The sequence below is a fragment of the Protomyctophum parallelum genome (genome assembly GCF_964188405.1).
Source record: "Protomyctophum parallelum genome assembly, chromosome: 7".
Lineage (NCBI taxonomy): Eukaryota > Metazoa > Chordata > Actinopteri > Myctophiformes > Myctophidae > Protomyctophum > Protomyctophum parallelum.
Window position 1 is genome coordinate 52,592,085 of NC_139705.1, and position 72,089 is coordinate 52,664,173.

General features: G+C 44.4%; 1 protein-coding gene across 1 annotated transcript; it reads left to right on the top strand.

Annotated features, from left to right (window-relative positions):
• Nucleotides 1-24,537: 24,537 nt before the first annotated feature.
• Nucleotides 24,538-27,913, top strand: LOC310862164 (E3 ubiquitin/ISG15 ligase TRIM25-like; the record flags this gene model as incomplete). The annotated part of the gene is made up of 2 exons (XM_083769898.1): nucleotides 24,538-24,787; nucleotides 26,373-27,913. 2 exons carry the CDS (start codon nucleotides 24,538-24,540, stop codon nucleotides 27,911-27,913), a joined length of 1,791 nt encoding a protein of 596 aa, XP_083626024.1.
• Between the last annotated feature and the right edge of the window lie 44,176 nt (nucleotides 27,914-72,089).

The following is a 72,089-nucleotide window of genomic DNA, read 5'->3' on the forward strand; positions in this document are numbered from 1 at the left end:
TGTGTGCACTGAATCTATAATATATGACCACCTTGTCCATGATATTCAATGTTTTTGGAAAGGTTTCTGTACTCTGCCGGTTTGTTGTGAATGAATAACAGACTTAATTGATATTCATATAGTCTATATAGTCATATCTAATATAGTCAGTCTAATTATAGTATGCAAATACAGCACACTGATTGCGAAGCCCACCGAAATCCTTTGTTATGCTGGGTTTTCATACAACAATCTGACCTTCAGAGGGGTGGCCTTTAGATTTGAAATAACCTTGTCTCTCTGAAGATTTACACAAACACAGATAAGTACATTGTGGCAATTATTATTTCCTGGGTTGATATGAACAAACAAACACAACCAAGTTCAATTTAAATTTAAATGTAATCCATTCTGGGCGGGAACCTCTTTTGGTGCTAAAGCTTTATGTTATGACCTACAAGCTCACAGCGCGCCACCGAGTGGCGCGCTGTGAGCTTGTAGGTCTGCTATTTTTGAAAAATCGAAGAATGACTGACATAGAAACATAGCTTTTTTTTAAGCAACTTGGACACTCAGGCATGAGGGTGTGTAGAGCCCAGGATCACATTAGATGATTGACACAGGGGTGAAAAATGGGTTACAAAATCGTGGGATAAAATATATATATAATATAAAAAAAGAAACATAGCTTTTTCTGAAAACTGTCAGGATGTAGAAGACATTTTTTTAATCTGATCTCAGGTCAGAATGGGTTAAAGATGATCGCAGCGCTGACAACCTACAATACCCAGGAGACTTACTATAACGATGGGAACTACAATACCCAGGAGACTTACTATAAGGATGGGAACTACAATACCCAGGAGACTTACTATAAGGATGGGAACTACAATACCCAGGAGACTTACTCTAAGGATGGGAACCACACAGAGAGTAGACGTACTCTCCCATGAAGCCTGTTGCAGGTCATCTCTCTCTCTAAACAAGAAGCTCTGATGACCTTTACATGCTCAGGCTGTGTGGCTGCTTCCAATGCACAACATGCAGCTGTGACGGTTAATTCCCTATAATATTGTGTGAGGTTGTCTGGTTAGGTGTATAATATGTGACTCTGTCTGGTTAGGTGTATCATATGTTACTCTGTCTGGTTAGGTGTATAATATGTTACTCTGTCTGGTTAGGTGTATAATATGTTACTCTGTCTGGTTAGGTGTATAATATGTTACTCTGTCTGGTTAGGTGTATAATATGTTACTCTGTCTGGTTAGGTGTATCATATGTTACTCTGTCTGGTTAGGTGTATCATATGTTACTCTGTCTGGTTAGGTGTATAATATGTTACTCTGTCTGGTTAGGTGTATAATATGTGACTCTGTCTGGTTAGGTGTATAATATGTTACTCTGTCTGGTTAGGTGTATAATATGTTACTCTGTCTGGTTAGGTGTATAATATGTTACTCTGTCTGGTTAGGTGTATAATATGTTACTCTGTCTGGTTAGGTGTATAATATGTCTTGCTCTGTCTGGTTAGGTGTATAATATGTTACTCTGTCTGGTTAGGTGTATAATATGTTACTCTGTCTGGTTAGGTGTATAATATGTGACTCTGTCTGGTTAGGTGTATAATATGTTACTCTGTCTGGTTAGGTGTATAATATGTTACTCTGTCTGGTTAGGTGTATAATATGTTACTCTGTCTGGTTAGGTGTATAATATGTTACTCTGTCTGGTTAGGTGTATAATATGTTACTCTGTCTGGTTAGGTGTATAATATGTTACTCTGTCTGGTTAGGTGTGACTCTGTCTGGTTAGGTGTATAATATGTTACTCTGTCTGGTTAGGTGTATAATATGTGACTCTGTCTGGTTAGGTGTGACTCTGTCTGGTTAGGTGTATAATATGTTACTCTGTCTGGTTAGGTGTATAATATGTTACTCTGTCTGGTTAGGTGTATAATATGTTACTCTGTCTGGTTAGGTGTATAATATGTTACTCTGTCTGGTTAGGTGTATAATATGTTACTCTGTCTGGTTAGGTGTATAATATGTTACTCTGTCTGGTTAGGTGTATAATATGTTACTCTGTCTGGTTAGGTGTATAATATGTTACTCTTTCTGGTTAGGTGTATAATATGTGACTCTGTCTGGTTAGGTGTGACTCTGTCTGGTTAGGTGTATAATATGTTACTCTGTCTGGTTAGGTGTATAATATGTGACTCTGTCTGGTTAGGTGTATAATATGTTACTCTGTCTGGTTAGGTGTATAATATGTTACTCTGTCTGGTTAGGTGTATAATATGTTACTCTGTCTGGTTAGGTGTATAATATGTTACTCTGTCTGGTTAGGTGTATAATATGTGACTCTGTCTGGTTAGGTGTATAATATGTTACTCTGTCTGGTTAGGTGTATAATATGTTACTCTGTCTGGTTAGGTGTATAATATGTTACTCTGTCTGGTTAGGTGTATAATATGTTACTCTGTCTGGTTAGGTGTATAATATGTTACTCTGTCTGGTTAGGTGTATAATATGTTACTCTGTCTGGTTAGGTGTATAATATGTTACTCTGTCTGGTTAGGTGTATAATATGTTACTCTGTCTGGTTAGGTGTATAATATGTTACTCTGTCTGGTTAGGTGTATAATATGTTACTCTGTCTGGTTAGGTGTATAATATGTGACTCTGTCTGGTTAGGTGTATAATATGTTACTCTGTCTGGTTAGGTGTATAATATGTTACTCTGTCTGGTTAGGTGTATAATATGTTACTCTGTCTGGTTAGGTGTATAATATGTTACTCTGTCTGGTTAGGTGTATAATATGTTACTCTGTCTGGTTAGGTGTATAATATGTTACTCTGTCTGGTTAGGTGTATAATATGTTACTCTGTCTGGTTAGGTGTATAATATGTTACTCTGTCTGGTTAGGTGTATAATATGTTACTCTGTCTGGTTAGGTGTATAATATGTTACTCTGTCTGGTTAGGTGTATAATATGTCTTTCTCTCTACTTGCTACTCCTAATCATTTGTATGTTCTCTGTCCTATAGAGCAGTCCCTCCCCCTTTCAGAACAACGAGTGGCCCAGGAAATGAATCGCAATGCATTTTTTTTTTTTTTTAAGATATTTTTTTGCGGCTTACGCCTTTATTGATTTTTTAAGGGATAGAAAGTAGGCTGACAGGAAACGGGAGAGAGATGGGGGGATGACATGCGGTAAAGGCCGTGTCGGGTCCGGTAGTCGAACCCGCGGCACACCGCGACTGGATCACCAGTCCGGTGCCCAGACCGTTACGCTACGGCCTGGGCCTCGCAATGCATTTTGACCATAAGCTTTTCTTAAATTATTTATTTAAAGACCTCATAAGCGTCGTACGAAGCCAACTCTTGTCGTGACAAATCATGACAACACACACAATATTTTGGACCAAACAAAGAATTAGAAAGAAGAAAAACAACAAAAAAAGTGCTGTTTCTTTCTACTTTCTAATTCTTTGTTTGGTCCAAAATATTGTGTGTGTTGTCATGATTTGTCAGTTGGCTTCGTACGACGCTTAAAAGGTCTTTAAATGAATAATTTAAGAAAAGCCTATGGTCAAAATGCATTGGGATTCATTTCCTGGGCCACTCGTTGTTCTGAAAGGGGGAGGGACTGCGACGCTCTATATGATTGGGGAGCAGAGCTACTCATGATGATCAGCCTGAGTGGCTCACACCTGGGCCCGGGCGTCGACGCCCTATAAATGCCTGCTTCCCCAGTCCTTCCTGCCCCAGTTCTGTTCAGTTCAGTTCTGTTCTGTTCTGTTCTGTTCTGTTCTGTTCTGTTCTGTCCTGTCCTGTCCTGTCCTGTCCTGTCCTGTCCTGTCCTGTCCTGTCCTGTCCTGTCCTTCCTTCCCCAGTCCTGTTCTTTTCATTTGCCTCCTGCACCTTTTCCACCATGCACTCTTTTCAACATTTCTGTTAATACATACACACACACACGCACGCACGCACACACACACACACGCACGCACGCACGCACGCACGCACGCACGCACGCACGCACGCACGCACGCACGCACGCACGCACGCACGCACACACACACACACACACACACACACACACACACACACACACACACACACACACACACACACACACACACACACACACACACACACACACACGCACTACACCACTGACTACTGATCTCCACACTTCATCTGTTCAATCATGATTTATTTTCTTACTTACTTATTACTTATTTTTGGTTAATCAATAAATTCTATTTCTTTGTTAAACTGCGTCTCCCATGTTTTCTGTTGTGTATCTTGGCACCCCCTATAGGCCAGGTATACATAACAAAATAAAATAATCTGCAGCCAACTCAGTCTGATCGCCATGCAGACTGTCCTTGGTAAAAAAGAATAGGTGTGTGTGTGTGTGTGTGTGTGTGTGTGTGTGTGTGTGTGTGTGTGTGTGTGTGTGTGTGTGTGTGTGTGACCATGTATCCTATAATGGATTGCCCAGAAAATAACAGAATTGCCACCAATCGAACTGCGAAGTGCCAAAAAGTAAATTGAATTGTGATGAAATGGGGTCTCCTAACAACAGAAAGGTATAATCTCTCTCCAGGTCATTGGGTTTTATGTTTTCAACAACGCCGTGCCAAGAGGCCAGATCTACACATCGCCTGTGTTGGATCTCCTTAAGACATTTAGGCCTGACGTCCAAATTAAAAAACATGTCTTCTAAATCCTGACAGTTTTCTGAAAAAACCCTCATGTTTCTGTATCAGTGGTGCTCAATATTTATAATAATAAAACCTCATGTTTCTGTATCAGTGGTGCTCAATATTTCATGTCAAGGACCGCAAAAGTGTTATGTAATATATATGCCCCCCATCTGAAAATATGTTGTTCCAGGGATCCCCCCCCCCCCCCCCAGAAGCAAAGATTTGAGTTAAAAACGTTCGCTCTGAATATATATTCAAAGATTTGCGCCACATTTTCACGATTTTTCAAAAATAGCAGACCTACAAGCTCATAGCGCGCCACTCGGTGGCGCGCTATGAGCTTGTAGGTCTGCTATTTTTCAATAGCTAAAGTATAACATAATGCTTTAAAACAACAAAAGGGGTTCCAGCCCAGAATGGGCTAATATAAGCTTATTTCCCATTAAGATCAATATATGCTCATAACTTATGCAACATGCATTTGTGTTTCAATGAAAAGGTGAGAGCAGGAACTCTGCTATAAACACCAGACATTTTAAATCACCAACATGCATATTTAATGTGATCAATGAAAAGGTGAGAGCAGGAACTCTGCTATAAACACCAGACATTTTAAATCACCAACATGCATATTTAATGTGATCAATGAAAAGGTGAGAGCAGGAACTCTGCTATAAACACCAGACATTTTAAATCACCAACATGCATATTTAATGTGATCAATGAAAAGGTGAGAGCAGGAACTCTGCTATATAAACACCAGACATTTTAAATCACCAACATGCATATTTAATGTGATCAATGAAAAGGTGAGAGCAGGAACTCTGCTATAAACACCAGACATTTTAAATCACCAACATGCATATTTAATGTGATCAATGAAAAGGTGAGAGCAGGAACTCTGCTATAAACACCAGACATTTTAAATCACCAACATGCATATTTAATGTGATCAATGAAAAGGTGAGAGCAGGAACTCTGCTATAAACACCAGACATTTTAAATCACCAACATGCATATTTAATGTGATCAATGAAAAGGTGAGAGCAGGAACTCTGCTATAAACACCAGACATTTTAAATCACCAACATGCATATTTAATGTGATCAATGAAAAGGTGAGAGCAGGAACTCTGCTATAAACACCAGACATTTTAAATCACCAACATGCATATTTAATGTGATCAATGAAAAGGTGAGAGCAGGAACTCTGCTATAAACACCAGACATTTTAGATCACCAACATGCATATTTAATGTGATCAATGAAAAGGTGAGAGCAGGAACTCTGCTATAAACACCAGACATTTTAGATCACCAACATGCATATTTAATGTGTTTCAATGAAAAGGTGAGAGCAGGAACTCTGCTATAAACACCAGACATTTTAAATCACCAACATGCATATTTAATGTGATCAATGAAAAGGTGAGAGCAGGAACTCTGCTATAAACACCGGACATTTTAAATCACCAACATGCATATTTAATGTGATCAATGAAAAGGTGAGAGCAGGAACTCTGCTATAAACACCAGACATTTTAAATCACCAACATGCATATTTAATGTGATCAATGAAAAGGTGAGAGCAGGAACTCTGCTATAAACACCAGACATTTTAAATCACCAACATGCATATTTAATGTGATCAATGAAAAGGTGAGAGCAGGAACTCTGCTATAAACACCAGACATTTTAAATCACCAACATGCATATTTAATGTGATCAATGAAAAGGTGAGAGCAGGAACTCTGCTATAAACACCAGACATTTTAAATCACCAACATGCATATTTAATGTGATCAATGAAAAGGTGAGAGCAGGAACTCTGCTATAAACACCAGACATTTTAAATCACCAACATGCATATTTAATGTGATCAATGAAAAGGTGAGAGCAGGAACTCTGCTATAAACACCAGACATTTTAAATCACCAACATGCATATTTAATGTGATCAATGAAAAGGTGAGAGCAGGAACTCTGCTATAAACACCAGACATTTTAGATCACCAACATGCATATTTAATGTGATCAATGAAAAGGTGAGAGCAGGAACTCTGCTATAAACACCAGACATTTTAGATCACCAACATGCATATTTAATGTGTTTCAATGAAAAGGTGAGAGCAGGAACTCTGCTATAAACACCAGACATTTTAAATCACCAACATGCATATTTAATGTGATCAATGAAAAGGTGAGAGCAGGAACTCTGCTATAAACACCAGACATTTTAAATCACCAACATGCATATTTAATGTGATCAATGAAAAGGTGAGAGCAGGAACTCTGCTATAAACACCAGACATTTTAAATCACCAACATGCATATTTAATGTGATCAATGAAAAGGTGAGAGCAGGAACTCTGCTATAAACACCAGACATTTTAAATCACCAACATGCATATTTAATGTGATCAATGAAAAGGTGAGAGCAGGAACTCTGCTATAAACACCAGACATTTTAAATCACCAACATGCATATTTAATGTGATCAATGAAAAGGTGAGAGCAGGAACTCTGCTATAAACACCAGACATTTTAAATCACCAACATGCATATTTAATGTGATCAATGAAAAGGTGAGAGCAGGAACTCTGCTATAAACACCGGACATTCTAAATCACCAACATGCATATTTAATGTGATCAATGAAAAGGTGAGAGCAGGAACTCTGCTATAAACACCAGACATTTTAAATCACCAACATGCATATTTAATGTGATCAATGAAAAGGTGAGAGCAGGAACTCTGCTATAAACACCAGACATTTTAAATCACCAACATGCATATTTAATGTGATCAATGAAAAGGTGAGAGCAGGAACTCTGCTATAAACACCAGACATTTTAAATCACCAACATGCATATTTAATGTGATCGGACAAAGACGGCAATTATATTGTCTTTCTTTCTTCTTTTCCTGTCCTCCGACATCCTTCAGAGGGGGTCAGGATGGGGTCAGGATGGGGTCGCATGTAAATCTGACGGAGCGTTAGTTAGCGCCTGCTCAAGGTTCAAGGTTCAAGGTTCTTTAATATTTGTCTCCCGAGGAAGAAATTTGTCTTACGGCCAAGCTACACCAGGCAATTTTGCGCTTGTGCGTATGCGTTTACTGCGCGCGTACAGTGCGTTTGGATAGGACCAATATATTACGTGCGTATAATGCCCCCATGCGCGCGTATCTATATATCCTCCCGGAAGGTCCCGCACAAACCTGCCGCGCGTCTGACAGATGGATGTAGCCACGGGGCATTTGGCTTAGGCACGCACGGTCCACACGTTTAGAGTACACGGGCGAGAAAAGCCTGGTGTAGCACGCACACACACACGCACACACACACGCACACACACACTCACACACACACACACCCTTGGCCGTAGCGGCCAAGCTACCTTCCGGGAGGATATATAGATACGCGCGCATGGGGGCATTAATATACGCACGAAAATAAATTAGAACCGATCCGATTTTTAGAGCACGCGTAGGATGGCCCGCGGTATCCGTGTGTCTGTCTGGTGTAGCTGGTATCATTGACATATATTGGTCCTATCCAAACGCACTGTGAACGCGCACAGTAAACACGCGCAGTAAACGCATACGCACACATGCAAAATTGCCTGGTGTAGCTTGGCCGTTAGACAAAGGGCCCGCATGCAAGCGTAGCCCTTATGTCGGTGTCGCCGCAGTGCATGCAGCGCCAGAATACATCTCTCTAGCATCAAAGAAAAAGAAAAAGAAAACATAGAGCAAAACGTCCACTCAAAATGTCTATTTTCCTTGTTTGGCCTTTATTTAACCTTTATTTAACCTTTATTTAACCTAGCTATACAGGATCTCTGTGGTAAGGTTGTGGAGGTGGAAGGCACGAGTTGAAGCAGAAAGCATTCATCGTATCAGTCCTTTTGTGTTTTTGTCATAGCTTGCAATATCCATCAACCCCCTCTCGGTTTCAGAGTCCTCGGTTTCAGAGTCCTCGGTTTCAGTGTCCTCGGTTTCAGAGTCCTCGGTTTCAGAGTCAGTGACACCTCTTGTGTCCCAGGTTGGCTTGGTGTGGAATGTGCTAATTTGTCCCCTATATTCAAAGTCTGATTTCCATTGATTGTTGGCTGTGTTTAGCATGTATATGGCTGTGGAGTTTTGGTACAAAATCAAAACAACTTGTCAAATATTTTGGCATGTTTAAACCTCCAGGAAAATCCGTGTTGAGGTTATTGATCCATTGTTTTTCATTAAAACGTCTTTGTCCTACTGTCCAGTTGGGATTGTGTTGAAGTCCAGATACTTTTAGAGCTTCAATGCCGTGAGCCATGTAATGTTGAACAATCCTTTTAGTTGTCTTTTTTTGCATTGTTAATATTGTATCTGTGTTGTCTCAGCCTTTCAGCTATTGTTTTACCTGTTTCTCCGACATATATTGTAAGCCACATTTTTACATGTGATTAAATAAACACAGTTGCTGGTGCTGGCTGTTATCTGTTGTTTAATCTCCAACATGCATTTTGTAGTTCTATTTTTAACTATTTGTTTGGGTTTGAAGTATTCTGGTATCTGGCGTGCTGAATACTGTTAGCTTGCTGTGTACCAGATAGTCTTTAAGATTTTTGTTTTTTCTGTAGGCCGAGTTTCGCGATTATTTTTGTTTTGGCAGAAGGAGAAGGAAAAACAATAACAATAAAGGACCAAGTCCTTTCAGGACTGCTTGGTCCTTTAAATAAAAAAAGATCATTGAAATAAATATACAATAAAGAGAGTTCAACCGTGTTCAGTTTGACAGTGACACAGGTTTGTGTTTCCACCGCATTGTGTTGGACGGAACAATTGTCATTGTTTGATGCCTGTCGGCAGAGAAGGAGTCTGCTGAGGTTTGAATCTCAGTAAGTGATGCTGAGAGGTGGCTCACCATCAGGTGGGATGAGATGTTGATCCATCATTTCTTGATCTTTCTGCTGTTCCTTCGTCTGGAATGTGGTCTCGGTTGTTGTTGTTGTTGTTGTCTGTTGTCGTTGGTTGCCATGGCTGCCAGTTCCCACCTGATGTTGTGTGGGAGTTCTGATTGGTCCAGAGCATACTGAATAACTTCTAGCTTACATAACGTCTTAAGACAAGGACTCAAGTCTAAGATGAACAGCTCATCAAAGATAGTGTCATCTCCTTTCTTTCCTCCAAAGAGGATGATACGATCTCCCACAATGCAACAGCACATACCATACAATGGACATGGTCCTTTCCCCTTGGGCTCAACCTTCTTCCAGGAGAAGGTCTCTGGACTGAATTTCCACACATCATTGAAGTTCTGTTTACTGATCTGGTTATCCTTGCAGCGACCAAATATGTACAGCTCTCCATTGTAGATAAATGCTGAATGACAACAACGTTCTCCTGGTAGAAGCTGTGCAGAAGGTGTGTTCAGCCAGTGGTTGGTCTCTGTGTCAAACACTCTGATGGTGTTGTAGTGCAGACCCAACCTCCACTCCAAGCCCCCGAATACAAACATCTTGGTACCAATGATGGTAGCAGAGTGATATGCTGAAACAGGAGGTGGAGTTCCTCTGGTGTTAATTACAGTCCAGACCATTGTGCTGGTGTCCAACTTGTACATGTCATTAGTCAATCTAGTCAGCTTGGTGTATCCTCCATGGATAAACATGACCTTCTCCAACACACAGGCTGAGTGGAAGCACCTCTCCTCTGGAACAGTCCCAGAAACCCTGGGTAGGAACCATCTGTGGGCGTCAACATCAAATCCATAAAGAACATTGTAGAACTCCTCACTCCATAGCCCTCCCCAGATGTAGACTGTATCTTCCACCAACACAGCTGAGTGGCCGTAGCACCTGGATGGAACCTCAAGGTGACCGTCTCCTCTTCCAGGTTCCACTGGAGGTAACTTCTTCCAGCATAAAGACACTGTGTTGAAGACATGGACGTCCATCTGTTCCATGATGTTGAAGGTCCCTCCATCACAGCCTCCAAAGGAATACAGTTTGTTCCTCACTGCTACAGCAGCATGATAGACTCGCTTTGGTCCTCCTGCTTTAGAAACGGTCCAAGACAACATCGCCCTGTCTGTCTGTCTGTCTGTCTGTCTGTCTGTCTGTATGTCTCGCTTTCTTCTCTCTCCCGACTTCTACAGTTATTTTCATCGTGCATCAACTTATATCTTCTGGTGTGAAATCAAACGAGACACAAACTGTTGCCATGCACGCCTTAACGACGCCAATTAGTGCAGCTGTTCTTTATCTGAACCCTTTTAACTCTTGCTATATTTATTACTTCATTGCAGCTACCTTGGGGTCTATGGATCTATGGATCTATGGGTCTTCCACACGCTACAGGGTTCCCTAACACTGAGCTGTGTTGTATTTTGAGGCTGTGTTGTGTGTGTGTGTGTGTGTGTGTGTGTGTGTGTGTGTGTGTGTGTGTGTGTGTGTGTGTGTGTGTGTGTGTGCGTGCGTGCATGCGCGTGCGCTGAATGTGCTCAAGCTGACTGGCTGAGCAAGGAATGTGATGTATGGTGATAACAGTGCCGCTCACGTCACGCGGGTGTGATATTTTTCTCCATATCGCTGTGTGAGAGACAGTCCACTGAGCAACTCAAAGTGATGCTGAATGACAAGCATTTTGCATTCTGGCTCTTTGAGGGGAGCTAGCGCCCCCTATGGCCAGCTTGGTGTGTTTGTGTGTTCTCAGGGGAGGCCCCCATATACCTATGACATCATTATTTTGTTGAGGCCCCCCTGAGGGTGGAGGCCCCCCCGAGGGTGGAGACCCCTGAGGGTGGAGCCCCCCCTGAGGGTGGAGCCCCCCCCTGAGGGTGGAGGCCCCCCTGAGGGTGGAGGCCCCCCCGAGGGTGGAGACCCCTGAGGGTGGAGCCCCCCCTGAGGGTGGAGGCCCCCCCTGAGGGTGGAGCCCCCCCCCTGAGGGTGGAGCCCCCCCCCCTGAGGGTGGAGGCCCCCCCGAGGGTGGAGACCCCTGAGGGTGGAGCCCCCCCTGAGGGTAGAGGCCCCCCCTGAGGGTGGAGCCCCCCCTGAAGGTGGAGCCCCCCCCTGAGGGTGGAGCCCCCCCCTGAGGGTGGAGGCCCCCCCGAGGGTGGAGACCCCTGAGGGTGGAGCCCCCCCTGAGGGTGGAGCGCCCCCCCGAGGGTGGAGACCCCTGAGGGTGGAGCCCCCCCTGAGGGTGGAGCCCCCCCCTGAGGGTGGAGCCCCCCCCTGAGGGTGGAGCCCCCCCCCTGAGGGTGGAGCCCCCCCCTGAGGGTGGAGCCCCCCCTGAGGGTGGAGCCCCCCCCCCTGAGGGTGGAGACCCCTGAGGGTGGAGCCCCCCCTGAGGGTGGAGCCCCCCCTGAGGGTGGAGCCCCCCCTGAGGGTGGAGACCCCTGAGGGTGGAGGCCCCCCTGAGGGTGGAGACCCCTGAGGGTGGAGGCCCCCCCCTGAGGGTGGAGCCCCCCCTGAGGGTGGAGACCCCTGAGGGTGGAGGCCCCCCTGAGGGTGGAGACCCCTGAGGGTGGAGGCCCCCCCCTGAGGGTGGAGCCCCCCCCTGAGGGTGGAGGCCCCCCCTGAGGGTGGAGCCCCCCCTGAGGGTGGAGCCCCCCCCTGAGGGTGGAGCCCCCCCTGAGGGTGGAGGCCCCCCCTGAGGGTGGAGCCCCCCCTGAGGGTGGAGGCCCCCCCTGAGGGTGGAGCCCGCCCTGAGGGTGGAGCCCCCCCTGAGGGTGGAGCCCGCCCTGAGGGTGGAGCCCCCCCTGAGGGTGGAGCCCCCCCCTGAGGGTGGAGCCCGCCCTGAGGGTGGAGCCCCCCCTGAGGGTGGAGCCCCCCCCTGAGGGTGGAGCCCGCCCTGAGGGTGGAGGCCCCCCCCTGAGGGTGGAGCCCGCCCTGAGGGTGGAGCCCCCCCTGAGGGTGGAGCCCCCCCTGAGGGTGGAGCCCGCCCTGAGGGTGGAGCCCCCCCTGAGGGTGGAGACCCCTGAGGGTGGAGCCCCCCCTGAGGGTGGAGCCCCCCCCTGAGGGTGGAGCCCCCCCTGAGGGTGGAGACCCCTGAGGGTAGAGGCCCCCCCTGAGGGTGGAGCCCCCCCCTGAAGGTGGAGCCCCCCCCTGAGGGTGGAGCCCCCCCCTGAGGGTGGAGCCCCCCCTGAGGGTGGAGCCCCCCCCGAGGGTGGAGACCCCTGAGGGTGGAGCCCCCCCTGAGGGTGGAGCGCCCCCCCGAGGGTGGAGACCCCTGAGGGTGGAGCCCCCCCCTGAGGGTGGAGCCCCCCCCCTGAGGGTGGAGCCCCCCCCTGAGGGTGGAGCCCCCCCCCTGAGGGTGGAGCCCCCCCCCTGAGGGTGGAGCCCCCCCTGAGGGTGGAGCCCCCCCCCTGAGGGTGGAGACCCCTGAGGGTGGAGCCCCCCCTGAGGGTGGAGCCCCCCCTGAGGGTGGAGACCCCTGAGGGTGGAGGCCCCCCTGAGGGTGGAGACCCCTGAGGGTGGAGGCCCCCCCCTGAGGGTGGAGCCCCCCCTGAGGGTGGAGACCCCTGAGGGTGGAGGCCCCCCTGAGGGTGGAGACCCCTGAGGGTGGAGGCCCCCCCCTGAGGGTGGAGCCCCCCCCTGAGGGTGGAGGCCCCCCCTGAGGGTGGAGCCCCCCCTGAGGGTGGAGCCCCCCCCTGAGGGTGGAGCCCCCCCTGAGGGTGGAGGCCCCCCTGAGGGTGGAGGCCCCCCCTGAGGGTGGAGCCCGCCCTGAGGGTGGAGCCCCCCCTGAGGGTGGAGCCCCCCCTGAGGGTGGAGCCCCCCCTGAGGGTGGAGCCCCCCCCTGAGGGTGGAGCCCCCCCTGAGGGTGGAGCCCCCCCCTGAGGGTGGAGCCCGCCCTGAGGGTGGAGGCCCCCCCCTGAGGGTGGAGCCCGCCCTGAGGGTGGAGCCCCCCCTGAGGGTGGAGCCCCCCCTGAGGGTGGAGCCCGCCCTGAGGGTGGAGCCCCCCCTGAGGGTGGAGCGACCCCTGAGGGTGGAGCCCCCCCTGAGGGTGGAGCCCCCCCCTGAGGGTGGAGCCCCCCCTGAGGGTGGAGACCCCTGAGGGTGGAGGCCCCCCTGAGGGTGGAGCCCCCCCTGAGGGTGGACTGGTGGAACTGGTGAAACATACTTAAGGCCTCCTATGCGGCTAAACCTTACATGTCATTATGCTCTGTGTGACTATAGTGTAAAACTATAGGGGTTTAGGTCTAAACCTTAATGTCATTATGCTCTGTGTGACTATAGTGTAAAACTATAGGGGTTTTCCATGATCCTGCATCCATTCATTCCAACCATTAGTTTTGCATGAAAAAACACTATACTTTAAGGCTAAATTAGACACTTGGCCCAACATGAAAAAACACTATACTTTAAGGCTAAATTAGACACTTGGCCCAACATGCACCCAATTAAATATAATGATCTCGTCACATTTTGTAAGAATAGTCCTCAGGTCTAAATGGGTTAACCCATTTTGGGGCGGGAACCCCTTTTGGTGTTAGCATCATGTCATGCTTTAGCTATATATATATATTTAGCTAGCAGATCTACAAGCTCAATAGCGCACCACCGAGTGGCGCGCTACGAGCTTGTAGATCTGCTATTTTTGAAAAATCGAAGAACGACTGACATAGAAACATAGCTTTTTCAGAAAACTGTCAGGATGTAGAAGAACATTTATAGAATCTGATCTCAGGTCAGAATGGGTCAACCTCCATAAGATGATAAATCCACTGAGAAACGGACCTTCGCTCTCCGCGGTCACAGGATCAGAAATGACCCCAACGTTAGTTAACCCATTCTGGGCGGGAATCCCTTTTGGTGTTAGCATTATGCTATGCTTTAGCTATTGAAAAATAGCAGATCTACAAGCTCGTAGCTCGTATCAAAAGACATTATTAGAATCTGATCTCAGGTCAATATGGGTTAACGTTAGACTTAGACCCAACGTTAGTTAAGGGTGGACGGGGAGCTGTTCGTATAGAGAACGACAGCGCAGGTAGAGCAACAGAGACAGATGATGTGATTAGGGGGGAAAAATAACGCAATCAATTAAGGACGGTGGAGATGAGCGAAAACAGACACTCCGACGCACAGCGCAGTGACAAGACGGATGGACGGACGGACAGACACGCGAACAGACCGCGCCGAGGCAGAGTGAGGGTTAGCACGCGGTCCATCGATCAATTCTATGGCCCCGTTCATGCCAGGTCTCGTTCAAACGCTCGGGACATAAAAGGGTCTGATTGACCTTCTCCGGGGCAATCTGTTACACACTCATACGGCGCTAATGAGACACTGATTGGGCGTGAGAGATCGGCCCCGCCGTGGAGATAAAGAGAGCGTAGCTGGAGGCGAGACGGACAGGAGTGGATAACACACACGCAGCGCTGCTGTTGATGAAACATCACGTATTATAGTCCACACTAAAGACAGCACTCGATAGGCTGATACGTCAAGATTCGTTGTTGTTTTAACATCCCGTTCTGTTATGAGAGCGTAACATTCTTATGGCGTTTTGGCTCCTCGTCAGATGTAGCCATGCATGAAATTGATCAAAATAAAAAAGGTGGTGGAGTTAGCTGCAGGGGGAGGAGGGGGAGAGGTGGTGGAGTTAGCTGCAAGGGGAGGAGGGGGAGAGGTGGTGGAGTTAGATGCTTTCGCAGCTAAAGCCCAACACACACCGTCTGTGAAGCGGGTTCGCAGCGACGCGGCACAGTATTGCCGCATAGCAACAAATAGCAACATTCTTCTTTATTTTTTTCTTGAATACAAATGAAGACAACTCGGGTTATGATTTAGGAGGCTTTGTTTTTGGCCTCAGGTTTGAATTGGTTAATTCAAACTAATTAACTTTGACTTATTCCGTTGCATGAACTCGCACGTCAAATTATAAGAAAGCATTTTAGGTACTCAGCAGTAATGTCTTTAGCCTAACCATACTGATACCAAGCACGTAGCAATGTTATTAAGACTTTTAATTAGTGGACAGTATGCGGAAAGTTAATAATGAATATAAACAACAGATAACTTAAGAATGAATATACTACGGTAGTCTGCAAGTATAGTGTTAACAAATAATTGAGTGCTTTATATCTTAGTGCCCCAGCAGAAGTGATGCAGTCATTAATTACCACCAATTTCAAACAGGTGCGTGTGTTTGTGCGTGTGTGTGTGTGTGTGTGTGTGTGTGTGTGTGTGTGTGTGTGTGTGTGTGTGTGTGTGTGTGTGTGTGTGTGTGTGTGTGTGTGTGTGTGTGTGTGTGTGTGTGTGTGTGTGTGTGTGTGTGTGTGAGAGAGAGAGAGAAAGGAAGAACATACAACAAAGAGCATGATGTGAAAAAAACACTAATGGAGGCATAAAGCACTTCATCTTCCAGTGTAATGGCGGCTGGTGAGGTTCTGAGGTCATTGTGTTGGGGGGGGGGGGTAGGGGGGGGGGTAGGGGGGGGGGGGTAGGGGGGACAGGCGAGGCAGAGCATCCATCCAACGGTCTGGAGTATATACATCCTCCTTGGCTCCGAGCCTAGATGCTATTATGTAACTACTAACTATACATATACAAAGAATTACAATTATTTATTTTATTTTAAGACAAAGTTAAACAAATAACAGAACAGTGTTCTGATAAATAAACAAGGTCCACTTTCACCCGTTGTCAACCCTATGTTCATATAATCAGTGTTATAATAATGATAATAATAGCTCAGATTTATATAGGGCTTTTCCAAGTACCCAATGTGCTTTACATGAAACAGTAGGAACAACTTTCATTCAAGAAACAAAAATAAAAACAAGAAGGTAAAGTAAAATGTCAGTGCTATAGGTTAAATCAAACAAACAAAAAGCTTTGCCTTCTGTGTGCCAGGTAACAGGTAACAGGTAACAGGTAACAGGTAACAGGTAACAGGTAACAGGTAACAGGTAACAACAGGTAACAGGTAACAGGTAACAGGTAACAGGTAACAGGTAACAGCTATAATAATGGGTGGGGAGGGATCACCATATGAACGGAATGTCAGAACAGGTTATTGATAGTTTTTGCAACAATGCCTAAACCTATAACCTTAACCCTAAAACCTAACCTCAGTAAAACTATGTCTAAACCTATAACCTTAACCCTAAAACCTAACCTCAGTAAAACTATGTCTAAACCTATAACCTTAACCCTAAACCTAACCTCAGTAAAACTATGCCTAAACCTATAACCTTAACCCTAAACCTAACCTCAGTAAAACTATGCCTAAACCTAACCTTAACCCTAAACCTAACCTCAGTAAAACTATGCCTAAACCTAACCTTAACCCTAAACCTAACCTCAGTAAAACTATGCCTAAACCTAACCTTAACCCTAAACCTAACCTCAGTAAAACTATGCCTAAACCTATAACCTTAACCCTAAACCTAACCTCAGTAAAACTATGCCTAAACCTAACCTTAACCCTAAACCTAACCTCAGTAAAACTATGTCTAAACCTAACCTTAACCCTAAACCTAACCTCAGTAAAACTATGTCTAAACCTATAACCTTAACCCTAAACCTAACCTCAGTAAAACTATGCCTAAACCTATAACCTTAACCCTAAAACCTAACCTCAGTAAAACTATGCCTAAACCTAACCTTAACCCTAAACCTAACCTCAGTAAAACTATGCCTAAACCTAACCTTAACCCTAAACCTAACCTCAGTAAAACTATGCCTAAACCTATAACCTTAACCCTAAACCTAACCTCAGTTAAACTATGCCTAAACCTATAACCTTAACCCTAAACCTAACCTCAGTAAAACTATGCCTAAACCTAACCTTAACCCTAAACCTAACCTCAGTAAAACTATGCCTAAACCTAACCTTAACCCTAAACCTAACCTCAGTAAAACTATGCCTAAACCTATAACCTTAACCCTAAACCTAACCTCAGTAAAACTATGCCTAAACCTATAACCTTAACCCTAAACCTAACCTCAGTAAAACTATGCCTAAACCTAACCTTAACCCTAAACCTAACCTCAGTAAAACTATGCCTAAACCTAACCTTAACCCTAAACCTAACCTCAGTAAAACTATGCCTAAACCTAACCTTAACCCTAAACCTAACCTCAGTAAAACTATGCCTAAACCTATAACCTTAACCCTAAACCTAACCTCAGTAAAACTATGCCTAAACCTAACCTCAGTAAAACTATGCCTGCCCAGGAGCCAATCAGACACATTACATGGGAAGGCGGGTCTATCCCGGAACACCGGTGGGATTCATAATCGCGTCCTTGACATGAAAAAGTTTGGTAACGGCGTTTAATGAACCTGTTGGATCTCCCAGGCAGCCGTGAAGCAAACAGTACTGTAGTTGTCCAAGTTTAACCCATTTTGGACGGGAACCCCTTTTGGTGTTTTAAGCATTATGTTATTGTTATGCTTTAGCTATTGAAAAATAGCAGATCTACAAGCTATGAACTTGTAGGTCTGCTATTTTTGAAAAATCGTGAAAATGCGGCGCTAATCTTTGAATATATATATTCTTTCAGAGTGAACGTTTTATACTAAAATCTTTGCTTCTGGGGGGGGGGAGGCGGGGTCCCTGGAACAACAACAGTATTTTCAGATGGGGGTCGACGGCCAAATCCATATATTTTTTGGGGTCCTTGACATGAAATATTGAGCACCACTGATATAGAAACACGAGGTTAAGGTATTTCAGAAAACGACATCAGGTCAGAATGGGTTAACCCATTTTACGCGGGAAACCCCTTTTGGTTTTAGCATTATGTTATGCTTTAGCTATTGAAAAATAGCAGATCTACAAGCTCATATCGCGCCACCGGGTGGCGCGATACGAGCTTGTAGGTCTGCTATTTTTGAAAAATCGAAGGACGACTGACATTTTTTAGAATCTGATCTCAGGTCAGAATGGGTTAATCAGACCAGTGTGTGTCCAGTGGAAACCTCATATGAATCTGATCTCAGGTCAGAATGTGTTAATGAACCCGGAAGATCTCCCGCAGGCAGCCTTGAAGCGTTCCGATAGAGTCGTCCTTCACAGCAGATGTCTCAGAGATCACATGATGTCACAGCGGTGATTAGGGCCAGTCAGACGGGGCCGTTTACTGGAAGGACAACCAACCTAGCAGGTGAACCAGATACATTAATGGAGGCCTGGAGGACACTGGAGGTGTCTGGGAATGTGTTCTGCTCCACGCGGGATTTGCGGGATTTTGGGACAGAATCTGGAGGAGTAATATAAAAGTTTTTCAAAAGTCGGCCTCCTGGGGGCGCTATAACAGGCCGTTCTGGAACATTTGGGGCAGAGGTTCATCGTTGGCATCATGTGTGTGCCGGAGATTAGCTGGTAACAGACGGACGGACACACGGACGGAGTGCAAAACATACTCTCTCCCCGTGCCTTCGGCCTGGTGGAGACAATAAAACATACTCTCTCCCCATGCCTTCGGCCTGGTGGAGACAATAAAATATACTCTCTCCCTGTGCCTTCGGCCTGGTGGAGACAATTAAACATACTCTCTCCCCATGCCTTCGGCCTGGTGGAGACAATAAAACATACTCTCTCCCCGTGCCTTCGGCCTGGTGGAGACAATAAAACATACTCTCTCCCCATGCCTTCGGCCTGGTGGAGACAATAAAACATACTCTCTCCCCATGCCTTCGGCCTGGTGGAGACAATAAAACATACTCTCTCCCCATGCCTTCAGCCTGGTGGAGAAAATAAAACATATTCTCTCCCCATGCCTTCGGCCTGGTGGAGACAATAAAACATACTCTCTCCCCATGTCTTCGGCCTGGTGGAGACAATTACCGCAGTAACACACACACACACACACACACACACACACACACACACACACACACACACACACACACACACACACAGGTTGTGGCCTCCTGGTGGCGCTATAATAGGACAGGTCTCCACCAGGGCAGGTCAGGTTGTGGCCTCCTGGTGGCGCTATAATAGGACAGGTCTCCACCAGGGCAGGTCAGGTTGTGGCCTCCTGGTGGCGCTATAATAGGACAGGTCTCCACCAGGGCAGGTCAGGTTGTGGCCTCCTGGTGGTGCTATAATAGGACAGGTCTCCACCAGGGCAGTTCAGGTTGTGGCCTCCTGGTGGCGCTATAATAGGCCAATGTGAAAAGGGTGCCATTTCTTTTATAGGCCTTTGATGGCAATTGGATGATTTGAGGCATTTTGTTCCAATGTGTTGTGCTATAACAAGCCAATGTGAAAAGGGTGGGATATGTTCCTCAGCCTAGTAGGAAAGTCTGTGAAAGATTTCATGTGAATTGCACGCTGCAGCTTTTTGTTTTTGAGTATGAAATATGGGACAGATCCGTCTTGAACACATGCCTATAGAGATGGTGTGTAACGATTTGCGGGATTTTTGGACAGAATCTGGAGGAGTAATATAATAGAAATTGTTTTTCAAAAGTCGGCCTCCTGGTGGCGCTGTAACAGGCCGTTCTGAAACATTTGGGGCAGAGGTTCATCATTGGCATCCAGGGAGTGTGTGTGCAAAGTTTGGAGATTAGCTGTTAATAGATGCCTTCGGCCTGATGGAGACAATAAAACATACTCTCTCCCCATGCCTTCGGCCTGGTGGAGACAATAAAACATACTCTCTCCCCGTGCCTTCGGCCTGGTGGTGACAATAAAACATACTCTCTCCCCGACCCCGTGCCTTCGGCCTGATGGAGACAATAAAACATACTCTCTCCCCATGCCTTCGGCCTGGTGGAGACAATAAAACATACTCTCTCCCCGTGCCTTCGGCCTGATGGAGACAATAAAACATACTCTCTCCCCATGCCTTCGGCCTGGTGGAGACAATAAAACATACTCTCTCCCCGTGCCTTCGGCCTGGTGGAGACAATAAAACATACTCTCTCCCCGACCCCGTGCCTTCGGCCTGATGGAGACAATAAAACATACTCTCTCCCCATGCCTTCGGCCTGGTGGAGACAATAAAACATACTCTCTCCCCGTGCCTTCGGCCTGGTGGAGACAATAAAACATACTCTCTCCCCGTGCCTTCGGCCTGATGGAGACAATAAAACATACTCTCTCCCCATGCCTTCGGCCTGGTGGAGACAATAAAACATACTCTCTCCCCGTGCCTTCGGCCTGGTGGAGACAATAAAACATACTCTCTCCCCGACCCCGTGCCTTCGGCCTGATGGAGACAATAAAACATACTCTCTCCCCATGCCTTCGGCCTGGTGGAGACAATAAAACATACTCTCTCCCCGTGCCTTCGGCCTGGTGGAGAAAATAAAACATACTCTCTCCCCATGCCTTCAGCCTGATGGAGACAATACAACATACTCTCTCCCCATGCCTTCGGCCTGGTGGAGACAATAAAACATACTCTCTCCCTGTGCCTTCGGCCTGGTGGAGACAATAAAACATACTCTCTCCCCTTGCCTTCGGCCTGGTGGAGACAATAAAACATACTCTCTCCCCATGCCTTCGGCCTGGTGGAGACAATAAAACATACTCTCTCCCCATGCCTTCGGCCTGGTGGAGACAATAAAACATACTCTCTCCCTGTGCCTTCGGCCTGGTGGAGACAATAAAACATACTCTCTCCCCATGCCTTCGGCCTGGTGGAGACAATAAAACATACTCTCTCCCCGTGCCTTCGGCCTGGTGGAGACAATAAAATTACCGCAGTAAGAAAAATCTCTCTCACTCACACACACACACACACACACACACACACACACACACACACACACACAAAACCGGGATGAACCTCCCATGTCACGTGATTTCAGAGAAAATGCAACCAAACTAAAACTCGTCTGTCAGGCTGTCAGTCAGTCAGTCGTACTAAAATGGCACAGTTGTTATCAGCCCCATCAACAACCAACACACCCACATACCACCCACACACACACACACACACACACACACCAAACATGCACACGCACACACAGGTAGAGCCAGTCGGTAGCGCACAGTGCTACTGCATGGCTTATATCAGGGGTTTTCAACAGGTGGTCCGTGGACCCCTGGCGGTCCCTGAAAGTGTTGCATGTGGTCCTTGACCGTGCATTTAGTAATGTAGGATTTGTTGAACATGTCATCCCACTAGTGGAGAAGCAGTGAACTGAATGACCCAGTGACCTATGAGACTGTAGTCATTTACACGTTTGGAGGTCAAAAGAAAAATGTGGCCAAACTTGAGGAAATTCTTTGCTCAATAGTGAGCCATGAGAGGCTGGACTTCATATTTACAGTACTAGTTCTTATAGAACAGCCCAGAACAAGTGCTCAAAGCGCTTTACAACGGTTCATTCAGTCATACATTGGGAGGTGAAGCGGCGAACAGTCGACGCCAGCGTCCTCACTTCCCACATTCACACACCGACGGTGGCGAGCTCACACCGACCCACTCACTGGAGGCAATGTAGGGTTCAGTGTCTTGCCCAAGGCCACTTCCACATGTGGACAGGAGGAGGAGCCGGGATTCGAACCACCGACCCAGGGATCATTGGACGACCTGCTCTACCTCCTGAGCCACAGCCACCCATTTTAGACGTAGATGACCATATACAGTTGAACAATAATCCAAGAGACACAAAACTAATGATTTACAAACTGATGTCAGAATGAACATAAGATTGACACTTTCTTGTGACTGCAATACCTCTGCCCATTTTGCTGACTACTGTATGGAGTAAGAATCTCAAGAGGGGGAAGTTCACCGGAATGTCTGGATGAGTCATTATTATTAAGAAATGATTAGTAGTCAATGGACCATTGGTTGAGCAACAGTGGGATGTACAGTATACACACAGGGATGCATAGCAAGTGTTACAAAAAGCATTAATCTTATAGCCCATATCCCCACCCAACACAACAGTGGTCCCCAGGTTGATTCTAAGTCAGGGTGGGGGTCCCTGGTTCACATTCTGTAGATTACATGTTTTACTTTGATGCGTTATATTTTCTTTTGTGTGTTTTATATTTGCTTTTGTGTGTTTGTGCAGTCTGTGTTTATATGTATTTATTGCACAGCACAGCTGCCCCCCTTTGCCAACTTGTAGACTTTTGTACTGTTCTTTATGAACTTTTAATCTGTTTAAATCAATGACCTCTTCCTACAGGAAAGGATTCCAAATAGGCCTGCTGGCTTCTTCCCTTCCTTGCATTGTATTTTGATCTTTGATATGTTATTGTCTATTTGTTGTACTACGTGCTGAATAAATAAACTAAACCTAAACAATCAGTTGAAAACCCCTGGTCTATAATGAAGACAGAGAGAAATCTATGGACTCTAAATCTTTCTCTGAAAGTCTTTGTGTTTTAGATCTTAGATGTTCTGCTCATGTCCTTGAACCTCACCTGAGTGTATAATATAATAGTATTGTTTATAATAATCTACCTGAACACAAGCGCAATATAAAGTTGAATCATGTGTTTGTGCCGAACACAAGGAAACAAAGTGGAACCTGTAACCTCAGCAGAGTGCCTGCAGCAGATTCCTGCCAAGCGGTGGTGTGAGGAGAATCATCTCCTGATGAATGTCTCTAAGACCAAGGAGGTCATCGTGGACTACAGGCGGGGGAGGGACCCACATCCTCCTGTCACGATCAACGGCGCTGTGGTGGAGAGGGTGGAAACATTCAAGTACTTGGGGGTGAACCTCCATGAAAAGCTGAAATGGGAGGTACACACAACTGTGGTTGTTGCAAAAGCGCAACAACGCTTATATGGTCTCAGACGCCTGAAGAAGTTCGGCCTGAGCCCTCATATCATAAGGAACTTCTACCGAGGGACGATTGAGAGCCTTCTGACAAGCAGCTTCACCAGCTGGTATGGGAGCTGCACAGACGGGGACCACAAGGCCCTCAGAAGGGTGGTGCGCTCAGCCCAGCGTATCACTGGGTGTCGGCTTCCCAGCATGGAGGAACTGTACACTCAGAGATGCCTCAGGAAGTCCCTGAGGAACATTAAGGACCCCACACACCCCCATACAGTTTGTTTACATTAAGGACCCCACACACCCATACAGTTTGTTTACATTAAGGACCCCTCACACCCCCATACAGTTTGTTTACATTAAGGACCCCACACACCCCATACAGTTTGTTTACATTAAGGACCCCACACACCCCCATACAGTTTCTTTACATTAAGGACCCCACACACCCCCATACAGTTTGTTTACATTAAGGACCCCACACACCCCCATACAGTTTGTTTACATTAAGGACCCCACACACACACCCATACAGTTTGTTTACATTAAGGACCCCACACACCCCCATACAGTTTGTTTCAGCCTGCTGCCCTCGGGGAAGAGGTACCAAAGTATCAAAGCCAACACAAACAGACTGAAGAACAGCTTTATCCCTCAGGCTGTGAGACTGCTCAACAAGCCTAAATGAACATTGAACATTCCGGGGTATTACGGCCTTGTATACTGACCTGAGTCCTTTTTAAAACTTTAAACTTTAAACTTTTTAAAACTTTTAAAACTTTTATACTTAGTATTGTTATTAAAATTTTTACTTATGTGTATTGTGGAGCATCACCCAACGAATGTTTTTCACAATGCTGTACCTGTACATCTATGTGACAATAAAACACCTTGAACCTTGGACCTTGAAGTGCTTTGTTATCGTCCCCATCAACCAACACACCCACACACACATACCACACACACACACACACACACACACACACACACACACACACACACACACACACACACACACACACACACACACACACACACACACACACACACACACACACCTCCACAACCGGGATGAACCTCCCATGTCACGTGATTTCAGAGAAAATGCAACCAAACTAAGACTCGTCTGTCAGGCAGTCAGTCAAGTCAGTCGTACTAAAATGGCGCAGCAGGGAGTTCAACTGGATCATGAACAGTTCTGCTGTTCTATCTGTCTGGATCTACTGAATGCTCCAGTGACTGTTCCCTGTGGACACAGCTACTGCAGCACGTGTATCGAGGGATACTGGAACCAGGACGATCAGAGAGGGCGGTTCAGCTGTCCACAATGCAGACAAACCTTCAACCCAAGACCCGTTCTGAAGAAAAGCACCATGTTGGCCGAGGTGGTGGAGAGCCTGAAGAAGACAGGTGAGGCCTTTAAGTTCTCTTGTAAAAACAGCTCTCTGTCTGTCAGATATACATTTACTGAACCGATGAAGACATGAAACGTCGACAAAAATGTACGTACAAAAACAGCGGTGGAAAGTAACTAAGTAGGGGAGAGCCGCCACGGTTGTAACGTGTCATGGTTGTAACATGCACGTTATCTCTTGATTTGTTAACGCCATCGTGTCAGTATGTGTACAGCAACGTACTCTACGTGTCCAGGAAGTTTGAAGTGTTTACCTTCATCCTGGTAATTATTGGCGAAAAACTGACACCAAATTTTACACCTGGAGTATATGTTTTCTTATCACATCCATGGTATGAAAACAATGTTAAGGAGTTGCTTCAATGAAAAATAATTGCTTTAAGCTGAAAACGATATGTTTAATGGTGTTTTTTAGCGTTGTTACATTTATCACGCATGCCATTACAATTAATCCGATATGCGCAGCAAATGTAACACTGGAACAGCGTCCACGTTGGGTTTAATAACTCCCGACCTGTTTTATCAATTGAAAAACTTGAAGTGGTTTACGGTAGCAGACATGTGTAGGTCCGTTGCCTGAAAATATTACATAATGTAAATAAACGGATCTCCGAGTAAAAGAGTGAAACGTGCAACATTTAGGCCTACATTAACTTAAGTAAATCTACAGCTTGTCTGGAGCGCTGCATGGGTCATATGACCAGCGCTGTTTTCTGCTCCCTCATTGGCTGCTCTCTCTCTCTCTCTCTCTCTCTCTCTCTCTCTCTCTCTCTCTCTCTCTCTCTCTCATGCTCAACTCCAATAGCGTTGGCCAATCAGGACTGTATGCTAAAGTGTCATGTCCATATATGGAGTCCCAAGGCCAGCCATGTCAACTATATGGAGTAGCAAATAAGGAGATATGACGACATGTGATTTATCATTGTGTCCCAGAAGGTCTGGACTTTACCTAGAACCAAACAATAAACACACCACGTGTACGCCTGTCACCATTACTAATTTAATTTAATAATTGCAGTAATAATTAAGCACTTTAAACTTAAATTTTATCACTTTTAATATTCTTTCCTTTCCAAAAAAATTACAAAATAGGGTGTTGTAAGCTTGTAGATCTGCTATTTATTTCTGCATTGTTGCATTTTGACGATTATGCAAAAATAATTGTGATTATATCTGAAATGATTGCGATTAGGAGATGATGGAATAGTTGTGACAGGCCACGCCCACGCAACTACGACAGTCTCAGGAATACAACGTTAATGTTTGTTTTGTAATAATAATAATCAAAATCTACAAAGTAACTAAAGTAATTAGGATTGTTACAGTACTTAAGTACATTAACAGCACTTTCTCCAGCTCTGCATGTCTCTCCACTGCCTCCTCACTGAGGATTTGGTCAATGATTGACCATTTTTTATAGCATAGTGTTTATTACTTTTGACACAGTTGCTCTGTGCTTTATGATGGCTACACAGTAATAATGTAGTTGTTTGTTTTAATTTGAGGGTACAGGCACAAATATATATATATATATATTTTATCATATTGATTAATACATGCTGTATAAATCTATATCAACAGGACTCCAAGCTGCTCCTCCTGATCACTGCTACGCTGGACCTGGAGACGTGGCCTGTGACGTCTGCACTGGGCGGAGACTGAAAGCTGTGAAGACGTGTCTTCAGTGTCTGGTCTCTTACTGTGACGCTCACCTCCAGCCTCACTATCAGTCTCCTGCCTTTAGGAGACACCAGCTGGTCCAAGCCTCCGGAGAGCTTCAGGAGAACATCTGCTCTCGTCACAACGAGGTGAGGAAGGTTTTCTGTCGTACCGATCGGCTGCTTATCTGCTCTCTGTGCTCCATGGACGAACACAAAGGTCACGATACCCTCTCGGCTGCAGCAGAACGGGCCGAGAGACAGAAAGAGCTCGATACGAGTCAGCAGAACATCCGGCGGAGAATCCAGGAGAGAGAGAAAGACGTGAAGGGGCTTCACCAGGAGGTGGAGTCCATTAACCACAGTGCCGACAGAGCAGTGGAGGACAGCGACACCGTCTTCACTGAGCTCATCTCTTCCGTGGAGAGAAGACGATCTGAGGTGAGGCAGCTGATCCGAGACCAGCAGGAACGCCAATTGAGTCGTGCCGAAGAACTGAGGAGGCGTGCGGAGCAGGAGGTCACTGAACTGAGGAGGAGACATGCTGAGCTGGAGCAGCTCTCACTCACAGAGGATCACATCCGTTTCCTACAGCGTTACACCTCCTCCCTCTCCACCACCGGTGACTCTACACACCCAGTCAGCAGCCATGTCCGTCCTCTGAGACACTTTGAAGATGTGACTGTGGCCGTGTCCAGGATGAGGGACAGACTGGAGGACATTCTCACAGAGGAAGGGACAAAGGTCTCAGAGGCAGTGAACAGAGTGGATGTTTCACTCCGGGACAGTTTATTGCACGACGCAGACCACGCGGCTGAGCAGAGCCCCGAGGCGGGGGGCCCCCGCCGCCCGCCCGCCGTCCGCCCGCGGCCCACCCTCCGCCCCCCCGCCCCCAGATTGGTAAATCCGCCACTGGTTTCACTGTCAGCACCAGCAGAACGTCCGATCACACTGGATCCAAACACAGCTCATCAACGCCTGTCTCTGTCTGAAGGGAACAGGAAAGTGACAACGATGGACAAACCACAATCACATCCTCATCACCCAGAGAGATTCACTTACTACTGGCAGGTTCTGAGTAGAGAGGCTCTGAGTGGACGCTGGTACTGGGAGGTAGAGATCAGTGGATTGTATGGCGCAGCAGCAGTCTCATATAAAGATATCAGCAGAACAGGGTCTGGTCTTGAATGTGTATTTGGAGGCAATGATAAATCATGGTGTTTACGGCGTACCAGCGTAGGTTATAGTATCATACACAGAAACATTCAGACTCCCATCCCATGCCATGTGTCCTCCTCCAGAGTAGGAGTGTACCTGGACCACAGTGCAGGTACTCTGTCCTTCTACAGCGTGTCTGACGACACCATGACTCTCCTCCACACCGTCCGCACCACGTTCACACACAACCTCCATGCTGGACTTTGGCTACTTGAATCTGGATCCACTGCTGAGTTGTGTCTGTGAGCTCAACTAGATCACACTGTTGTTTTGTCTCTCGTGTCATCAGATCAGAATCAGATTCTTCATTATTGTATAGTTTTTCTTCTCTCAGCCTGCTCTGTGAGCTTGTAGATCAGCTATTCTTTCGTATGATGAAGTATATATCGGGGCTTAAACAGGTTAATAATCTATCTAATTTAACCCATTAAGACCTGAGACCAGATTCTACTAAATGTCTTCTAAATCCTAAAAGTTATCTGGAAAAAATAAATAAATGTGAGCTTGTAGATCTGCTATTTTTCAACAGCTAAAGCATTAAATAATGGTTGAAGAGGTTAAAAGCTATAAGGTGACACAGATTAATTGATAATGGTTGAAGAGGTTAAAAGCTATAAGGTGACACAGATTAATTGATAATGGTTGAAGAGGTTAAAAGCTATAAGGTGACACAGATTAATTAATAATGGTTGAAGAGGTTAAAAGCTATAAGGTGTCACAGATTAATTAATAATGGTTGAAGAGGTTAAAAGCTATAAGGTGACACAGATTCATTAATAATGGATGAAGAAGGTTAAAAGCTATAAGGTGTCACAGATTAATTAATACTGGTTGAAGAGGTTAAAATCTATAAGGTGACACAGATTAATTAATAATGGTTATCTCATTTTGGGCGGGAACCCCTTTTGGTGTTAGCATTATGTTATGCTTTAGCTATTGAAAAATAGCAGACCTACAAGCTCATAGCGCGCCACCGAGTGGCGCGCTATGAGCTTGTAGGTCTGCTTTTTTTTTTTAACCGAAGAACGACTGACATATAAACATAGCTTTTTCAAATGTAATTTTCAAAGAGACATTTTTAGAATCTGATCTCAGGTCAGAAGGTGTCACAGATTAATTAATAATGGTTGAAGAGGTTAAAAGCTATAAGGTGACACAGATTAATTAATAATGGTTGAAGAGGTTAAAAGCTATAAGGTGACACAGATGTGTAAATATATAATGGTTAATATTGTCCTCTTCTATTCATACACCTTCCTAGCACCATGGGTCTTGTTATCATTATTTTTGTGAAATAGGCCTATTGGTTTTTATTTTTGTCAACATTTCCAACATTACAGATTACAGCATGGAATTAATAGTCATATTGTAATTAAAGTATACTTGATGAAAATCAACCAACATGATGATAATACTAGAATACATTAATTACAGTATGACTATTAATTAATTAATGTATAATTGATGAAAATCAACCAACATGATGATAATACTAGAATACATGGTAGTGTTGATTCTGTTTGACTTTAGACAGTCCAGAATCCTTTCTTCATTATTGTATAGTTTTTCTCTCAGCCTGCTCTGTGAGCTTGTAGATCAGCTATTTGTTCAGCTACCGTATATGTATATAGGGCCTTAAATGGGTTAATAATCTAATTTACAGTTAACTGAAAAAAAGAAAGAATATTATTCAAAGATTTGCAAAGTTCTTTTTCACAATTTAATAAAAAAATAGCAGATCTACAAGCTCATAACGCGCAACGCTGGTGCCGCTGGTGAGCTTGTAGATCTGCTATTTTCAGTATGCAACCAAGCATAACTTCTATATTTACGTTCTACTGCATCTCTTCATAACATTTTAGTCTAGTTTTTATCTGTTCAGAAGATTGACAACATATTTAGTCTTAGTTTTAGTCATTATTGCTTAGTTTTTATCTAGTTTTCCTCAGTAAAAAAATATTACATAGCCTATTATTATATTATTATTATATTATATATCTGCTCCTGTTTTGGGCGGGAACCCATTTTGGTGTTTTAACCCATTCAGGCCTGTTGTAAAAAAAAAAAAAAAAAAAGTCTTCTAAATTCTGACAGTTTTCTGAAATACCTCATGTTTCTATATCAGTGGTGCTCAATATATTTCATGTCGAGGACCCCAAAAATGACATGTAATTGGCCGCCGACCCCCACCTGAAAATATGTAGTTCCAGGAACCCTCCCAGAAGCAACGATTCAAGTTAAAAAACGTTCGCTCTGAAAGAATATATATATTCAAAGATTTGCGCCACATTTTCACGATTCTTCAAAAATAGCAGACCTACAAGCTCGTAGCGCGCCACTCGGTGGCGCGCTATGAGCTTGTAGATCTGCTATTTTTCAGTAGCTAAATTATAACATAATGTTTACAACACCAAATGGGGTTCCCGCCCAGAATGGATTAAGGGGGGTGTCCCTGGAACTTAATGAGGATTTTAACATGAGTGTTGAATTAAAAAACAAATGACTAAATATTATAATCTGCTCTGTGCTTTATGATGGCTGTGTGCCTGATGTTTGCATTGGATTGCATCTGGTCTTTTGTTTATTTTTTATTTTTTTTCTTCTCCGTTTGTGAATAAAATGTAATAATGTTTCCAACTGTCAAGTGGCATTTCTTCCTCAGCCTAGTGGGGATATGCATGCACAGTTTCACCGCAATCAGACGCTGCGTTGAGTAGTTGTGGCGATTTTTACAAAACGGGTACAAAGCGCTCTACTCCTGGAAGGTTTAGAAGCCAATCGTAGGCAATGAAGGTGGATTATGTGTACCGATTTGCGTGAAATTTGGATAAAATCTGAAGGAGTAATATTAGAAAATGTGTTTTACATATGTCGGCCTCCTGGTGGCGCTATAAAGAGCAGACGTGGAAAAACTTCAGGCAAAGGTTTTTCCTTGGCTTCTATGGAGTTGGCATACAACGTTATCCACAGATCCGTGCAGTTAGAGGTAAAAACACTTTTCGGCCAGTTATAGCGCCACCATGAGGCCGAGTTGAAAATGTTCATGTGGCATTTCTTCCTCTGCCTAGTGGGAATGTGCGTGCACAATTTCACGGAAATCACACGATGTGTTCATGATTTGCAGCATTTTGTTTGAAACTGAGCACTCCTGCGAACTTTGGAAGCCAATCTTAGCCAATCAGGACGGAGTCTGAGAAATCTGAAAGACCGGTTTCGTAGAATGGCTCTAGAGAAACTCTATACCAATTTGCGTGATGTTTGGACCAAATCTGTAGGTGTACTGTCCAAAATTTTGTTTTGCACAAAGCGGCCTCCTGGTGGCGCTATAACAGGCCGTTCTGGAAACTTTGGGGCAGAGGTTCATCGTTGGCATCCAGGGAGTGTGTGTGCAGAATGTGGCATCGACTGGGTTAACGGTGCCGGAGATTAGCTGTTCACAGACGGACACACGGACGGACGGACGGAGTGCAAAACATACTCTCTCCCCGTGCCTTCGGCCTGGTGGAGACAATAAAACATACTCTCTCCCCGTGCCTTCGGCCTGGTGGAGACAATAAAACATATTCTCTCCCCGTGCCTTCGGCCTGGTGGAGACAATAAAACATACTCTCTCCCCGTGCCTTCGGCCTGGTGGAGACAATAAAACATACTCTCTCCCCATGCCTTCGGCCTGGTGGAGACAATAAAACATACTCTCTCCCCGTGCCTTCGGCCTGGTGGAGACAATAAAACATACTCTCTCCCCATGCCTTCGGCCTGGTGGAGACAATAAAACATACTCTCTCCCCATGCCTTCGGCCTGGTGGAGACAATAAGTAAAAGACTAGTAATTAGCCCTCCACTAAATCCCACCCCAAAAACCGATTGTCCAATCATGCCAATCCAAATAGTTTCGCAACGGTTGCTATGCAGGTCAAGCTTTCTTCGCTGCTAACGTGCCTATTGGACAAGGATGGGTTGGGGAGGGACTTAGTGAAGGGCCAGGCCGATATGAAGATCACACTCTCTTTGTCCCCAGTGTGGACACTGGACAGGTACTCCGTTCCCCAAGTCGCACACTATCACACTAAACCCAAGCGTTAAGGTTATGAACACATATTTGTAACACTTTTTAAACGTGTCAGTGTTTAGATTATAAACAGAAGAACATGTTTAATCGCCAGTAACACTTTTTAAACACATAAACGTGTTTTTACAATCATTCAGTCATTCATATAGGTGTTTAGAATTTGAACACTAGGTGTTCTCGTGAGGTGTTTGAGTGAACTCGTGTTCTACTGTATTTTATGACCATTAATAAACATTTGGCATTTTATTATTACACACTGGTGTTTAGGTTTTAAACGTGTCACATGTTCCAGGGATGTACAGTAGCTGCATGGGGTATAGTGGAACTGGGTCTATTCGTATAGATTCGATCAGGGCGGCGCGTTACCTATGAAAGGAAACAGGTATATTTTAGAACAGTGTATTCACTTCAATAGTCCTTTATTATACAGTATATAATGCCCTATCCGTCCTCCTCCTCGGCAGCCAGTGAGGAGTGAGAGCAGATGAGGCAGCCGTCGCCTCCTATTAACCTGTCAGAGCGCCACAGATGCGCCACAGATGCTCAATGAGCTGGTCGAGTGGAGTGTGTGTGCGGAGTCTCCTGGGCTGCTCTCTGCCTGTTCCCCACTGGCTGTGTGAGTCTCCTGGGCTGCTCTCTGCCTGTTCCCCACTGGCTGTGTGAGTCTCCTGGGCTGCTCTCTGCCTGTTCCCCACTGGCTGTCTGAGTCTCCTGGGCTGCTCTCTGCCTGTTCCCCACTGGCTGTCTGAGTCTCCTGGGCTGCTCTCTGCCTGTTCCCCACTGGCTGTGTGAGTCTCCTGGGCTGCTCTCTGCCTGTTCCCCACTGGCTGTCTGAGTCTCCTGGGCTGCTCTCTGCCTGTTCCCCACTGGCTGTCTGAGTCTCCTGGGCTGCTCTCTGCCTGTTCCCCACTGGCTGTGTGAGTCTCCTGGGCTGCTCTCTGCCTGTTCCCCACTGGCTGTCTGAGTCTCCTGGGCTGCTCTCTGCCTGTTCCCCGCTGGCTGTCTGAGTCTCCTGGGCTGCTCTCTGCCTGTTCCCCGCTGGCTGTCTGCAGGGCTGAGATGCTCGGGTGGCGGTTCGTTGCCTAGTGTCGACACCCCACAGTATATATGTATTGAATTCATCAACATTATTTTTTTGTGCATGTTCTCCCTGTGTCCCCTAGGGTAGGTACCCTCACATGTTCTCCCTGTGTCCCCTAGGGTAGGTACCCTCACATGTTCTCCCCGTGTCCCCTAGGGTAGGTACCCTCACATGTTCTCCCCGTGTCCCCTATAGGGTAGGTACCCTCACATGTTCTCCCTGTGTCCCCTATAGGGTAGGTACCCTCACATGTTCTCCCCGTGTCCCCTAGGGTAGGTACCCTCACATGTTCTCCCTGTGTCCCCTATAGGGTAGGTACCCTCACATGTTCTCCCTGTGTCCCCTATAGGGTAGGTACCCTCACATGTTCTCCCCGTGTCCCCTAGGGTAGGTACCCTCACATGTTCTCCCCGTGTCCCCTAGGGTAGGTACCCTCACATGTTCTCCCCGTGTCCCCTATAGGGTAGGTACCCTCACATGTTCTCCCCGTGTCCCCTAGGGTAGGTACCCTCACATGTTCTCCCTGTGTCCCCTATAGGGTAGGTACCCTCACATGTTCTCCCCGTGTCCCCTAGGGTAGGTACCCTCACATGTTCTCCCTGTGTCCCCTAGGGTAGGTACCCTCACATGTTCTCCCCGTGTCCCCTAGGGTAGGTAACCCTCACAAAAAACATCCAGTAATCCTGGTCTCTATAAACTGCCTCCCCCTGGCCAGCCGGGGCGCCTGATGGAGGGGAAAGGAACTGGTCTCTAAACTGCCTCCCCCTGGCCAGCCGGGGCGCCTGATGGAGGGGAAAGGAACTGGTTGGAATAACGTGTTCCTTCCACACGCTACGTCCAACCAGGGAAACTCCCCCCTGTCAGGTGTAAAGGAGCAACTTGGACACTCAGGCATGAAGGAAGCATGAGTTCAAGTCCGTTGCTCTCCCCTTGTCCCCCATATATGGGGACTAGGTTGGTCTCCCCTTGTCCCCCATATATGGGGACTAGGTTGGTCTCCCCTTGTCCCCCATATATGGGGACTAGGTTGGTGGAGGGTGTGTAGAGCCCAGGATCACATTAGATGATTGACACAGGGGTGAAAAATGGGTTACAAAATTGTGGGATAAAACATATATATATATATAAAAACATTTTTAACACATTAACAGCAATGATATCATGATATGATATTTATTATTATTATTACCTAATGAAAAGATCAAAGCCAACAGGGCTGCTGTTTAGAAAGAGGAGGAAAGATGAGGGTATTGATTTGAGCTCACTCTTTGTGGGCACTAACAGAGAGACTTTGCATAATGCTACATGCCTGCCTGTCACTTGTGGAGCAATAGAAAGCTCCTGTTGTAAAGGGATTCTGTATTGTATATTTTAATGTATTGTAATGTTTTATACATTTGTGTCAATAAAGTAACTAACTAACTAACTAACTAACTAACTGTCACGTTCCGTTGACATGTTTTGGACTTTCATGTGTTCCTTGGTTGGTTTTTAGTTAGTTAGTGTTTTACTTCTTTGCGTCACTGTGATTTTGTAGTCTGTATTTTCCTGTTTTGTGCCTTTCCTGTCTGCCCCTGTAGTTCAGTTCCTGTCTTGTCTCACTAGTCCTGTGATTGGCCAGTTGTTTCCACCTGTGTCCCCCCTTAAGGTTCCCCAGCCTATCCCAGTGTTGATTGTCAGTGGTGTTCACCTGTGTCTAGTTATCCCTTGTCTATTTATATTCCCTTTTGTGTTCAGTTCTCTGTTGATTAGTTGTTTGTTGTCGCTGCATGTGTTCAGTCCTGTTTTTGAGCTTAGTACATGTTCCTAGTATTAGTTTATTGTGCCAGTTCCCCGTTTCCCTGCATTGTTTTTTCTCAATATATATATTTTTTATCCCACGATTTTGTAACCCATTTCTCACCCCTGTGTCAATCATCTAATGTGATCCTGGGCTCTACACACCCTCCACCAACCTAGTCCCCATATATGGGGGACAAGGTGAGAGCAACGGACTTGAACTCATGCTTCCTTCATGCCTGAGTGTCCAAGTTGCTCCTTTACACCTGACAGGGGTGAGTTTCCCTGGTTGGACGTAGCGCGTGGAAGGAACACGTTATTCCAACCAGTTCCACTGCATTGTTAATAAAACCTGGATTTTGCTCCTGAATTCTGCCTCCGCTGCTACTTCTCTGCATTTGGGTCGGGTCCTACACCTTCTCTGCCCCGCACCGTGACAAGATGAGGAGGAACGGATAAAAGGATAAAGAGGTATTCATAATGTTTTTATGGACATTGTTTAGAAGCTTGTGTCTGCCGGTGGCTTTCCTGAAAGCTACCACGGGGCAATTTAGGGCAGGGTGAAGGAGGAAGTAGACAAAAGTTAAGTATACCTAGGTAGCCTATTGGTTTTTTAATCTACATTTTAACTTGCCCAAATGTGCTGACGTGACCACATCACATTTGTGATATAAGGCACCCTGTGTGCCTGTCTAGATGACACACACACACACACACACACACACACACACACACACACACACACACACACACACAGGAGCAGTCTCTACCAAACGGCTCTGTTTTCACACTCAAAGACACCGATCCAGCTAATGGAATTTTAAGTGGCAGTTCACGACTAAGTATATTTGCACACACTCTTCAATATGATTAGCGGGATTTAGACGGTACACATCTGTGGCTCTGGAGACCACATGAGAGAGACCAGATTTAGACCACATCTGTGGCTCTGGAGACCACATGAGAGAGACCAGATTTAGACCACATCTGTGGCTCTGGAGACCACATGAGAGAGACCAGATTTAGACGGTACACATCTGTGGCTCTGGAGACCACATGAGAGAGACCAGACTGACAAAGCAGACAGAGAGGTACGTCTACACAACATTATTTCATTTTGGGCTATTGAAAAATAGCAGATCTACAAGCTCGTAGCGCGCCACCGAGTGGCGCGCTACGAGCTTGTGGGTCTGCTATTTTTGAAAAACCGAAGAACCACTGACATAGAAACATAGCTTTTTCAGAAAACTGTCAGCTTGTAGGTCTGCTATTTTTGAAAAACCGAAGAAACACTGACATAGAAACATTGCTTTTTCAGAAAACTGTCAGGATGTAGAAGCCATTTTTAGAATCTGATCTCAGGTCAGAATGGGTTAAAGCCCGCTCCACTTTACCATGACTCACTCGTTTGTTTTTCTGTCAAAACTACTTCAAAGCTGTAATTGGAAGAAAATGGTTGAAAACATGACTACGGAGTACGGACTCTACATTGACACATACTGTACAGCTCACCTCTTTATTATTATTATTATTACAGCTCACCTCTTTATTATTATTATTATTATTATTATTATTATTACAGCTCACCTCTTTATTATTATTATTATTATTATTATTATTATTACAGCTCACCTTTTTATTATTATTATTATTATTACAGCTCACCTTGACTCCACTGTGTAACTGCTAGCCTGATTGCCCTGCTGTGCTCTTTGTTGTAAACTCTAAGTACTGGACCCTCGTCTGGTTCTGACAGACAGGTAGTGTGTGGTTCTGACAGACAGACTGGTAGTGTGTGCCGGCTGGCTGGTGTGTGGTTCTGACAGACAGGTAGTGTGTGCAGGCTAGGTGGTGTGTGGTTCTGACAGACAGACAGGTAGTGTGTGGTTCTGACAGAGACTGGTAGTGTGTGCCGGCTGGCTGGTGTGTGGTTCTGACAGACAGGTAGTGTGTGGTTCTGAGTTTCTGACAGACAGACAGGTAGTGTGTGGTTCTGACAGAGACTGGTAGTGTGTGCCGGCTGGCTGGTGTGTGGTTCTGACAGACAGACAGGTAGTGTGTGGTTCTGACAGAGACTGGTAGTGTGTGCCGGCTGGCTGGTGTGTGGTTCTGACAGACAGGTAGTGTGTGGTTCTGAGTTTCTGACAGACAGACAGGTAGTGTGTGCCGGCTGGGTGGTGTGTGGTTCTGACAGACAGGTAGTGTGTGCAGGCTGGGTGGTGTGTGGTTCTGACAGACAGACAGGTAGTGTGTGCAGGCTGGGTGGTGTGTGGTTCTGACAGACAGACAGGTAGTGTGTGCCGGCTGGGTGGTGTGTGGTTCTGACAGACAGGTAGTGTGTGCAGGCTGGGTGGTGTGTGGTTCTGACAGACAGGTAGTGTGTGCAGGCTGGGTGGTGTGTGGTTCTGACAGACAGGTAGTGTGTGCAGGCTGGGTGGTGTGTGGTTCTGACAGACAGGTAGTGTGTGCAGGCTGGGTGGTGTGTGGTTCTGACAGACAGGTAGTGTGTGCAGGCTGGGTGGTGTGTGGTTCTGACAGACAGGTAGTGTGTGCAGGCTGGGTGGTGTGTGGTTCTGACAGACAGGTAGTGTGTGCAGGCTGGGTGGTGTGTGGTTCTGACAGACAGACAGGTAGTGTGTGTCGGCTGGGTGGTGTGTGGTTCTGACAGACAGGTAGTGTGTGCAGGCTGGGTGGTGTGTGGTTCTGATAGACAGACAGGTAGTGTGTGCAGGCTGGGTGGTGTGTGGTTCTGACAGACAGACAGGTAGTGTGTCCAGGCTGGGTGGTGTGTGGTTCTGACAGACAGACAGGTAGTGTGTGCCGGCTGGGTGGTGTGTGGTTCTGACAGACAGGTAGTGTGTGCCGGCTGGGTGGTGTGTGGTTCTGACAGACAGGTAGTGTGTCCAGGCTGGGTGGTGTGTGGTTCTGACAGACAGACAGGTAGTGTGTGGTTCTGGGTGGTGTGTGGTTCTGGCAGACAGACAGGTAGTGTGTGGTTCTGGGTGGTGTGTGACGATCCGGTTGAAGTATACCTTTGGTACGGCGACAGCGGCGTTGGGCCCGGGAGAACAATAATGCGACACGAGACAGTATCACGCTGAAGGTTCATAAAGTTTATTACACACACAGGAACATAATAATAGTCAGAGCTGGATCCTAATGACGTGACAACAACACATAATAACCGCTTACTGCAGCAAGCTGACCTTGCTGTCTGAGATGTCTCTTGTAGCCTGACTATTATTACTACTAAATACTAAGTATGCTACAGTTCAGGCAGTACGTACAATACATTATAATAGCACAAAGTACACTGTGCTCTCACGTACAAGTACACAGCCATGGGCGATCAGATTATAACACTCTTGTTGATGTTAATGCTCTGTATGGCCTCACTCACACCTTTCCATCTAGCATACAACATTGATGCATGCTAGATGTAAACAAAGGGTAAGTGTCATGGCCGCCCCGCAATGCATTTCCAATGGAAGTCACATGGTTTGACACAACATTTTTGTTGTACGGCTTTCGGCTGTGTTTCGACAGTATATACTGTATATACAGTAGGCCCGTGTTCATATTATACAGTAGGCCCATGCTATCTCATCAGTCATCACGATAGGCCTGCCACTCGTTTCTTATAGAGGGTATGCGCATGCTTAAAGTGAATGGCACATAGAGTGGCAAATCGAGTGGCAAAGCAACATTTAAAGTGAGTTTAACATTGTTTAATGTTGTTTAATCATGCAATCAGATATGACTTTTCTGTGTGGATGTATGGGCTGTCATAATATATATATATATATATATATAATATATATTATATAGGCTATTATATAGATGATAATAGCCTCTACAGCCGGTCTAAATGCTGCTAAAGCAAAGAAAGAGAACCAACACTATAGAATGATATTATATATATATATATATATATATATATATATATATATTATATAGGCTATTATATAGGCGACAATAGCCTCTACAGCCAGTCTAAATGCTGCTAAAGCAAAGAAAGAGAACCAACACTATATAATGATATTATATATATATATATATATATATATATATATATATATATAATATATATTATATAGGCTATTATATAGATGATAATAGCCTCTACAGCCGGTCTAAATGCTGCTAAAGCAAAGAAAGAGAACCAACACTATATAATGATATTATATATATATATATATATATATATATATATATATATATAATATATATTATATAGGCTATTATATAGATGATAATAGCCTCTACAGCCGGTCTAAATGCTGCTAAAGCAAAGAAAGAGAACCAACACTATATAATGATATTATATATATATATATATATATATATATATATATATATATAATATATATTATATAGGCTATTATATAGATGATAATAGCCTCTACAGCCAGTCTAAATGCTGCTAAAGCAAAGAAAGAGAACCAACACTATAGAATGATATTATATATATTATATTATGTAGGCTATTATATAGATGATAATAGCCTCTACAGCCGGTCTAAATGCTGCTAAAGCAAAGAAAGAGAACCAACACTATAGAATGATATTATATATATATATTATATAGGCTATTATATAGATGATAATAGCCTCTACAGCCGGTCTAAATGCTGCTAAAGCAAAGAAAGAGAACCAACACTATAGAAGTGTAATGTTTGTTTTCCATCACGGTTGAAAATGAAAAAGGAGCAAAATAGGGAATCAAATCAAGGCCAAATGCTCCTTTCAGAATACAAAGGTTTTTTTTTATATTCACAGGCATTCAACTGTGTGTCTGAGGAGCCACAGTCAATCTGAAGATAATGGTGACCATAGAGCGTTCCAGTCCAATGAATCCCAATGCATTTTTCCCTCATAGACATTTCAAAACTTATTTATTTAAAGACCTTTTAAGCGTCGTACGAAGCCAACTTTTGTTGTGACAAATCATGACAACACGCACAATATTTTGGACCAAACAAATAATTACAAAGAAGGAAAACAACAAAAAATGTGGGTTTTTTTTCTACTTTCTAATTCTTTGTTTGGCCCGAAAAATTGTGTTTGTCGTCATGATTTGTCACGACAAGAGTTGGCTTCGTCCGCGGCGTAAACGTCTTTAAATAAATACTTTCTGAAAAGTCTATGAGGGAAAATGAACGGGGATTTATTTCCCGGGTCTCTCGAGGGGGACCAATGATTAGGATCAGATGTAGGTTTCTACTACGAACCCAGGATTGACTGTGTCCATGTCATGGGAGAGCTTTGTCTTATGTGGCAGATTCTATAAGACATGGGAAGGAAGGAGGGAGGTCCGCACACTGTTATGAGCTCCAATTCTTTATTTAAGGTTACAACGTTTCGACCTCTTGGGTCTTCTTCAGGTAATGATCTGACTATGGGTGGTAGGCTGTATATACACAGTGTGATGAGTACATAATTAGTCCCAAGCAGTCGCAGCTGCATTGGTTTTAGTCTGCTACCATGATACACTGACTCCACCTGTTGGACAGTGACTGTCTTGACTGGTGAAAAGTAAAATTGACATGATTGAAAAAAATATAATAAGATAAATATATGTAGTCACAGAGGTTAGGAGGTATTTGATAACCAATGTACTAGTTTGAGATAATAGGGTAGTGTATCAGTAGCTGCAGGGGTACAGGGCAATCAATACTCTGTGGGTGAGCCCCAATGATATTCGTAGGAAACTCATCACATAAAAGCCTAGATGATAGCGATCAACAAACAATATTTAAATCAAACAAACAAGTAGGGTACCGAGATGCAGTACAGAAAAATTGTCAAAAGAACAAGGCAAAAGGACAACAATGAAGGCATTGAACATCAAATAAGTGTTAAAAGAATAAAAAAGAAGAAAGCCATTAAAGAAAGGGTTTTAAGTCGAATTCCTCATTTAAGCCATGAGGGGCTAGAGTGTGGAGGCTGAAAATATGATGAGCTTCCTTTTGTAGGAGGAGGCGAATATGGTCGCCACCTCGAGCAGGTCTATTCACTTTTTCTATGCCCCAGTAGCGTAGGGTGGATATATTGTGTCCCATTTTATTAAAATGGACTGACACCGGGTTGTGTTCATCATTGCATCTTATGTTGCTTCTGTGTTCACTTATTCTAGTGCGTAGTGCTCTGCTGGTCTGTCCAACATAAGCGAGTCCACAGGGACATTTGATCAGATAGACAACATGGGTAGTGGAACATGTAATGACCCCCTTTATGGGTATTTCTTTGCCACTATGAGGATGTGTATAGTGTTTACATTTAGTAGTATAGTTGCACTGGGCACAGTTGGAACACTTATAGTTGCCAGAGGGAATGTCTGATAAAAAGGTAGTTTTAGGGGGTGTGTATGAGTGTACTAGCTGGTCTCTTAGGTTGGGGCAACGTTTAAAGACCAGTTTGGGGGGTTCTTTAAATATTTGTTTCAGTCTTAGGTCACTGCCAATGATGTGCCAGTGTTTGTGAAGACTTTTCCTGAACTCAGAACCCAAAGATGAATATTTAGTTACACAAAGAGGTGAGTTGTTTTGTGTTTGTGTCCTTTTTGTAGGATTCAGACATTCCTCCTGTGTGAGGGATTCGTAGCGTTTGGCTGCACTTTCAACCCATTCTTGTTTGTAACCCCGTGACAAAAACCTGTCAGTTAGATCAGTTGCTTGTTTCTGATAATTTGTGTCAGTGCTGCAGATCCTTCTGGCTCTATGAAATTGGCTGATAGGAAGACTCTTGGTGAGGTGATTTGGATGGAAACTGTTTCCATGTAGCAGAGTATTTCTATCTGTAGGCTTGCGAAATAGATCGGTCTGTAGACCGCCATCCACTTTATTTATTTGGATATCTAAGAAACTGATCTGAGAGTCACTATATTCAATCGTGAATTTCAGATGTTCAGTGCGTGAATTCAAATAGTCATGAAAGAGTAAAAGATCTGCAATACTGGAATTCCAAATTATACATATGTCATCTATAAATCTTTGATACATAAGTATATGGGAAAAATAAGGGTTCACCTCAGCATCTAAGACATAAGAAGTTTCAAACAAACCCATAAAAAGATTGGCATAGTTGGGTGCCATGGTACTTCCCATGGCTGTGCCTTTTATTTGGAGGAAAAAGTCACTTTCAAATTTGAAATAATTAGTGGTTAGCACTAGCTCAGCGAGCTCACTTATGCAGGTAGTACTGGGTTTGTCTGTGGGACTTCTTTGTCTGAGAAAATAGTTGACAGCCTCAATACCACCATTATGGGGAATGTTAGTATAGAGGCTAGTCACATCAAAAGTTACCAGAAGGCAGTCAGGGGGTACATCAATAGCTTTCAACTTGTTAAGAAAATCAATGGAATCTCTGGTGTATGAGGAGAGAGTTACCACCCATGGTTTTAAATAGTGATCCACAAAAGTGGAGACATTATTCGTGAGTGAGCCTATTCCGCTCACTATAGGTCTACCAACCAAAGGGACTGTTTGTGACTTGTGTACCTTTGGCTGTGTATATATTACTGGAATGGTAGCATGCTCAATTTTCATGTAAGAGTACTCATTTTTATTGAGTTCACCATTATTATACCAGAAGTCAAGTTTCTCATATACTAATGCTCTGAATGATGAAGTGGGATCTGCAGGGAGTTTTCTGTAAAAGGTGGTATCACCGAGTTGTCTCAGGATCTCACTCTTATAGTCTGTGGCATTTTGAATGACCACACTGCCACCTTTATCGGCTGGTTTTATGACAATGGTGGTGTCTTTGCATAATTCGTTTAGACAATCTCTTTCAGCTTTGGATAGATTGTTAAAGGTTTTGAAATCCCTTTTCTTTTTCAGAGCACTTTGTATATCTTGTTCTACCAAACGACAATATGTATCCAGAGAAGCATTTCTGTTTTTAGGAGGCATGAAGGTCGATTTTTTCTTGAACTGTACAATTTTATTAGTCATAGAAGTGTCAGGTTGTATCTCAGATTCAGTAGCTGTATCATTATGTGCAATCACAGAGGCCACATTAAAGTTACACTTATCATGGAAGAATTCTCTTAATCTCAGTGTTCGAAAGAATTTTTGGAAATCAATATACGTGTCAAAATCATTTGCAGTGGTAGTGGGTGAAAAGGACAGGCCCTTGTTTAGGGCAGATATGGCCAGTTCACTCAGGGGTTTGGATGAAAAGTTCATTACCGTGTTCTCTTGTTGATGGATCTGGTGTGTATGCGATCTCTTCCGTAACCCTCTTCGGAGTCGCTTGAAGCATTGTGGTGGTTTATTCCCCGTCCCCGTCCCCGTCCTCTGCCCCGACCTCTGCCGCCGCCACGTCGCTGCTGCCGAGTGGCCTCTCCTAAAAAAGGGAGGCCCCGTCTGTTGGCATCAGAGTCGATGGAGGAGGATGATGGCCAGGTAGCAGCTGCGACTGCTTGGGACTAATTATGTACTCATCACACTGTGTATATACAGCCTACCACCCATAGTCAGATCATTACCTGAAGAAGACCCAAGAGGTCGAAACGTTGTAACCTTAAATAAAGAATTGGAGCTCATAACAGTGTGCGGACCTCCCTCCTTCCTTCCCATGTACGTATACTTGGTCCAGCACCTGTAGAATACAAGAAGATGTGCGTGCTTCCCTCCTGGCTCTGATTCTATAAGACAGACATGTATTCTAAAGGAGAGGTGCTAACTGTCTGTCTTATGTGGCAGATTCTATAAGACAGACATGTATTCTAAAGGAGAGGTGCTAACTGTCTGTCTTATGTGGCAGATTCTATAAGACAGACATGTATTCTAAAGGAGAGGTGCTAACTGTCTGTCTTATGTGGCAGATTCTATAAGACAGACATGTATTCTAAAGGAGAGGCGCTAACTGTCTGTCTTATGTGGCAGATTCTATAAGACAGACATGTATTCTAAAGGAGAGGTGCTAACTGTCTGTCTTATGTGGCAGATTCTATAAGACAGACATGTATTCTAAAGGAGAGGTGCTAACTGTTTGTCTTATGTGGCAGATTCTATAAGACAGACATGTATTCTAAAGGAGAGGTGCTAACTGTTTGTCTTATGTTAGCAGATTCTATAAGACAGACATGTATTCTAAAGGAGAGGTGCTAACTGTCTGTCTTATGTGGCAGATTCTATAAGACAGACATGTATTCTAAAGGAGAGGTGCTAACTGTCTGTCTTATGTGGCAGATTCTATAAGACAGACATGTATTCTAAAGGAGAGGTGCTAACTGTCTGTCTTATGTTAGCAGATTCTATAAGACAGACATGTATTCTAAAGGAGAGGTGCTAACTGTCTGTCTTATGTGGCAGATTCTATAAGACAGACATGTATTCTAAAGGAGAGGTGCTAACTGTCTGTCTTATGTGGCAGATTCTATAAGACAGACAAGTATTCTAAAGGAGAGGTGCTAACTGTCTGTTTTATGTGGCAGATTCTATAAGACAGACATGTATTCTAAAGGAGAGGTGCTAACTGTCTGTCTTATGTGGCAGATTCTATAAGACAGACATGTATTCTAAAGGAGAGGTGCTAACTGTCTGTCTTATGTGGCAGATTCTATAAGACAGACATGTATTCTAAAGGAGAGGTGCTAACTGTCTGTCTTATGTGGCAGATTCTATAAGACAGACATGTATTCTAAAGGAGAGGTGCTAACTGTCTGTCTTATGTGGCAGATTCTATAAGACAGACAAGTATTCTAAAGGAGAGGTGCTAACTGTCTGTCTTAGGTGGCAGATTCTATAAGACAGACATGTATTAAAGGAGAGGTGCTAACTGTCTGTCTTATGTGGCAGATTCTATAAGACAGACATGTATTAAAGGAGAGGTGCTAACTGTCTGTCTTAGGTGGCAGATTCTATAAGACAGACATGTATTCTGAAGGAGAGGTGCTAACTGTCTGTCTTATGTGGCAGATTCTATAAGACAGACATGTATTCTAAAGGAGAGGTGCTAACTGTCTGTCTTAGGTGGCAGATTCTATAAGACAGACATGTATTCTAAAGGAGAGGTGCTAACTGTCTGTCTTATGTGGCAGATTCTATAAGACAGACATGTATTCTAAAGGAGAGGTGCTAACTGTCTGTCTTATGTGGCAGCTTCTATAAGACAGTATTCTAAACAAGTATTCTAAAAGAAGCTCTTGGTGATAAAAAGCCATGCAGTGACTGATTAATTGGCATAAACGGAGCTTTACTTTGAAAGCTTATTTGCTCCATCAATTCCCAGAACTGTCAGATAGAGACTATAGAGTGTAGAGAGACGCTGTCATTCTGGGTTTAAATCGTTTAGGCCTGATGTCGAAATAAATAAAAAAGAAATCTTCAAAATCCTGACAGTTTTCTGAAAAACCTTCTGTTTCTGTATCAGTGGTGCTCAATATTTCATGTAAGGACCCCAACAATTATAATGTAATATGCCTCCGCCCTCCATCTGAAGATATGTTGATCCAGGAACCCCCCCCCCCCCAGAAGCAACTCCCCCCGAACGGTGTCCATGCGGTGTCCATTATCGTTACAGCGTTCGGTCAGCATTATCATTCACCGGCAGCCTGAAAATCACAGATTGTGTGCAAAGCAATTGTGGCCAACAGTCTGCAGTAATTACAGCAGAGCCAAGAGGTTGTTTCTGTCTAAGATGAGGACTTCATCTGTAGATATTTGACATCTAGTCGCTTCGTGATTCTTCCGTTCTTCAGCTCATCAAGGCACAAGGATCTGTCTGAAGCCTCCGTGCTTTGCACAATTCCCCCACAGATTGTTACAAATGGCGCACAGACACCATTTAAGCAATTTCGACCCCAGGACGATTCTATGCAAAAGGCCTTCTAAATCTTCACAGTTTTCTGCAAAACCCTCATGTTTCTATGTCAGTCGTTCTCAAACATTTTCATGTCAAGGACCCCCAAAAATAGATGTAATTGCCTGCCGACCCCCATTTGAAAACATGATGTTCCAGGGACCCCCCCTCCCCCCAGAAGCAAAGATTTGAGTTAAAAACGTTCGCTCTGACAGAATACATATATTCAAAGATTTGCGCCACATTTTCACGATTTTTCTAAAATAGAAGACCTACAAGCTCATAGCGCGGCACTCGGTGCCGCGCTATGAGCTTGTTGATCTGCTATTTTTCAATAGCTAAAGTATAACCTAATGCTTAAAACACCAAAAGGGGTTCCCGTCTAGAATGGCTTAAGACTGCAGTCCGTGCTGCTTTTCCAAAGACGAAGAGGAAAGTGAGGAAGATAAGTTTGTTTGGAATTTCAAACGGAACCAAACAAAAATGCAGAGTTTTGCATTATTTATTGGCTCATTCCCAGATGTTGTAATTGCTTTTCGTGTGTCTCTGTCTCTCTCTCTCAGTGCTATAATCTCATTACTCACAGAGAAAGGTATTGGATTGAAAAAGATGCAGATTCCATATGTTTTCCGACCTTTCCTCGGTATATAGCTATACTGTTACTGTACATATATACTGTACCACAATGGTTCTATAGAGCGTCACAGTCCCGCCCCTACCACCAGGGCCCAGGAAATGATTCCCTGTTCATTTTCCTCACAGACATTTCTAAAAAGTATTTATTTAAAGACCTTTTAAGCGTTGTACAAAGCCAACTCTACACTGTACTGTGTAGAAATTTGGGGAAACACCTACAAAAGTAATCTAAAACCACTATGCATACTTCAAAAAAAAGCAATCAGAATAGTCAATAAGGCAGGATATCTGGACCACACCAATATACTATTTTTACAATCACACATCATGAAGCTAATGGACCTTGTTGAATATAAAACTGCACTAATTATGTTTAGAGCAAGGAAAAATACTTTACCAGGTAACCTACAAAAAATGTTCAGTGACAGAGAGGGGGGCTATAATTTAAGACGAGAACTCAACTTCAAAGTACACTATGTTAAATTAAAATCGAAGAGTATGTGCATCTCAGTTTGTGGAGTCCAATTGTGGAACGGACTAAGTAACGAGGTGCAACTCAGCCCTAACATTAACCACTTTAAGAGGTCATATAAAATGATCATATTTAGGAGGTATTTAGACGAGGAGGGGCGGTGTTGACGCACTGAGTCAACACAACTGGTTGTCTGTCCTAGCACCTTTGTGCTAATTCAGCCCATTGTGGGCCTCTGGAAATATATATATTTTATTTTATTTCTTATTTAGTTAAAGTACTGGTTTTACCAGTTGTATTGACTTTATTTCTATTATTTTCCGAGATTGTTTTTTATTTTATTTTATTGCTCTATTTTCATGTCTTCCTTTAAGCAATGATAAACCGGGTTATTATAAATGTATATATACTATTAAGTTATAAGGGTAAAAAAAACCCAGGGGGGTAGGGGCCAAATAAGTTTAACACTTCACCCTACTCCCTTTCGGACATTGTTACGAGTATTTTCTCTTTCGTTTCAGTGTTTTTTTGTGTATTTGACTTCAAATAATGTTCGAAATAAACTCATTCATTCAACTCGAGTTGTGACAAATCATGACAACAAAACATTTCGGGCCGGAAACGGCAGGTTTTCTTCTTTGTAATTATTTGTTTGGTCCAAAATATTGTGTTTGTTGTCCTCTTTACTGTTTACATTTCTGCCTAATACAGTATTCAATCAATCAATTCAGCAAAGGAACCATTATGCGTCCATAATGTTTTCATTCACTGTGTTGGTATTTTGGTAAACACTTATCTGACCTAGTGACGAATATATTGACTCATCGCACTATGCGATGCGATGCGGCCCATATATTATTTATTTCAGCTGTTACAAATAATTCCAAACATGCAAACATGACCTGCTTTAATTACCTCAGTCTCTATAGATTAGTAGCTCAATGAGTAGCATTAAAATGTCTGTTTTATGTCCAATGTATCTGTGTTTTGTTCATAAAGTCAACATAACTATATAACTAGGCTACCGGTAAATGCATTTGAAAATATATAAAAACTTAAAAAGGTTACTTTTCAGGATAACAATTCCAAAAGTTATTCAGGATTTCAATTCAAATATAGCAAATAATTAGCCGATCTACCAGCTCAAAACGCGCCACACTGCGACGCGTTTTGAGCTTGCAGATCGGCTATTTTTGCCCTGAGGTACAGTAAGGGAATACTGCTGTGGCAGGTGGGCTTCTCATCAGGTCACACATGGACACTAATTATATATCCCCTAATGTGTATCAAGTGTATTAACCAATTCTGACCATCCTGACAGTTTTCCAAAAAAGCTATGTTTCTATGTCAGTCGTCAGTCATTTTTTCAAAAATAGCAGAACTACAAGCTCGTAGCGCGCCACTCGGTGGCGCGCTACGAGCTTGTAGGTCTGCTATTTCTCAATAGCTAAAGTATAACGTATAATGGTAACACCAAAAGGGGTTCGATCCCGCTCAAAATGGGTTAAGAGCTTAAATACATTTATAAGCTCTTAAGACTGTGACGGCCGCCCGGCTCAATTATCATGGCGCTGGCATGCTTTCCCAGTTTAGGGGAAATGATTGACAAGAAGTGGGACCGGTCATCAGCCACAGGGCCTCACAGGGAGTCATTAGGGGAACACTAACTGTCACAGTATAGAGAGACTGTATAGTCGACTCTACTGTATATAATATAAGGCTGGGGGGAAACTGGCATCTCCTTCTCTTCATCTCCTCCTGTGAGAAGCACATGTTTGGGTTCCCTGCCTGTATTTTCACTTAGACATTCACTGTCATGGTCTGCATAGCATGTCTCCCTGTCAGCCACTCCCACTCTCCATTCCTACCCTCAGTCATTGTCACACACCTGTTCCCACTCCATCTTTTCACACCTGAGAACATTTCCCCAATCAACCCACCTCCTATAAAGACTGGACTCATTGCACACACAAACTGTGGGAACATAATCCTTTGTCCGGTGCTCAACCTTTCCTGGATGTTTCCTATGATTCGCCTGTACCTGGGTTTTCGTGTGCTGTAAGGTTTTTGCATTTTCTGGACTTATGTGTTTTGCCTTTTTGGATTTTTGCCTTTTACTTTTGAAGAGTTTGGCCAAAGGGCTTTCCTGAGTTTACTTTGTGCTTGCTGCCTTGTGTTGTAGCTAACCTGCTTTATTAATAAACCAGTGTTTGAAACTACTCTGCTCTGCATTTGGATTCTATCTCCTGCACACCGTGACATTCACACATGCATACATACATACATTATGATAGGCCTACATAGCATCATCAAAATCACCACCAGTCCCCCCTGCTATTGGTATTATTATCATATCACTAACTGTACTGAAATGAAGGCATGCATGAATGGCCTGGAAGTGGGAGCCCATTTTTCTTTTTGAGTGGTCCTATACACAACTATGTGTGTCCCTGGCTGGCTGGCTGTGTCTCTGTGTTTTGGATGCGGGGCGGCTTGCCGGAACTGGAACTGTGATTATATATATTTTTGGTTTAAGTAACAGTAACTAAGTTACTTTTGTAATGATGTAACTAGTAACTGTAACTATAGTTACTTTTTAAAAGTAACGGTCCCAACACTGCATGCCATGCATAGGTATGCGGTCTAGTCTAACTTGGACTCAAGGGGGTGGACGCCTCTGCCTTGCATAGTCCCCAGTGAATAGGCATGTTGCCCTTCACTGGTAACCCTATTTTGGAATTATTTTTAAATATATGAAGGTATTGTGGGTTGGGATTTTACAAAAGAGCCCCCCTTTTAAATACATACATACATACATACATACATATCAGAAGTTGAAGCAGTTTTTAAGCCAGTGCAACAGAGCATGCTTTTGCCTTTTTTTAAACCCTACCCATTTTAACCAAATACATACATTTACATACAGTATAGGCCTACACCACGGGGTGTAGCGGTGGCCGAACGGTTTGCGGAGCGGTCTTGATATCGGAAGGTCGCTAGTTCGTATCCCCGGACCGGCACGTTAAAATGACCACCGCTGAAGTGCCCTTTGAGCAAGGCATTGAACCCCTACCATGAAATGTTCTATGAGCAGGGCCTGGCTGTGAACAAGTTCTTGAGCTTAGTCCAGTTACCCTGGGTAAACATAGTACCTTTCCTTTCCTTAATCTAGTTACCCTGGGTAAACATAGTACCTTTAGTCCAGTTACCCTGGGTATTATGGGTAAACATAGTACCTTTCCTTTCCTTAGTCCAGTTACCCTGGGTAAACATAGTACCTTTAGTCCAGTTACCCTGGGTATTATGGGTAAACATGGTACCTTTCCTTTCCTTAGTCCAGTTACCCTGGGTAAACATGGTAACTTTGCTTTGCTTTACCACACTCCACTCATCCATCACCCTGGATGTGTGAATTCAAATGATGGTACCATGATGGCACCAATCTGTTCTCCTATATGGCAGTGAATGCTGGACCCTGAAGCCAACTCTGCAGAAGGCTCAACATCAGCAAGAGGACACAACACGCTACCAACGAGAATCTGTATGCCGGAATATTCAGGGTGAGCGACAAAATATCAGCCAGGAGAATGAGACACCAAGACTGGTGCTCTGGGAACCAACATATGGGCATCGATCACCAGGACGTCCCACGCTAACATAATAATGTGGATGTACTCAAGAACGATGCAGGAGCGCAAAAGCACCAACGAACTGGCCGGATGTACGGAGAACCGGGATGACTGGAAACGACGATGGAGGGACGAGCTAGAGAGACGATGGAGGGCTCGTCTGAGGACGACCCAGAGAGATGAGTCTTTTCTGCAGAGCGGTTTGTCTGGCCCTTTGCAGGCACAGCTTGGGCATTATTTAGCAGAAACCAAACATGTGGAAGAGTCAATTAATCAGTAAAACGCCACCTGTGGACGACGGTCCCCGGGGCAAATGAATCAGTAAAACGCCACCTGTGGACGACGGTCCCAGAGGCAAATTAATCAGTAAAATGCCACCTGTGGACGACGGTCCCCGGGGCAAATGAATCAGTCAGTGTGCCATGATGGTGGGTTAGGCGTTGTGAGCTGATTGGCAATTTTTGCAACGTTTCCAACGCTGTCGTATGATGAAGTACAGTAGCTAATAGGGCGCATTCATTTACAGAAAACAGATGGCCAAATACGTAACAGGGACTGCAGGGACATTGCACTATGTCCAGAGATTTTGAAGTTATGTGAATTTCTGCCTCTGGGGGGGGGGGGGGGGGTATTTATATGCAAATATCATGACCAATGACATTGCAAGTATTAAAATACAAATGTTACCAAAAAGCATGATCGTTTCTGCCTGAGAGATCCCAAATGCAGGCAGGAGGAGAGAACCATGGTGAACTCAATACTGCCGCAATCTGGCAAAGTACTGAGTTAATCTCCACCATCTTCATCTTAAAAACACATACACAGTCAAATTGCATTCTGCTGCGTCGCATCCCTGAATCCACACACACACACACACACACACACACACACACACACACACACACACACACACACACACACACACACACACACACACACACACACACACACACACACACACACACGTGTATCTCTTGTACAGAGGAGGAGTACATATTTGGACAAGCTTACACCATATGTCACCCCGATTTGTGTCAACAACAACACAGCTAGTTGATCTGGCTGGCCGCGTGCCTGAAGAAAAGGTCACACACGCTGATATGAGAGGAGCATCACACGTTAATCATTAACCCGTTCAGACCTCAGGACCATTCTACTAAATGTCTTCTATAAATCCTGACAGTTTTCTGAATAACCCTATGTTTCTATATGTCAGTGGTTCTCAAACTATTTAACCCAAAAATATAATGTAATTGGCCGCCAACCGCCCATCTGAAAATATGTTGTTATTCCAGGGGACCCCCTCAGAAGCAAAGATTTGAGTTAAGAGCGTTCGCTGTGAAAGAATATATATATACGTTCAAAGATTTGCGCCACATTTTCACGATTTCTTCAAAAATAGCAGACCTACAAGCTCGTGAGCTTGTATATCTGCTATTTTTCAATAGCTAAAGTGTAACATAACGGTTCCCGCCCAGAATGGATTAATAATGCGTGCGTGCGTTGATTTGCTGCCACATACAGTATCTCCCAGTGAACTGTAATGTCTTCATGTTGATTTGCTGCCACATACAGTATCTCCCAGTGAACTGTAATGTCTTCATGTTGATTTGCTGCCACATACAGTATCTCCCAGTGAACTGTAATGTCTTCATGTTGATTTGCTGCCACATACAGTATCTCCCAGTGAACTGTAATGTCTTCATGTTGATTTGCTGCCACATACAGTATCTCCCAGTGAACTGTAATGTCTTCATGTTGATTTGCTGCCACATACAGTATCTCCCAGTGAACTGTAATGTCTTCATGTTGATTTGCTGCCACATACAGTATCTCCCAGTGAACTGTAATGTCTTCATGTTGATTTGCTGCCACATACAGTATCTCCCAGTGAACTGTAATGTCTTCATGTTGATTTGCTGCCACATACAGTATCTCCCAGTGAACTGTAATGTCTTCATGTTGATTTGCTGCCACATACAGTATCTCCCAGTGAACTGTAATGTCTTCATGTTGATTTGCTGCCACATACAGTATCTCCCAGTGAACTGTAATGTCTTCATGTTGATTTGCTGCCACATACAGTATCTCCCAGTGAACTGTAATGTCTTCATGTTGATTTGCTGCCACATACAGTATCTCCCAGTGAACTGTAATGTCTTCATGTTGATTTGCTGCCACATACAGTATCTCCCAGTGAACTGTAATGTCTTCATGTTGATTTGCTGCCACATACAGTATCTCCCAGTGAACTGTAATGTCTTCATGTTGATTTGCTGCCACATACAGTATCTCCCAGTGAACTGTAATGTCTTCATGTTGATTTGCTGCCACATACAGTATCTCCCAGTGAACTGTAATGTCTTCATGTTGATTTGCTGCCACATACAGTATCTCCCAGTGAACTGTAATGTCTTCACATACAGTATCTCCCAGTGAACTGTAATGTCTTCACATACAGTATCTCCCAGTGAACTGTAATGTCTTCATGTTGATTTGCTGCCACATACAGTATCTCCCAGTGAACTGTAATGTCTTCCACATACAGTATCTCCCAGTGAACTGTAATGTCTCCATGTTGATTTGCTGCCACATACAGTATCTCCCAGTGAACTGTAATGTCTTCACATACAGTATCTCCCAGTGAACTGTAATGTCTTCCACGTGCTCCCTGATGTTTTATGGCCAGAAGTGGCACACTGATAGAGACATGAAGTATTATATCCCATTCTGGGCGGGAACGCCTTTTGGTGTTTTAATTAAGCATTATGTCATACTTTACTTTAGCTATTTTAGAAAAAATCGTTACAATGCGGTGCAAATCTGAGTTTTTAACTCAAATCTTTGCTTCTGGGTCGGTGGCCAATTACATATCATTTTTGGGGTCCTTGACATGAAATGTGACCAGATTAGTTTTTTTCATTTTTCATTTTTTAAATTAGTTAATAGCACAGGCAGACTCTAAACATACTAGAGCATGTCTGAAATAAGTGTCAGAGCTGAAATCGACATGTAAATATGAAATAAATGCTTAAACATGTAGCTATAGGTGTAATGTTAGAGACCACAGAAGACATGTACATATGAAATAAATGCTTAAACATGTAGCTATAGGTGTAATGTTAGAGACCACAGAAGACATGTAAATATGAAATAAATGCTTAAACATGTAGCTATAGGTGTAATGTTAGAGACCACAGAAGACATGTAAATATGAAATAAATGCTTAAACATGTAGCTATAGGTGTAATGTTAGAGACCACAGAAGACATGTAAATATGAAATAAATGCTTAAACATGTAGCTATAGGTGTAATGTTAGAGACCACAGAAGACATGTAAATATGAAATAAATGCTTAAACATGTAGCTATAGGTGTAATGTTAGAGACCACAGAAGACATGTAAATATGAAATAAATGCTTAAACATGTAGCTATAGGTGTAATGTTAGAGACCACAGAAGACATGTAAATATGAAATACATGCTTAAACATGTAGCTAGGTGTAATGTTAGAGACCACAGAAGACATGTAAATATGAAATAAATGCTTAAACATGTAGCTATAGGTGTAATGTTAGAGACCACAGAAGACATGTAAATATGAAATAAATGCTTAAACATGTAGCTATAGGTGTAATGTTAGAGACCACAGAAGACATGTAAATATGAAATAAATGCTTAAACATGTAGCTATAGGTGTAATGTTAGAGACCACATAAGTGAACCTTTCAAGCCTGTTTTCTCAACTCGCTGTTTCTCTGCCAGACATTACTCTATAAGCCATATCTCCAAAACCGGTGGGTCAAACTGAACAACCAATATGTCAATGTGAAGCTATTGAACCTGCTTTCTCGGGTCCTGGGGTCTAAATGTGTTATTGCTCTCTCGGTCTCTTCATTATGCGCCGTGCACTGTAGCCTGGCTCCGCGCACGGTGCTGTAAGTGGGACGTGATCCTGATTTATGGCCCATCTTGAGTCGACGGGACGGATGAAGAGTTGTGGGAGGCGAGACGCGGAGAAGAATTACAGGAAGCAGAGTGAGAAAGACAGACTTGTGGCTGCGTGGACGGGCCCGGAAGGAGCAATACTTTGTATGTGTGCGTGTGCCGCCATGTTGAATACTAGGATCCTCTGCTGAATTAACCTCGCCTCACCAGGCTTTCCACCACCTCGGAGGAAAGCCTGGTCTCTGTTTCAAAAGTACGAATGATCCTGTCGGGAGCGGATGATATCGTTACGTCATGTTGTAGTGTTGTTTTGTAGTCATCAGGATGATATCGTTACGTCATGTTGTAATATTGTTTTGTAGTAATCAGGATGATATCGTTATGTCATGTTGTAATATTGTTTTGTAGTAATCAGGATGATATCGTTACGTCATGTTGTAGTATTGTTTTGTAGTCATCAGGGTGATATCGTTACGTCATGTTGTAGTATTGTTTTGTAGTCATCAGGATGATATCGTTACGTCATGCTGTAGTATTGTTTTGTAGTCATCAGGATGATATCGTTATGTCATGTTGTAGTATTGTTTTGTAGTCATCAGGATGATATCGTTACGTCATGTTGTAGTATTGTTTTGTAGTCATCAGGATGATATCGTTACGTCATGTTGTAGTATTGTTTTGTAGTCATCAGGATGATATCGTTACGTCATGTTGTAGTATTGTTTTGTAGTCATCAGGATGATATCGTTACGTCATGTTGTAGTATTGTTTTGTAGTCATCAGGATGATATTGTTACGTCATGTTGTAGTATTGTTTTGTAGTCATCAGGATGATATCGTTACGTCATGTTGTAGTATTGTTTTGTAGTCATCAGGATGATATCGTTACGGCATGTTGTAGTATTGTTTTGTAGTCATCAGGATGATATCGTTACGTCATGTTGTAGTATTGTTTTGTAGTAACCAGGATGATATTGTTACGTCATGTTGTAATATTGTTTTGTAGTCATCAGGATGATATCGTTACGTCATGTTGTAGTATTGTTTTGTAGTCATCAGGATGATATCGTTATGTCATGTTGTAGTATTGTTTTGTAGTCATCAGGATGATATTGTTACGTCATGTTGTAGTATTGTTTTGTAGTCATCAGGATGATACCGTTACGTCATGTTGTAGTATTGTTTTGTAGTCATCAGGATGATATCGTTACGTCATGTTGTAGTATTGATTTGTAGTCATCAGGATGATACCGTTACGTCATGTTGTAGTATTGTTTTGTAGTCATCAGGATGATATCGTTACGTCATGTTGTAGTATTGTTTTGTAGTCATCAGGATGATATCGTTACGTCATGTTGTAGTATTGTTTTGTAGTCATCAGGATGATATCGTTACGTCATGTAGTAGTATTGTTTTGTAGTCATCAGGATGATATCGTTACGTCATGTTGTAGTATTGTTTTGTAGTCATCAGGATGATATCGTTACGTCATGTTGTAGTATTGTTTTGTAGTCATCAGGATGATATCGTTACGTCATGTTGTAGTATTGTTTTGTAGTCATCAGGATGATATCGTTACGTCATGTTGTAGTATTGTTTTGTAGTCATCAGGATGATATCGTTACGTCATGTTGTAGTATTGTTTTGTAGTCATCAGGATGATATCGTTATGTCATGTTGTAGTATTGTTTTGTAGTCATCAGGATGATATCGTTACGTCATGTTGTAGTATTGATTTGTAGTCATCAGGATGATATCGTTACGTCATGTTGTAGTCATCAGGATGATATCGTTATGTCATGTTGTAGTATTGTTTTGTAGTCATCAGGATGATATCGTTACGTCATGTTGTAGTATTGTTTTGTAGTCATCAGGATGATACCGTTACGTCATGTTGTAGTATTGTTTTGTAGTCATCAGGATGATATCGTTACGTCATGTTGTAGTATTGTTTTGTAGTCATCAGGATGATATCGTTACGTCATGTTGTAGTATTGTTTTGTAGTCATCAGGATGATATCGTTACGTCATGTTGTAGTATTGTTTTGTAGTCATCAGGATGATACCGTTACGTCATGTTGTAGTATTGTTTTGTAGTCATCAGGATGATATCGTTACGTCATGTTGTAGTATTGTTTTGTAGTCATCAGGATGATATCGTTACGTCATGTTGTAGTATTGATTTGTAGTCATCAGGATGAGAGAGAGAGAGAGAGAGAGAGAGAGAGAGACGGTCAAACTTGACTAGCTAACTAATAAGATCTTGGGGCAGGAGAGTGTTGCATCAGATCTTGTTCTGCTGCTAACAACCCTGATAGAATTACACACACATCTGAAAAGTGTTTTATTTCCTTCAGGTTCTTCCGTGCCAATTTGAAAGGAGTTCGAGTCAGGCGAACACTTTCTTTTACTACCTGGCATGGTCGACATCACGCCGTGAATTATTCATTAGTCTCCGGGGGTGCTTTGTTATGTTTTGAAACTGAAGGGAAGAGAGAGAGAGAGGGAGAGAGAGAGAGAGAGGGAGGGAGAGAGAGAGAGAGAGAGAGGGAGAGAGAGAGAGAGAGAGGATAATGACAACCTCTGGTTCAAGCTGGGGATGAGTTACTGCTGCAGCCTGGAGTCTGGAGATGGATGGCGTTGTGTTGTTGGCTGTCCATGCATTCATCTTTGGTACTGTTTATTGCACGCGCACACACACATACACACACACACACACACAGTCACACACGTGTACACACTTTTACTTTAACCATCAATGTGATGTTTTTGCATAGCATTGTAGGTTTGTCTGTCATTAAATGTTGTGTTATTTTATCAGTCCTTTTATCGAACTGTGCTTTCCTGTGCTCTTTTTGTGCAAACTCCTAATAAAGTATTCAATCAATCAATCAATCAATCAATCAATCAATCAATTCACAGGTCTCCCTGTAAAATCGATCAGACAGCTTTCAGTCCATTCAGAACATTGCTGTTCAAGTAAAATTATCACCTACTTTTTATTTTAACCTTTTAACATTTTCTACTGTATTCTTTAAATATGTAATACTTTAAATCAAATGTTCTTTTATAACGTTTGTTCATGCTTTTAATGTTTTGTATAACACTTTTAATTGCCTTTTATTGATTGAAATATTTATTAACAGTTTGCAGAATTACAGTACATTTCAAGCACAAACTCAATACAAAGACTGTTAACTGTGAGTGGACGACCCAATTAAGCATTACACTTGTTTTACAAGAGGGTCCACCATGTTCAATTCATCAAAACATTTGGAGACGTACAAATAGACACTTCTGTATAGTTAAAGAACAGAACAGGAATTCATTATAGAGGAATGCTGTTGAATTGTGTCGTGCAGCTGTTCAGCTGCTGCAGCAGCTTGGGTTGTGAAACGTGCTCAAAATATACTCATTGATTCAGCTCTGAATCCACTTAGTTTGTGTTTGTTTTATGTACTAAAACAGTGACTGTCGAGATCTGTTTCAGCGCAGTGCTGTTTTTGGCAGCAAATTTCTATTTTAGTTTAGTCACAGTCTTTGGACTGAAACTTCATTTAGTTTTGGTCACATTTTAGTCACCCGGAATGTCTCAGTGTTAGTCTAGTTTTATTCGACTAAATGTCATAAGATTTTTTCGACTAAAATGTATTTTGGCGGGTCTTGATGCCGTCTTAATGAGTGTTTTTACACTTTCTGAAAATAGCCGATCTACAAGCTCACAACTGCTGTTGTGAGCTATTTTCCCTGATGTCATACTTATATGTGACCTCATTGGTATGACACGACCAATCACAGCCAGTGTGATAAAAAGCACTGCAGCCTCAGAGAGAGTTCAGATTGAATCAACTTCTCCAAGACTCAACTCTTCACCACAGATCTCTACCAGACTGTTATCTTCAAGACTCTTTCCACCAAGACTCAACTCTTCACCACAGATCTCTACCAGACTGTTATCTTCAAGACTCTTTCCACCAAGACTCAACTCTTCACCACAGATCTCTACCAGACTGTTATCTTCAAGACTCTTTCCACCAAGACTCAACTCTTCACCACAGATCTCTACCAGACTGTTATCTTCAAGACTCTTTCCACCAAGACTCAACTCTTCACCACAGATCTCTACCAGACTGTTATCTTCAAGACTCTTTCCACCAAGACTCAACTCTTCACCACAGATCTCTACCAGACTGTTATCTTCAAGACTCTTTCCACCAAGACTCAACTCTTCACCACAGATCTCTACCAGACTGTTATCTTCAAGACTCTTTCCACCAAGACTCAACTCTTCACCACAGATCTCTACCAGACTGTTATCTTCAAGACTCTTTCCACCAAGACTCAACTCTTCACCACAGATCTCTACCAGACTGTTATCTTCAAGACTCTTTCCACCAAGACTCAACTCTTCACCACAGATCTCTACCAGACTGTTATCTTCAAGACTCTTTCCACCAAGACTCAACTCTTCACCACAGATCTCTACCAGACTGTTATCTTCAAGACTCTTTCCACCAAGACTCAACTCTTCACCACAGATCTCTACCAGACTGTTATCTTCAAGACTCTTTCCACCAAGACTCAACTCTTCACCACAGATCTCTACCAGACTGTTATCTTCAAGACTCTTTCCACCAAGACTCAACTCTTCACCACAGATCTCTACCAGACTGTTATCTCCAAGACTCTCTCCACCAAGACTCAACTCTTCACCACAGATCTCTACCAGACTGTTATCTCCAAGACTCTCTCCACCAAGACTCAACTCTTCACCACAGATCTCTACCAGACTGTTATCTTCAAGACTCTTTCCACCAAGACTCAAAGAGCTCTAGAATCTAGAAGCGTATTTACTCTATAAGGGTGACGAGGGTGACCGGGCTCTCCTTTCCTTTGGCTCTTGAGCTCTTTCTTCTTCTACAGAGCAGGAAACCAACAGGTTTACTTCAATCCACCATTAACTGTTAAAACATGCTTTTGTGGACGTTGCATCAGAAAGGATCATCAAAGGAAGGTAATCATGCAGCTGTAGCGGTGAGACACGAGCTGTACTACTTTGGAAGGAACACTGACGAGAACAACGAGGATCAGATTGGTGTGCAGGTCTTCAACACACTGACTTTACTCTGGAGGAAGTTGACCTCTGGAAGAGGAGAACCTCTTCCCTCCGGGCGCCTAAGCCACACAGCTGTGCTGATTGAAGATATTGTCTACCTCTGGGGAGGTAGAAAATACACACACGAGAACTGCAACATGCTTTATGCATTTGATGTCGACGCCCACACCTGGTTCAAACCACACGTTTCTGGGACTGTTCCAGAGGGGAGGAGGTTCCACTCAGCCTGTGTCTTGGGGAAGGTCATGTTTATCCACGGAGGGTACATCCAGACTAGACTCGATAATGACATCTACAAGTTGGACACCAGCACAATGGTCTGGTCTGTAATCAATGCCAGAGGAACTCCACATCCTGATTCATACGGTCACTCTGCAACCATCATCGGGACAAAGATGTTTCTATCTGGGGGCTCTCGGTTTTCTGGCTATATGGGTCAGCACTACAACACCATCAGTGTGTTTGACACAGAGACCAACCTCTGGCTGGACACACCTTCTGCACAGCCTGTACCGGAAGAAAGCTGGAGTCATTCAGCCTTTACCTACAATGGAGAGTTGTACATATGTGGTGGTTTATGTGAGAAAGGATACTTTAATCATATGTGGAAATTCAGTCCAGAGACCTTCTGCTGGAAGAAGGTTAAGCCCAAGGGGAAAGGCCCGTCTCCGACGTATAGGATGTGCTGTTGCATGATGGGAGATCGTATCATCCTCTTTGGAGGAGACACCTCTGGTGACCTGTATGTCTTAGACTTCAGTCCTAGCCTCAAGACATTATGCAAGCTAGCAGTTATTCAGTACGGTCTGGAGCAGTCTGGACTCCCACACAACATCAGGTGGGAACTGGCAGCCATGACTAGCAACAGCAACTGAAAGGATAACAACATAAAATAAAATAAAAAACCAAATCAACAAACAACAAACAAACACACAAACAAACACTAAATCAAAGTTAGTGAGCTGGTAGTATAACGACTACCATCTTCCACCACAGATGTGTTAATGTCGTAATAATACAATGATAAATGATGACGGGAGATGCAGTCAAACTGACCTCTGTCTGTTAGCCATGGGTCACACTGACCTCTGACCTCTGACCCTGTCTGTTAGCCATGGGTCACACTGACCTCTGACCTCTGACCCTGTCTGTTAGCCATGGGTCAAACTGACCTCTGACCCTGTCTGTTAGCCATAGGGTCACACTGACCTCTGACTGAGACCCTGTCTGTTAGCCATAGGGTCACACTGACCTCTGACTGAGACCCTGTCTGTTAGCCATGGGTCACACTGACCTCTGACCTCTGACCCTGTCTGTTAGCCATGGGTCAAACTGACCTCTGACCCTGTCTGTTAGCCATGGGTCACACTGACCTCTGACCTCTGACCCTGTCTGTTAGCCATGGGTCACACTGACCTCTGACCTCTGACCCTGTCTGTTAGCCATGGGTCACACTGACCTCTGACTGAGACCCTGTCTGTTAGCCATGGGTCACACTGACCTCTGACCCTGTCTGTTAGCCATGGGTCACACTGACCTCTGACTGAGACCCTGTCTGTTAGCCATGGGTCACACTGACCTCTGACCCTGTCTGTTAGCCATGGGTCACACTGACCTCTGACTGAGACCCTGTCTGTTAGCCATGGGTCACACTGACCTCTGACCTCTGACCCTGTCTGTTAGCCATGGGTCACACTGACCTCTGACTGAGACCCTGTCTGTTACCCATGGGTCACACTGACCTCTGACTGAGACCCTGTCTGTTAGCCATGGGTCACACTGACCTCTGACTGAGACCCTGTCTGTTAGCCATGGGTCACACTGACCTCTGACTGAGACCCTGTCTGTTAGCCATGGGTCACACTGACCTCTGACTGAGACCCTGTCTGTTAGCCATGGGTCACACTGACCTCTGACTGAGACCCTGTCTGTTAGCCATGGGTCACACTGACCTCTGACTGAGACCCTGTCTGTTAGCCATGGGTCACACTGACCTCTGACCTCTGACCCTGTCTGTTAGCCATGGGTCACACTGACCTCTGACTGAGACCCTGTCTGTTAGCCATGGGTCACACTGACCTCTGACCCTGTCTGTTAGCCATGGGTCACACTGACCTCTGACCCTGTCTGTTAGCCATGGGTCACACTGACCTCTGACTGAGACCCTGTCTGTTAGCCATGGGTCACACTGACCTCTGACTGAGAACCTGTCTGTTAGCCATGGGTCACACTGACCTCTGACCCTGTCTGTTAGCCATGGGTCACACTGACCTCTGACCCTGTCTGTTAGCCATGGGTCACACTGACCTCTGACTGAGACCCTGTCTGTTAGCCATGGGTCACACTGACCTCTGACTGAGACCCTGTCTGTTAGCCATGGGTCACACTGACCTCTGACTGAGACCCTGTCTGTTAGCCATGGGTCACACTGACCTCTGACCTCTGACCCTGTCTGTTAGCCATGGGTCAAACTGACCTCTGAGACCCTGTCTGTTAGCCATGGGTCACACTGACCTCTGACCTCTGACCCTGTCTGTTAGCCATGGGTCACACTGACCTCTGACTGAGACCCTGTCTGTTAGCCATGGGTCACACTGACCTCTGACCTCTGACCCTGTCTGTTAGCCATGGGTCATACTGACCTCTGACTGAGACCCTGTCTGTTAGCCATGGGTCACACTGACCTCTGACCTCTGACCCTGTCTGTTAGCCATGGGTCACACTGACCTCTGACTGAGACCCTGTCTGTTAGCCATGGGTCACACTGACCTCTGACCTCTGACCCTGTCTGTTAGCCATGGGTCACACTGACCTCTGACTGAGACCCTGTCTGTTAGCCATGGGTCAAACTGACCTCTGACCTCTGACCCTGTCTGTTAGCCATGGGTCAAACTGACCTCTGACTGAGACCCTGTCTGTTAGCCATGGGTCACACTGACCTCTGACCTCTGACCCTGTTTGTTAGCCATGGGTCACACTGACCTCTGACTGAGACCCTGTCTGTTAGCCATGGGTCACACTGACCTCTGACTGAGACCCTGTCTGTTAGCCATGGGTCACACTGACCTCTGACCTCTGACCCTGTCTGTTAGCCATGGGTCACACTGACCTCTGACTGAGACCCTGTCTGTTAGCCATGGGTCACACTGACCTCTGACTGAGACCCTGTCTGTTAGCCATGGGTCACACTGACCTCTGACCCTGTCTGTTAGCCATGGGTCACACTGACCTCTGACCCTGTCTGTTAGCCATGGGTCACACTGACCTCTGACTGAGACCCTGTCTGTTAGCCATGGGTCACACTGACCTCTGACTGAGACCGTCTGTTAGCCATGGGTCACACTGACCTCTGACCCTGTCTGTTAGCCATGGGTCACACTGACCTCTGACTGAGACCCTGTCTGTTAGCCATGGGTCACACTGACCTCTGACTGAGACCCTGTCTGTTAGCCATGGGTCACACTGACCTCTGACTGAGACCCTGTCTGTTAGCCATGGGTCAAACTGACCTCTAACTGAGACCCTGTCTGTTAGCCATGGGTCAAACTGACCTCTAACTGAGACCCTGTCTGTTAGCCATGGGTCACACTGACCTCTGACTGAGACCCTGTCTGTTAGCCATGGGTCACACTGACCTCTGACCTCTGACCCTGTTTGTTAGCCATGGGTCACACTGACCTCTGACTGAGACCCTGTCTGTTAGCCATGGGTCACACTGACCTCTGACCTCTGACCCTGTCTGTTAGCCATGGGTCACACTGACCTCTGACTGAGACCCTGTCTGTTAGCCATGGGTCACACTGACCTCTGACTGAGACCCTGTCTGTTAGCCATGGGTCACACTGACCTCTGACCCTGTCTGTTAGCCATGGGTCACACTGACCTCTGACCCTGTCTGTTAGCCATGGGTCACACTGACCTCTGACTGAGACCCTGTCTGTTAGCCATGGGTCACACTGACCTCTGACCTCTGACCCTGTCTGTTAGCCATGGGTCACACTGACCTCTGGCTGAGACCCTGTTGTTACCCTTTTACCAAGTCTCTTGCCTCCAATGTTTGTCATGGCCAAGAGCCAACCATGACAATACATCTATGTGCATATATATATGCTACACATTATGCACATAATGCTACACATACGTACATATGCATATATTATGCCATATATATGATGTCATCTTAGATACATTGTGTCATGCACCAAAGGCGCCCAGCCCACATGGACTTAAATACATATATTGACATATATGTACATATATGTTGAGAGACATATATGTATAGGGGTCCAATTTCAGATGTGTGCATATATGTTGGTACATATATGTGGCATATATAAAAAAATCACACCCGTGTGAACTGAGTGGTGCAGCCCCCCCACCCCCCCCCCCCACCTCTCTCTCTCTCAGCTGTTTCCACGTCAGTCCCTTCTGCTTGACATCTAGCTCCGTGCTCCTTCTCCCGGTGTTTTTGGGTCTCCCTCTGCTCCGTTTTCCTTGTGGGTTCCACGTTAGTGCCTGTTTAGTTATTGCTGTGTTGTTTTTTCTTAGTGTGTGACCAATCCAATTCCACCAAGAGCGGAAGGTTATTACATTCCTTATTACATTCATTACTTCGCCAAAAGTAGGGAGTGTGTTAAATCAAACATTAGGCACTGCATGATTTAATAAACTTTATAATTGAAAAAATTCAGGATAAGAACCCAGATCTGTTTTGGATGTCTGCGTTTTTTATGTTAAATTTGTTGTTCAGTAATGAGGTTTTTGTTTTTGGAAAATGTATAGAGAAAGGATGGCAGTTACGTTGGAGAACGATGTATCCATGAGTTAACTGTCTATTTGTGTATATGTATTATTATATATGTACAATTTTGTGAGTGTGTTGTAAGCCTGTGCGGGCTGGGCATCTTATGATGTAGGACACTTTAATAAAAAGTCTATCTATCTACCGCCCACACTACAGAATCTCTCAGTCAAATCATGCAAAAAAAGTTGACTAATAGTCGGCTACTATAGTCAACTATAGATTTGGCCAATCATAGTCAATCATTCAAACAAATTATTCAAATAAATAAATACAAAATTATATATAGTGCCTTTTCCCAAATCACTTTTTTTTACTGCATCAAGATTAATTGTGTTTTCAACTTTATCTCTCCTTATTGAAGTAGCAAATTACATAATGATGAGGTATAATATAGAATGCGACTGGCGTGGCTGTTCAGGGTTTTATATCTCTCTGATATCACAGCTGTCAGTAATTATACATAACTATAGTGTCTGCTAAATGCCAAATTTGTAAATATTGTTTTGCTATATTTTATTTCCAAATTAAAACTTATTTTCTTCCCAGGGTTCTCGCAGCTTCGTGGGTGTCTTTGACTGGGAGTCAACATAATAATTAAATGATTGTGTGTGTGCTCTCCTCTATGTTAGTTGTTTTCCTCCTCACACGTCTCTTAACGGCTGCCACTTCTTGTATTCCAATGATGTCAATGTGTTGTGTACTGTACTGTACTGTACTGTACTGTACTGTACTGTACTGTACTGTACTGTACTGTACTGTACTGTACTGTACTGTACTGTACTGTACTGTACTGTACTGTACTGTACTGGGGCATGGGATTTGTGCATGCTTTTAAATCAAAGCATATATAACCTATACCTTCATGAATTAAATTTACAATTACAATTTAGTCATTTAGCATTCACTTGATCCAGAGCGATTTACATTAAGCAATAACAAAAGCGTGGCATACATCACATAATATAAAAAGCAGTTGTCGTGAATCATGTATAAACTAAGAACGTAACGGTGGAGTATCTATGTCAACTATACATACTATACTATATTATATATTATACAATATACATGTGTACTATATAAAGCGCTATGACTACATGAAATGCAATTCTAGTGCTGTCTACGTAACGAGCTATAAGTCTGTCTAAAATACTATCTAAGTCTACATAAAGTGCTATCTAAGGGGCTAGGCTATAGGGTAAGTGCTACGGGCCATGGTGGTAGTCTGAAGAGGTGGGTTTTCAGACTACGGCGGAAGATTGGGAGTGAGTTCAAATTCATAGTTCGTGTTGGAGTTACAGCGAAAGCAAAGCACAGCCTATAGGCCTGTATCGAACAGAAAGCGTTCATCCCTCCAACTGTGACTACATTTATACTTTGTAAAGAAGGAAGAATAGGCCCGGACGGTTCATTAGCTCAACCGTCTGGGCATCCATCCGCTGCAGGCTGCCGAGCCAGCCGGACGGCGTGCCGAGGGACTCCACTCCCCAGCCCGGCGGCCTTTGCCCCGTGTCACTCCCCCTCTCTCTCTCCCCCCCCCTTTCCTGTCTAATTACTGTCCCCTATATCAATAAAGGCAAAAAAACGCCAAAACAAGTATCTTAAAAACAAATAAGAAGAATATAGAGTCTATATACACTCTGTATGGTGATGCTGACAATGCTCCTCTGACGTTGTACTGTATGTTTCCATCTTCTTCAATCTTTTTTATTTATTTATATTTGTTATCCCTGCACGATTTTTTGTAACCCATTTTTCACCCCTGTGTCAATCATCTAATGTGATCCTAGGCTCTACACACCCTCCACCAACCTAGTCCCCATATATGGGGGACAAGGGGAGAGCAACGGACTTGAACTCATGCTTTCTTCATGCCTGAGTGTCCAAGTTGCTCCTTTACACCTGACAGGGGGGGAGTTTCCCTGGTTGGACGTAGCGCGTGGAAGGAACACGTTATTCCAACCAGTTCCTTTCCCCTCCATCAGGCGCCCCGGCTGGCCAGGGGGAGGCAGTTTAGAGACCAGGATTACTGCATGTTTACATGGTACCTACCCTAGGGGACACGGGGAGAACATGTGAGGGTACCTACCCTAGGGGACACGGGGAGAACATGTGAGGGTACCTACCCTAGGGGACACGAGGGGAGAACATGTGAGGGTACCTACCCTAGGGGACACGGGGAGAACATGTGAGGGTACCTACCCTATAGGGGACACGGGGAGAACATGTGAGGGTACCTACCCTAGGGGACACGGGGAGAACATGTGAGGGTACCTACCCTATAGGGGACACGGGGAGAACATGTGAGGGTACCTACCCTAGGGGACACGGGGAGAACATGTGAGGGTACCTACCCTAGGGGACACGGGGAGAACATGTGAGGGTATCTACCCTAGGGGACACGGGGAGAACATGTGAGGGTACCTACCCTAGGGGACACGAGGGGAGAACATGTGAGGGTACCTACCCTAGGGGACACGGGGAGAACATGTGAGGGTACCTACCCTAGGGGACACGGGGAGAACATGTGAGGGTACCTACCCTAGGGGACACGAGGGGAGAACATGTGAGGGTACCTACCCTAGGGGACACGGGGAGGACATGTTAGGGTACCTACCCTAGGGGACACGGGGAGAACATGTGAGGGTACCTACCCTAGGGGACACGGGGAGAACATGTGAGGGTACCTATACCCTAGGGGACACGGGGAGAACATGTGAGGGTATCTACCTTATAGGGGACACGGGGAGAACATGTGAGGGTACCTACCCTAGGGGACACGGGGAGAACATGTGAGGGTACCTACCCTAGGGGACACGGGGAGAACATGTGAGGGTACCTACCCTAGGGGACACGGGGAGAACATGTGAGGGTACCTACCCTAGGGGACACGGGGAGAACATGTGAGGGTACCTACCCTAGGGGACACGGGGAGAACATGTGAGGGTACCTACCCTAGGGGACACGGGGAGAACATGTGAGGGTACCTACCCTAGGGGACACAGAAAGGCCCTTTCTTCTTCGATCTTCATCAGGACACACAGAGTACAGAGTATAGGCTACACAGACACATCACTAATTTATACTTCACAGTCACACAACTTCATACGTGTGTCGTCGTCCGTCCCCCCCCCCCCTTCTCACAACAATAAGTGTCTGTAATCACTGCACAAAGAGACTGCAGCCTAATATCTGGAATGTTATGTGAGAGTTATTGTCTTGATGGCAGAGCTGCCAAAGTATAACAACAATTAGCCACACAGTGACAAACAGCTCTGTTTTCCTTTTCTGTGATTTGGGCACTCTCTCTACACGCACGCACACACACACACACACACACACACACACACACACACACACGCACACACAGTCTCTGTCTCGAGATGAAATTACCGCTGTACTTCATCTTCCATTCTTAATCATGATAATATTAGACTATAGTCTAGACTATATTATTTATTATTCTGCGTTTACCCCTGCAGGCTCCTTCCTCACCTTTCTTACATCCACGTCCTTCTTCATATCTATAATAATAATCTATTTAAGCAGACCAGACGCCCTGTATATTTCAACAGAGTACATATATATCATATCACAGCACCGCACCGCGCTGGTATGTCGCTCCATCTCGCTCTATAAATATATCTCCTTCTTTGAAGCTCTCATTCTCTCTCTCTCTCTCTCTCTCTAATTTATTGCATCTCAACCTCTCTCTCTCCTGCTCTGATAGTAGTATAATTCATGTAATGTAGCTACATGTGTTCTTAATGGACCACTTAACTTCACCACTTCTCAACCTATAACTTCATATTGGTCCTCACTAATGAATGATCAGGCGGGTTTGGCGAAAGGGCCTTTCTGTGTGGAGTTTGCATGTTCTCCCCGTGTCCCCTAGGGTAGATACCCTCACATGTTCTCCCCGTGTCCCCTAGGGTAGGTACCCTCACATGTTCTCCCCGTGTCCCCTAGGGTAGGTACCCTCACATGTTCTCCCCGTGTCCCCTAGGGTAGGTACCCTCACATGTTCTCCCCGTGTCCCCTAGGGTAGGTACCCTCACATGTTCTCCCCGTGTCCTCTAGGGTAGGTACCCTCACATGTTCTCTCCGTGTCCCATAGGGTAGGTACCCTCACAAAAAACATGCAGTAATCCTGGTCACTAAACTCCCTCCCCCTGGCCGGCCGGGGCGCCTGATGGAGGGGGAAGGAACTGGTTGGAATAACGTGTTCCTTCCACGCGCTACGTCCAACCAGGGAAACTCCCCCCTGTCAGGTGGAAAGGAGAGACTTGGACACTCAGGCATGAAGGAAGCATGAGTTCAAGTCCGTTGCTCTCCCCTTGTCCCCCATATATGGGGACTAGGTTGGTGGAGGGTGTGTAGAGCCCAGGATCACATTAGATGATTGACACAGGGGTGAAAAATGGGTTACAAAATCGTGGGATAAAAAATATAATATAAAAGAAATGATCAGGCTAAAATAGCCCAATGTTGGGCAATGTTCTCGGTCTGTGGCTATAGCGCCAGGTCCATAAGCCAGTTTAACCCATTTAGACCAGGGAACGATTCTACAAATGTCTTCTAAATCCTGACAGTTTCCTGAAAAACCCTCATGTTTCTGTGTCAGTGGTTCTCAAATTATTCCATGTCAAGGACCCACAAAATGATATGTAATTGGCCGCCGACCCCCATCTGAAAATATGTTGTTCCAGGAACCCCTCCTCCCAGAAGCAAAGATTAGAGTTAAAAACGTTGGCTCTGAAATAATATATATTCAATGACGTGTGCCGCATTTTCACGATTTATCAAAAATAGCAGACCTACAAGCTCGTAGCGCGGAACTCGGTGCCGCACTTTGAGCTTGTAGATCTGCTATTTTTCAATAGCTAAATTATAACATAATGTTTAAAACACCAAAAGGGGTTCCCGCCCAAAATTGGTTAAGTTCAGATTGGACGAACTAAGACAAATTAATGAAGAATGATGTGATAATATTTGAGGATATTTGAATGATTTAAGAGGGAAAGGAAAGATATTGGCAGCCGATAAAAAATCCCTAATTTTAACCTTTTAATTTGGTTAAAACATTAGGAGCGCTGAAGAGGAACCACATGTCCCCAAACTGTAAATTAAAAAAAGAATGAGTCAGAGGCTGGCTGGAGGAAACCTGCCAGAATTGACACACTTTTGATTGCATCATGAGTTTTATGTTAACCCCTTTTGGGCGGGAACCCCTTTTGGTGTTTTAAACATTATGTTATAATTTAGCTATTGAAAAATAGCAGATCTACAAGCTCATAGCTCAGAGCTTGTAGGTCTGCTATTTTTGAAAAGTCGTGAAAATGTGGCGCAAATCTTTTAATATATATTTCAGAGTGAACATTTTGAACTAACATATTTGCTTCTGGGGGGGGGGGGGGGGGGTCCCTGGAACTACATATTTTGAGATGGGGGTCCGTGGCCCAATAGAGATAATTCTGGGGGTCCTTGACATGAAAAAGGTTGAGCACCGCTGACATAGAAACATGGGTTTTTCAGAATTTATTTTGGATTTAGAAGCCTTTTTTTAATCGACTTCAGTCCAAAATGGCTTAACTTGTATGCGACTCGGATCATAAAAGCACTAAAGAAAAGAACCACAAGTTATGACACAAGTATAAATACAAGTGTGAGTGCAAAGAAAACGAAACAAAACTGAACAAGGTCATAGCAATAGCAATTTACCGCAATTTACCGAACAGTGAGTGATTTGAGCTTTAATCGCATGAACAGTGAGTGATTTGAGGACTTTCTTTATTTAATAAACCCATTTTTCGACTCGTGGTGGTCAGTATAAAATATGTTAATTAGCTGGAAAAGGAGTAGTAACGATGCGGCTCCTTAACCCATTCTGACCGGGCACCCATTTTGGTGTCAGCATCATGTTATGCTTTAGCTATTGTAAAATAGCAGATCTACAAGCTCATATCGCGCCACCGAGTGGCGCGATACGAGCTTGTAGGTCTGCTATTTTTGAAAAATCGAAGAACGACTGACATTTTTTAGAATCTGATCTCAGGTCAGAATGGGTTTATCAGACCAGTGTGTGTCCGGCGGAAACCTCCTATGAATCTGATCTCAGGTCAGAATGGGTTAAATGTTCTCCGATGGTATCCCCCCCCCCCCCGCAGATTTAGATGCCAAAGGAGAACATAAAGAAAACATCATTTGGCATCAACGTATCTCTATTGACTCAAAGTAGGCAATGCAGAAATTGCTCTTACGCAGGGACAAATTAGCCATTGGGCCAGTAGGGCCATGGCCCAGGGGCCCTTGGCTCTCAGGGGCCCTTCTGGGAAATTGGACCGCGCAGCACTAGGTTTGACGCCCTGAAAAGGGCTCCTGGGGCCCTTCATTGGCCATTGATTTAGTTAAATTTAGGTCAAAAACATGATAAAAACACGGAAAAACACAAAATGTTGCGCTATGGGGGCCCTGCAAAAATGACCGGCCCAGGGGCCCTCATGGGGGTTAATCCGTCCCTGCTCTTCCGAACGATGCTCTCTGTGTTGGAGAACCTTGAAAGACGTTCAAAGTGAGGAGAGATTGATCTAAATCCTATATGTCAAAGACCTGGGGGCCAAATCAGGCCCGTGAATGAATTATCTTTGGCCCGCGGGATGATATTTAATTAGTATTAGAACTGGCCCTCTGGTATACTGCACGGACCACCATAATACTACAAGTCCCACAATGCACTGCGAGTGCATCGTCACGTATCGAGGGCCCGCAATAAGCGCAAGCATGCGTCTTCTCTTCACTATTGATCAGCAGTGAAAGTACATCACTTGTGGTCAACTTTCAGCTATACACCCCTCTCCCCAAAAATCTGTTGAAACACAGTCCGGCCCTTCTTTATTTTGGCCCACTGTGTATTTGAGTTTGACATCCCTGATCTAAATGGAGCCGGACAGCGTGTCACGGGTTCGAGTCCGACCCCGACGACATTCAGGTGTGACCTAGTAGTCCAAGTGCCATTTTTGAAACTAGCTCCTCGCCACTCGTCCTACACACTTCCACTCGGTTTGAGCATAGATATATAAATAATAGAGATGCAATGCAATGCAAGTGGATGGGAGGGGAATTCCGGTGCCGTCTCTATAATTTATATATCTATGCTCAAACCGAGTGGAAGTGTGTAGGACGAGTGGCGAGGAGCTAGTTTCAAACAGGGTGTAACCCTAAAAGTGTTGTGACTTGGTAGTCCAACCTTTCCCCATGCGCTGTGGAGCCTGCGACCTGACGGGCTCTATTGGCTCGCTCTATGCGTCCCGGCTAGAGGCCATCCACCCGCCGGCCCCTTCCCTGGTGACAATAGACCCACAAGGCCCCTTCCCTGGTGACAATAGACCCACAAGGCCCCTTCCCTGGTGACAATAGACCCACAAGGCCCCTTCCCTGGTGACAATAGACCCACAAGGCCCCTTCCCTGGTGACAATAGACCCACAAGGCCCCTTCCCTGGTGACAATAGACCCACAAGGCCCCTTCCCCTGGTGACAATAGACCCACAAGGCCCCTTCCCCTGGTGACAATAGACCCACAAGGCCCCTTCCCTGGTGACAATAGACCCACAAGGCCCCTTCCCTGGTGACAATAGACCCACAAGGCCCCTTCCCTGGTGACAATAGACCCACAAGGCCCCTTCCCTGGTGACAATAGACCCACAAGGCCCCTTCCCTGGTGACAATAGACCCACAAGGCCCCTTCCCTGGTGACAATAGACCCACAAGGCCCCTTCCCCTGGTGACAATAGACTCACAAGGCCCCTTCCCTGGTGACAATAGACCCACAAGGCCCCTTCCCTGGTGACAATAGACCCACAAGGCCCCTTCCCTGGTGACAATAGACCCACAAGGCCCCTTCCCTGGTGACAATAGACCCACAAGGCCCCTTCCCCTGGTGACAATAGACTCACAAGGCCCCTTCCCTGGTGACAATAGACCCACAAGGCCCCTTCCCTGGTGACAATAGACCCACAAGGCCCCTTCCCTGGTGACAATAGACCCACAAGGCCCCTTCCCTGGTGACAATAGACCCACAAGG